The following is a 72,089-nucleotide window of genomic DNA, read 5'->3' on the forward strand; positions in this document are numbered from 1 at the left end:
GACAAGAGCTTCAGGAATCTCAGTTCATACTCTGCACACAAACGATCCCACGTTACTAATAAACTGTTTCACTGTTACCAATGTGCCCAAACATTCACCTCATTGTCTGCTCTGTGCAAACATCAGCGTGATCACTCAGGGCTGAAATCACTCCCATCACTGGATCACAGTGAATCTGAAGACACAGAAAGATCCTCTGGTTTCTGTGTCAGACTCAAAAAGCTTGAGATCAGGCTCCACAGAGTTCAGATAGAATCATTTAAACTTGTGTTGAACTGAACTGGTTGTTGGGCTGAACTTCTACATAATACAGATCTACATGGGATCTTCTTTTCTGTGTTTTACTGAGTCAGTTTTGTCCTTTTTTCTCTGTCCTGGTTTTGCTCGTCTGTAAATGATTGAAACTCAGTCAAATAGTTCATTGTTCTCCAGCAAAACGTTTTGGAAACTCATGTTTAACCTTTAAAACTCTGACATGTTTTAGCACACAAGGCTTCATCGGGGAGTTCACTCATGATTGGACCATGAGAACAAAGGTTTTTAGTTCTTTCAAAGAGAGTCTTGGAGCTGTTTGATGTTTCTGTTTTTCTGAAACCACCTGAAAGAAAAACCATTTTTCTTGCTTTATGTAGTGTGGAAGTTTTTAATGTTTCTTCATCTGTGATGTTCTTGAATGTGTTCACGTGAAGATGGTATAAATAAACTGTCCTTTCAGCTTTAGCTCCTAATTTATTCATTATTTATGGATGTAGCACAGCAGCCGTCTCTTGATTAACACATGGAGGGCTCAGGATCTGATGGTGTCGTCTCCCTAATTTGCCCACTCAGTAAATCTCACTCATGGCCAAGAAATTGAAATAAACCTTGTTTCCCTGCTGGATAGTGATCCACTGTAACTCTGCTCCTCCTTCCTGTTTAGGATTTCTGTGGCTGAAGTAAAATTCCCTCCATCCATCACTTATCCCAGCTAACCTAAAGTGAAATAAAGTTTTGCTGGTCTTAAAAAAGCGTTACAATAATGGGCATTACCAATGCAAACTGAATGATACAGAAGATGAAAGAAGAGACTTTGATCAGTTAATAAAGCTCATGATCTGGATTCATTGTGGCTGCTACACAGATACTTCTGGGTCACTTCTCTCAGTTAGGAACCTTCCTCACCAAACTGACTGTTGGACCACACCCCTGGTTTCATGAGAAATTGTTTCAGCCATGATTTCTCTTCCTGTATTTCAGAGTAAAGACTGAAGTGACAAATGGAAGCATGTTTAAAAAACACAATGTGAGAGAGACGTTGAGGTCCTTAGAAGTTACCCTGGGTTTTTCTGTCACCCTGCTAGATGTTACACACCTTGTTATTGGACTGATTTCTACTGCTGGACTACTCCTGCGGAGAGTAACAATACTCTTACTAATTAGCTCCCTTTCACACCTTTGGGGATATTTATTTTTGTGTTTGCAGCGCTGTGAGCCAGAACAGCGAGAGAAAAATCTGCAACAGCGACGAGCCGAATGCTTACGTGAATCGCAGCAGCTGCACATGTGCTACGCTGAATTAGAGGATATCTTTGCTCTGGATTTCTATTTCTACTTTTTCATTTCTATATGATTCTTCTTGCATCTAAACAAAGATGATTCAATTTGCTAAATGTTGATGGCTCTTCGTGCTCAGGTGTAAATGAGACGTAATATTTGCTCTTGGTTTGGTTCTCCTGTACAGAACCTTGCAGTACAACAGAAACCTAAAAACATTATTTGTAGTTGTTATTCTTAGTTGTTCTGCTGCCTAAATACCACAGGGTCTGATTATGAAGTTATTGAGCTGCACATACTTTACGACCTGCTTAAGTTCGAGGTCACAGCGTCTGTAGAGCAGCTGGAACATAATGAAGTCTACAAGGTTAAAGTTTTCTGTTGGGTCTGTGTTTCCACAAGCCCCGCTAATTCTAGAGACTTATTCATCATGAAGAAAACAAGACAGTCGATCGATCGATTACTTGCGCAAGGGAGGCCTCTCATCTGTGTCTAGCACGACAATGACCCTGATGATGGCCTCCTCTCGCTGCCTTTTATTGACAAACTTCAAACAATAGTTTACAAGACACCTCCCCTTGCAACCCCCTTTGGTTACAAAGACAAGTCACTGTATGTAAATGTATACCGTATTTTCACGACCATAAGGCGCACTTAAAAGTCTTTTTCTTCAAAAAGTACGGCGCGCCCTATAGCGCAGTGCGCCCTTTGTATTGTAAGGAGGACGTAGTAGAGAACACCATGAGAACGCTAAAGGGTGAAGTGTGTGCGTTGACTTTATTGCACATACCTGTATAAAAGAACAGGTATGTGCATTATGCAGGACATCGTTGTTTTAACAACCCTGAAAATGGCAAAGAGACACGCTTACGAAGCACAGTTTAAACTGAAGGCCATCAGCTACGCGGAGGAACATGGAAATCGAGCAGCGGCGAGAGAATTTAAGATTAACGAATCGATGGTTCGCAAGTAGAGGAAGCTGGAAAACAAGCTCCGACAGGTCAAGAAAACGCAGCTGAGTTTCCGCGGACATAAGGCGAGGTGGCCCGAGTTGGAGGAAAGACTCGAGCGGTGGATCATCGAGCAAAGAACGAGCGGGAGAAGCGTTTCGACGGTCACCATTCGGCTAAAAGCAGTTTCACTAGCTGAAGAGATGAACATTGAACATTTCCAAGGAGGTCCGTCTTGGTGCTTTCGTTTCATGAAACGGTGCCATTTTTCCCTCCGGACCAGGACTACGGTAGCGCAGCAACTTCCAGCGGATTATAAGGAAAAGCTGGCCATCTTCCGCTCCTACTGCAGCAAACACATCGGCGACAAACACATCCAGCCCAGCCACATCACAAACATGGACGAGGTCCCGCTCACTTTCGACATCCCGGTGAGTCACACTGTGGAGAAGAAGGGGACCAGCACGGTAGCGATACGCACAACGGGTATGAAAAGTCTTTTTTTACTGTTGTGCTTGGCTGCCATGCTAATGGACAGAAACTGCCGCCTATGGTGATTTTTAAGCGAAAGACTTTGCCTAAAGAGAAGTTTCCAGCAGGAATCATCATTAAGGCAAATGAAAAGGGCTGGATGGATGAGGAAATGATGAAAGAGTGGCTGAGGGAGGTGTATGTAAGGAGACCAGGTGGTTTTTTCCACGCATCACCATCGCTCTTAATCTGTGACTCTATGCGTGCCCACCTCACAGCCGATGTGAAAAAACTAGTGAAACAAATGAACTGTGAGCTTGCTGTCATTCCGGGAGGCCTGACAAAGGAACTCCAACCGCTGGACATCGGTGTTCAAAGTAAGGCTGCGAGCGGCCTGGGAGCAATGGATGACCGATGGAGACCACAGTTTCACCAAGAGTGGAAGGCAGCGCCGGGCGAGTTACGCCACAATTTGCCAATGGATTGTAGATGCTTGGGCTAACATGTCTGCTGGCACTGTTGTTCGAGCTTTCGCAAAAGCCGCCATCATTTCCGAGGAGCCGCACGGCACGGAAAGTGACTCTGACAGTGAAGAAAGTGAACCTGGCATGTTTGATGGAGATTTAGCGCAGCTGTTCAATTCAGACACAGAGGATGAGGACTTCGATGGGTTTGATGATAAAAATGTGAGTACCAAACTTTGTTTTGCTCCTGCTTTATTTTTAAATATGCACACTTGTATGCTTGTGTGTTGTTGTTGATGATGACGATTACCGGTAATAGAAATGTGAGTAAGGTACCGAACTCAGGTTTGCTCCCGCTTTATTTTTAAATACGCATATGGTACTTGTATGCGCCCTATAATCCAGTGCGCCTTATGTGTGTGTTAAATACAGTAATGGCACACATAACTGAGACTGCGCCTTTTAGTACAGTGCGTCTTATGGTCGTGAAAATACGGTATATGTGTGAACTTCTGTAAGAATGTGTGTGTGTGTGTGTTATGTGAGAATTTGTGTGTGTGTGTGTGTGTGTGTGTGTGTGTGTGAGTGCGTCTATGTGGTATGGATTGACATTTGACCTGCGCTGTACCTGGGCTCCGGGGACATTTCGACTTTTTGCTGTGTATTCATGTGTCCCCCTAAAACATGACTTGTAAATGCATTTTTAAGTGTCTAAATAATAATTTTTTCTACTTCTTATGAGGTCATTATTTATCTTTTGACCTGTATTTGCTTAAACTGTAGTGTAAATTCATTTATTAAACTATAATTAAAAGATTTTCTGATTTTCTTAAAAGTCCACCTATACCCCTCACCTGATTTTTGTGTATTCCAGTGTATTGCACAGCGACGTTTCGAGTTAGAGTGGATGTGTGTAGGTACTGCAATTTAATACACATTTTCAATACACACGGCCGGAAGTCATTGTGATTGGTAGGCTATATATATAGGCGGTACCTACAGGAAACGGCGCCACAACTTTCGCGCGCGTGCCCTTTAACAAGTGTATGTCGACGGCAATACGAAGACGGATTAAAAACACAAAGGTAAGCCTTTTTTAATGTAAAATGCACCATGACTTTAATACTATATGAAATTATAGGTGCACAGGCCTATATTAAACTGGTTTAATTTATGCTTTATGGACTGTTAGTGAGTCTTTGAAGAAGTAAAACGGCCCCAGCGTTTGTCATTGAGTAAATAAAATAGGGCTGACGACTAACCGCGTCAACGCGATAAAGCGGGCTAACCCGTGTTAGGATTTACTCGGTGTTAAAGCATTATTGTGGCTTAAACGTGTTAATGCCGACATCGCGACTAACGCGATTAACAATTAAACCAGCGCAGTCTGAGTCAAAATCCCTGATGTCGCTGTTAGCTAATTTCGGGCAGTTTGTCCAATGTCTGTCATTCTGCTGACAGCCCTAAAATAAAAGCAAGGGTATAAGTGTATTTAGTCGTGTATTTATTTATATGCCTGAAGAAAAAACTTCTTACAGTTTTGATGCCTAAGCTTTCTCAGTACTTGTATCACTCTCTGCAGTCGCCATTACAGAAATGTCACATGTCGCCATTTTGAGTACTAGGCCTTTAACATTTTAAAAGAAGGCATAAATTAGCACTATGAATAAGTCAGCTGTGTTTATGCTGTAAACTACACTACTGCTAGTTCTGCTACTACTGATGATGATGACAATGATGACGATAATCGTAATACTTTATATGCTTTGGTAATACAGCCAATCGTACAGGAGAACATGCGAAGGAGACGCATTCCTCCACGGGAGGATGCAGTCTGTCATGTTTCTGCTGGAAGGGACAAACTGGGACTTGATATCCACTACATAAATGCCTTCAAAGGTAAGTTGGTCTTTAGTTTGGATTAGATTTGGAGTTTGTCACTTTGTCTTTTGTCACTCACTTGGTATGCCTCTGCAATTCAGGTCGGGGCATTTTCACGACTGTTCCATTCCAAAAAGGAGACTTTCTTTTGGAATACAGAGGTAAACTCATAACAAAAGAAGAATGTGAGCGGAGACACAGAGTTTATCATGACAGCCTGAAGGTGTTCATGTTTGAATTCAAGTTTGATGGAAAACTCTGGTGGTGCGTATTATATCAGTGTAGTTTGATTAAGATTAAATGACACATTGCTTTTGATTTATGAAAAAAAAAGCTTCCTAACTAACTAGTTAAGCTAATACTTTTTTGCCTAACCCCACAGTGTGGATGCATCTCAAGAAGATGGGTCATTAGGCAGACTTGTCAACGACAACCACATCAGTCCAAGTGCTAAGATGAAAATATTAAATATCAATGGAAAGCCCCATCTATGCTTATTTGCAAGCAGAGACATAAGTCCAGGCGAAGAAATAGACTATAATTATGGTGACTCGGATTGGCTCTGGAGATGCAAGGTATTTCTACAATTGTACTTTTTGGAACTGATAAATTGCATACCCTAAGCCATTTTTACATTTGTACCTACTCAAATTGGCTTAACGTGACTTAGGGCATCTAGTTTTTCACTGAAATTGAGTATCACCTACTGTGCCTGGGGTAACTATAGCAATGCAGCCGAGCATCCAGTGATATAAATGCCACAGCAAGCATGGACGTCAAGGTGACAAAATGCCTGCTGCTCAGTCTATACTTTAGTGTTCAATTCAGGGATCACGCTGTTAATTTTGGTCGCTATTTCAAACATTTCAGAGTTTCAAAAATGATGGCTTGGATTTTCACGAAGGAGGCGCACTCATAACTTATCGAGTGACACCATTGACCAGCCACCTGGTGGCATTCAGTCTATGTCAAATTTTCTGATCACTTTGGATCACTTGGAACCTTGGTGCAGTAGTTACTGAAAAACTACATGGTACTATAACCTACTGGAAAAACAGGGGTAGGTACTAATGGAAAACAGGCAATTGTGATGGCTGCCACATCAAAGCCCTCTAAAAGCACTAAAAAAATATCAGCAGGTATGCAGAAATAAAAAATGGCTTTCGGTTTCTAAATTTTAACAGTGATTGATGTTTAATGTGATTCTACACAGCAAAATCTCCAGTGTTAAATTAACACTGGAGAGTGTCTATAAGGGTCCACACCTCTGAGTGTTAAATACAACACTGTTGAGTGTTAAATTAACACTTTTGACAGTGTTATATGTTTAAAAGTAACCTAGTCAGTTTTGAAGATTAACAATGGCTAACACTGAGCAGTGCTGATTTTCTAACACTGGAAAATAACTCAAAATGTTAGAAATATTCCAGTGTTAGAAAATCAGCACTGCTCAGTGTTAGTCTTTGTTAATCTTCAAAACTGACTAGGTTACTTTTAAACATATAACACTGTCAAAAGTGTTAATTCAACACTCAACAGTGTTGTGTGGACCCATATAGACACTCTCTAGTGTTAATTTAACACTGGAGATTTTGCTGTGTAGCCTCTTTAGTTAGATTCATTTTAAATTTTGTCCCTTGAAGATAAATGGGCCCTAGTGACAGTTCGTTGCTGCTACAGGTGATTGTTTTACTCCTTTAGCAATGGCTTAAAAAATAAAGAAATCACACTGACTATTTGTCTCTTAATCATAGGGCCTTAAATTCTCTATACATGACAGTGAATATTTTAAAGACAATAGCTTGAAACTTATCTTTCTCATACAGTTTATTTAATGTTTCAAAAGCCTCTTCAAAAATGCACTGTATATTCATTCTCTATCTGTTACACACGAAGACTGAGACCAGCCAGATTCAGAAGACTGTGAGCTGCCTAAAGCCGCAACCAAACAGCTTTCCAAACAATGATCTGGACCTGAAACATCCAGAGCCTGAAAGGGTAAATATAATCCAGTGTACCACTTAATGAACTAATAATTTAATCTATCATCATTCTTTATGGATGCTGTGTGTGTTTGGCAGTCACCTGGGTGTGATGTGATTTACATGGACCGTGGCTTGTAGGTCCTTTTCATTGTTTCAAAGTGCAAGTCTGGATAACATCTGAGTGTGTGTGTGTGTGTGTGTGTTAACCACCCAAATGTGACTTAGGAGGACCACACTGTTATTGGGGGACTCCGTCAAAGTTTGCTTCATGGTGACATCACTCTGGTTTTAGGAGGGGTCTTCTCGTATGTCTTGACAGTTTGACCTACAGCATGCAGAGCTGACTGCATGTGCTTTGTTTCTATGTTGAAATTTTTTGAAACTCAGGCTTGAACATTAAGATAGATAGTACTATACAACTTCTTAACTTGTTTTAGGCACTTTTTACTGCTGTAATGCATGGGCTCTCTCTGGCTGTGTACTCTGGCTTCTTCCCACAGTCCAAAGATGTAGCTTATGGGGTTAGGTTAACTGGTGATTCAAAACTGCCCTTTGGTGTGAATGCAAATGCTTGTCCTTCCATGTTAGACTGGCGATCTGTCCAGGTTGTACTGCCCTATGGTAGCTGGTATAGGCCCCAAAACTGCTACCCCACAATCCTGATAAGGATAAGTGGAAGAGGATGGATGATTGCAAAGGAATCAGTTGTTAATTATTGTAGCCAGTATTTTTTTCAGAAGAAAACATTTCTTGAGTGGAAAGCCCCCCCCCCCCCCCCACACACACACACATGCAAATTAAAGACAGAAGCACAGGACTGCCCAGTACAGTTGCAAGAAGAGCACTTGGTCTAATCTTTGTGCCATCTTTTCTTTGTTGCAGGATCTTGATGAAGAAATGCCTCAGCAAGGCTCAGAAGCCATGCATTCTTCTTCAGTGCAAGATTTTGAAGAGGTAACATTGACCTAGGACAGATTTTAATGAATGTTTCTCATGCACGATGTGTACCTTACGCTATTTGCCGATAGTGAAATGGTCTATTCATCCTCTTGAGTGATGCATTTTTAGTAACTGTCAGATTACTGTTCTTTTGTCTTCATTCTCTATCTGTTACACACGAAGACTGAGACCAGCCAGATTCAGAAGACTGTGAGCTGCCTAAAGCCGCAACCAAACAGCTTTCCAAACAATGATCTGGACCTGAAACATCCAGAGCCTGAAAGGGTAAATATAATCCAGTGTACCACTTAATGAACTAATAATTTAATCTATCATCATTCTTTATGGATGCCGTGTGTGTGTGTGTTTGGCAGTCACCTGGGTGTGATGTGATTTACATGGACCGTGGCTTGTAGGTCCTTTTCATTGTTTCAAAGTGCAAGTCTGGATAACATCTGAGTGTGTGTGTGTGTGTGTGTGTTAACCACCCAAATGTGACTTAGGAGGACCACACTGTTATTGGGGGACTCCGTCAAAGTTTGCTTCATGGTGACATCACTCTGGTTTTAGGAGGGGTCTTCTCGTATGTCTTGACAGTTTGACCTACAGCATGCAGAGCTGACTGCATGTGCTTTGTTTCTATGTTGAAATTTTTTGAAACTCAGGCTTGAACATTAAGATAGATAGTACTATACAACTTCTTAACTTGTTTTAGGCACTTTTTACTGCTGTAATGCATGGGCTCTCTCTGGCTGTGTACTCTGGCTTCTTCCCACAGTCCAAAGATGTAGCTTATGGGGTTAGGTTAACTGGTGATTCAAAACTGCCCTTTGGTGTGAATGCAAATGCTTGTCCTTCCATGTTAGACTGGCGATCTGTCCAGGTTGTACTGCCCTATGGTAGCTGGTATAGGCCCCAAAACTGCTACCCCACAATCCTGATAAGGATAAGTGGAAGAGGATGGATGATTGCAAAGGAATCAGTTGTTAATTATTGTAGCCAGTATTTTTTTCAGAAGAAAACATTTCTTGAGTGGAAAGCCCCCCCCCCCCCCCCCCCCACACACACACACACACACACACACATGCAAATTAAAGACAGAAGCACAGGACTGCCCAGTACAGTTGCAAGAAGAGCACTTGGTCTAATCTTTGTGCCATCTTTTCTTTGTTGCAGGATCTTGATGAAGAAATGCCTCAGCAAGGCTCAGAAGCCATGCATTCTTCTTCAGTGCAAGATTTTGAAGAGGTAACATTGACCTAGGACAGATTTTAATGAATGTTTCTCATGCACGATGTGTACCTTACGCTATTTGCCGATAGTGAAATGGTCTATTCATCCTCTTGAGTGATGCATTTTTAGTAACTGTCAGATTACTGTTCTTTTGTCTTCATTCTCTATCTGTTACACACGAAGACTGAGACCAGCCAGATTCAGAAGACTGTGAGCTGCCTAAAGCCGCAACCAAACAGCTTTCCAAACAATGATCTGGACCTGAAACATCCAGAGCCTGAAAGGGTAAATATAATCCAGTGTACCACTTAATGAACTAATAATTTAATCTATCATCATTCTTTATGGATGCTGTGTGTGTGTTTGTGTTTGGCAGTCACCTGGGTGTGATGTGATTTACATGGACTGTGGCTTGTAGGTCCTTTTCATTGTTTCAAAGTGCAAGTCTGGATAACATCTGAGTGTGTGTGTGTGTGTGTTAACCACCCAAATGTGACTTAGGAGGACCACACTGTTATTGGGAGACTCCGTCAAAGTTTGCTTCATGGTGACATCACTCTGGTTTTAGGAGGGGTCTTCTCGTATTTCTTGACAGTTTGACCTACAGCATGCAGAACTGACTACATGTGCTTTGTTTCTATGTGGTTTGAAACTCAGGCTTGAACATTAAGATAGATAGTACTATACAACTTCTTAACTTGTTTTAGGCACTTTTTACTGCTGTAATGCATGGGCTCTCTCTGGCTGTGTACTCTGGCTTCTTCCCACAGTCCAAAGATGTAGCTTATGGGGTTAGGTTAACTGGTGATTCAAAACTGCCCTTTGGTGTGAATGCAAATGCTTGTCCTTCCATGTTAGACTGGCGATCTGTCCAGGTTGTACTGCCCTATGGTAGCTGGTATAGGCCCCAAAACGATTAGTTATGTCTATAACTTCTGTTCCCTGAAGGAGAGGAACGAGGTACAACACATAAGTATGGGATATCACGCCCTCGCGTGTCCTGGCTGAAGAAACCTTTATTCACGCCTTTACGGCAGATGACGTGTGATGACACGCGCAAGGCCCCGCCCGCACATATAGCCGCTGCCATCACCGTCATCCCTCAGTTCGATAGCCGCTCTTCACCGAGCCAACTGCTCAGTGGGGCCACCCTGTGTTGTACCTCGTTCCTCTCCTTCAGGGAACAGAAGTTATAGACATAACTAATCGTTCCCTTTCAGTCGATTCACTCGGTACAACACATAAGTATGGGACCTATATACACGCCCCGCAGAGCAGCCACCGAACCGGAACGGGACCACCACATCCTTAGTGAGTGGTAGACCCAGCAGAAAGGACAGCATGAGCCACCGAAGGGGCTGTAACGTCCAACCGATAAAACCGCACAAAAGTGTGCGGCGACGCCCAATTAGCCGCTGCACAAATATCAGCCACAGGCACCCCTCTAAAAAGAGCCCATGAGGTCGCCATCCCCCTGGTGGAATGAGCTCCCACCCCGTGGGGCAACGCAAAACCTCCGGTGCTGTATGCCAGCGAGATAGCTTCTACAATCCAGTGGGACAGCCTCTGTCTGGACAGAGCTCTACCCCTATTCGGATTAGCGAAGCAGACAAACAACTGGTCACACAAACGCACATCCCGAGTGCGCTCAATGTAGGTGCGTAGCGCACGCACCGGACAAAGAGAATGCACCCTCCTCTGCTCCTCAGATTCAAAAGGAGGGGAGCAAAAGCTCAGCAACTCAAACTCCATTGAACTATAAGATGCAGGCATGACCTTGGGAAGATAGGCGGCATTCGGACGCAATACGACCTTGCGGCCATCAGGAGAAAACTGTGTGCAGGCAGGATGCACAGACAGCGCATGAAGGTCCCCCACTCGCTTCGCCGAGGCCAAAGCGAGAAGTAATGCGGTCTTATACGAAAGAAGTTTCATATCTACCGACTCAACGGGTTCAAACGGAGGGCCACAAAGGGCCTCCAGCACCAAAGACAAGTCCCAAGCCGGGACACTGGACTTAAGCACGGGCCTCAGCCGGCGAACCCCTTTCAGAAAACGCACGGCGAGGGGATGCGCACCTGGTGTCACCCCGTCAAAACCGATATGACAAGCAGATATAGCCGCTAAATAAACCTTGATCGTCGAAAACGAAAGGCCTTTATCCAACAGCTCCTGCAGGAATGTCAAAACATCCACAATAGAGCACTGAAATGGGAGAGTGTGGCGGTCCTGGCACCATCGCTCGAAGGCTCGCCATTTGTAAGCGTACAAGCCTCTAGTAGACGAGGCCCTGGCGCTCTGAATCGTCGCTACCACACTAGGTGGCAGACCCTTAGCAACCAAGTTTAACCTCTCAGCAGGTAAGCATGAAGGTGCCACAGATCCGGGCGCGGATGAAACACTTCCCCCCCCGCCTGAGAGAGGAGATCCCTGCGGAGAGGAAGCTGCCAAGGACTTGCTGCAAGCAGGCTGATTATTTCTGCATACCACGACTTCGCGGGCCACCAAGGGGCCACCAGGATCAGAGAGAGGGAATGCCGACGCACCCTCTCCAGAATTGGAGATATCATTTCCACTGGGGGAAATGCATACAGGAGCACGTCTGGCCATTGGTGCGCTAGCGCGTCCAAGCCCAAGGGTGCATCGTGGTCGATTATGGAGAAGTACAGGGGGCAGTGAGCATTCACCCTGGAAGCAAAAAGATCTATTTGCGCCTCGCCAAATAGATCCCAAATCTGAGCCACTATTGAAGGGTGTAACCTCCATTCTCTCACCAGAGGACCCCCCCTGGAGAGAAGGTCCGGCCCCAGGTTCAGGTGGCCCGGGACATGGGTGGCTCTTAGAGTCAGAAAATGAACACTGCACCATAACAGCAGAGAGTGAGACAGCTGCAACAGGGGAGGAGAGCGTGTTCCTCCCTGCCTGTTTATATAAGACACCACTGTTGAATTGTCCGTCCTGACTAAGACATGCTGGCCCTGCAGGACTGGACGGAAACGCTTTAGAGCTAAGAACACTGCTAACAGCTCTAAGTGGTTGATGTGCAGCTGGCGCTGAGCCGCGGACCAGATCCCTCTCACTGACGCACCCTCGCACAGCGCTCCCCACCCACTTAGGGAAGCATCTGTGGACACCACCTTGCGAAACAACACCCTCCCAATCCGAGAGCCCTGGTGCAGTAGCCCGGGCTCCCTCCAAGGACGGAGAGCTAGCATGCAAGACGCAGTCACCGGCAGCCTCCTCCGGAGGTGACGCGAAGCACACAAACGGTGAGAGAGAGTCCAGCGTTGAAACGCTCTCATTTTCAACAGCCCAAGCGGCACTACGGCGATCATAGATGCCATCATGCCCAACAAGCGCAATATCGTCTGGAAACGCAGTCTGCGTCCCAGCTGAAATTGAGCGAGGCAGCGATGAAACGCGGCCACTCTGTGCTCTGACAACCGTGCGCGGCTGGAAAGAGAGCATATTTCCAGACCGAGAAAAGCGATCTGTTGACCTGGGATTAGCGAGCTCTTCTGAAAGTTCACAGAGAACCCCAGTGTCTGAATGTGTGACAGAACCCGCGACAGCTGCGTCTCCGCCTGTTCTCTGGAGCAAGCCACGAGAGCCCAGTCGTCCAGGTAGGCCAAGATGCGGATGCCCCTCTTCTTGAGGGGCGCTAGCGCTGCCTCGGCACATTTCGTAAAGGTGCGGGGAGCGAGCGACAGCCCGAACGGCAGCACTAGGTATTCGTAGGCTACGCCCTCGAATGCAAACCTCAGAAACTGCCTGTGTTTCGGGTGTATAGCGACATGAAAATAAGCATCTGTTAGATCGATTGTCGCAAACCAATCTCCCGGGCCGACTGCACTCAGGAGCTGTCTGAGTGTTAGCATCTTGAACCTGTACGTTCGCAGGTACGTGTTCAAGACTCGCAGGTCGAGGGTGGGACGAAGCCCTCCCCCTTTCTTCGGAATGACAAAATAACGGCTGTACCAACCTTTGTCCGTCTCCGAAGCGGGGACCACCCGTATTGCTCTCTTCTGTAATAGCGCCTGTATTTCCTCTCTGAGTACCAAGGCTGCCTCGGGGTTGACAATCGTGTTCACGACTCTTTGGAAACGAGGCGGCTTGACCCGGAACTGCAACCGGTAACCCATGGCAACGGTTTGCAGCACCCACGGAGAGGGGGCGCAAGCGCGCCACTGAGGGAAGTGAGCAGCCAGCCGGCTGGCCTGCAGCACTGACGGCGGGGCGCCGTCGCCCCCCAGTGTGTCTGCAGGGGACTGCATCCCCTGCCTGACCTGGCTCATTTCGCCTGCAGGTTGAGCATTTGAGATTGTTTGAGAGTAAACAACACTCTTTATTGATTGCAACATGGGAACATGTACATTTATACATTTTGTTGGGTGCACCTTTTCCGGGGCATAACAATGAAAAACAGCGGGAACACTCGATGTGGTCGCTTGAACATTCAACACATCTGAACCGTGTGCAGGGGTTATGTGCTTGGGAGACCGCGATAGGGAAGTGCAGCGCCTTCTGGGGCTGACAACCTGAACAGAACTTAAGCGGCACCTCTTGTGCGGCAACAGAGGGGTAAGAGCAGCGTCTCCCTGCTGCCGGATCCCTTCCCCACTCGCAATCACAGCTAGGAGGGCTGAGGCTTCTTCCTCCTGGGCGTCGGGTCCCGTCGGGGGCCCGGGGGAGGGCCTTTGCCCCAGGCCGACTGGCGTGGAGCTCGGGCCGGAGTACGTGCTCTCGCCGGCGGCCCTCCCACTCCAGCAGTGGGCGCCGGTCTCTTGCCAGCTGTCAGAGGAGCGGCGGGCCAGTGAGAGCTAGCAGTGGGCTTGGGCTGGGGCTGGCGTCTGGGGATGATGTCGCGCAGAGCTTCCGTCTGCTTCTTCCTCAGATCGAATCTAGCCTGAATGGCTTCAAGTGAATGTCCGAATAACCCAGCCGCAGACACTGGTGCGTCCAGATACACAGCTCTGTCTCTATCAGGGACGTCGGAGAGGGTCAGCCACAGGTGCCTCTGCGCCACCACTGTCGAAGCCATCCCCCTGCCCAGGGAGAGCGCTGCACAGCGAGACGCACGGAGGATGTAATCCGTGGTGACTCTAACCTCGTTAAGAAGAGGTGACAGCGGGCTGTCCTCCGGAACCAGCGATCCAAGCTCCGCCAGGCACATTGCTTGGTACGTCTGGAGCATGGTGACGGAGCTCATGGCTCGAGCGGTGCCGGCCTGAGCCCGATAAATCTTCTCCAGCTGCGAGGCCGAGAATCTGCAGTGCTTGGACAGCAGAGTTGCGGGGCCACCGACACCATGGTTATGGGACGGGGCCAGATAAGCAGCCAGAGACGGCTCCATAGGGGGTGGGTTAGCTAAACCAGCTCCCTCGGCGCCGTCCAATTCCATGTACTGTCCATAGCCGGGCACAGTGACGCGGGTAGACAGAGGTTTGTCCCATGACGCTGTTAGCTCGCAGAGAAAGTCTGGGAACATGGGGAGGCAGTTTTTGGCCGTTGCGGGCTCCGGTGGAAGGAAAAAACCCGCAAACCGCGACGGCTTCCGAGCTGGTGGAGGAGAGGGCCAGTCCACCTGCAGCTTCTCAGCGGCACGGCGAAACAGGGAGAAAAGAGAGGTGTCATCGTGGCCGACCGGCGCAGCAGCGGCGGCATATTGGGTCGACAATGAGCTCTCCTGCTCATCCTCCGACAAACCATGGATGTCCAGGCCGATGTCCAGCACGTCATCGTCTTCCTGGGGAGCGCTGGCGGGCTTCAACCCAGGCTGAAGCCCGTCAGCGCTCCTGCATGGTTCCGGTCCGTCATCGGCTAACCCGTCAACGTATTCCATGTGGTCAGCCCAGCTAATCGCGGGGACATCGACCTGAAAATTTTCGTCTTCGGACTCGGACGAAGCCGGGGCTCCAGACTCGGAAAGAAGAGGGTCATGCCGTGCGACAGCCGAGCGTCCCAGCACTCTTTCCACAAACGTCACCCGTCTTTCCAGGGTCGAGCGTCGGAGCTGGCGACAAAACGCACAAGCTTCGGGCTCCGTCAACGCTCTCCTAGCGTGGACGATCCCCAGGCAGACAGGGCAGGCATCGTGCTGGTCGCTGTCGTGCAAAGAGAAACCACATCCCTGAGGACAGGGGCGAACAGAAGATTTCTGCTTTGCTCGCTTCGGTTTGGAGTCCATTCCCAAAACGCAAAGCGAAACGCTGCACAAGAAAAACTTGAAAATAGCGCTCCGCGGGCAGCCTACGCACCAGCTGGGCGGTGGAGGCTAACACCAACAGGGGCAGTTAAGCTAGGTTCAAGTTGGCAGACAACGGAGCTAACTAGCAGTAGCTAGCTAGCCCAACTCAGCAGAGGTGTTCTCAGCGAGGTGAAGAGCGTAAGAACTGAGGGATGACGGTGATGGCAGCGGCTATATGTGCGGGCGGGGCCTTGCGCGTGTCATCACACGTCATCTGCCGTAAAGGCGTGAATAAAGGTTTCTTCAGCCAGGACACGCGAGGGCGTGATATCCCATACTTATGTGTTGTACCGAGTGAATCGACTGAAAGGGAACTGCTACCCCACAATCCTGATAAGGATAAGTGGAAGAGGATGGATGATTGCAAAGGAATCAGTTGTTAATTATTGTAGCCAGTATTTTTTTCAGAAGAAAACATTTCTTGAGTGGAAAGCCCCCCCCCCCCCCCCCCCCCCCCACACACACACACACACACATGCAAATTAAAGACAGAAGCACAGGACTGCCCAGTACAGTTGCAAGAAGAGCACTTGGTCTAATCTTTGTGCCATCTTTTCTTTGTTGCAGGATCTTGATGAAGAAATGCCTCAGCAAGGCTCAGAAGCCATGCATTCTTCTTCAGTGCAAGATTTTGAAGAGGTAACATTGACCTAGGACAGATTTTAATGAATGTTTCTCATGCACGATGTGTACCTTACGCTATTTGCCGATAGTGAAATGGTCTATTCATCCTCTTGAGTGATGCATTTTTAGTAACTGTCAGATTACTGTTCTTTTGTCTTCATTCTCTATCTGTTACACACGAAGACTGAGACCAGCCAGATTCAGAAGACTGTGAGCTGCCTAAAGCCGCAACCAAACAGCTTTCCAAACAATGATCTGGACCTGAAACATCCAGAGCCTGAAAGGGTAAATATAATCCAGTGTACCACTTAATGAACTAATAATTTAATCTATCATCATTCTTTATGGATGCTGTGTGTGTGTTTGTGTTTGGCAGTCACCTGGGTGTGATGTGATTTACATGGACTGTGGCTTGTAGGTCCTTTTCATTGTTTCAAAGTGCAAGTCTGGATAACATCTGAGTGTGTGTGTGTGTGTGTGTGTGTTAACCACCCAAATGTGACTTAGGAGGACCACACTGTTATTGGGAGACTCTGTCAAAGTTTGCTTCATGGTGACATCACTCTGGTTTTAGGAGGGGTCTTCTCGTATTTCTTGACAGTTTGACCTACAGCATGCAGAACTGACTACATGTGCTTTGTTTCTATGTGGTTTGAAACTCAGGCTTGAACATTAAGATAGATAGTACTATACAACTTAACTTGTTTTAGGCACTTTTTACTGCTGGTAGTGCATGGGCTCTCTCGCTGTGTACTCTGGCTTCTTCCCACAGTCCAAAGATGTAGCTTATGGGGTTAGGTTAACTGGTGATTCAAAACTGCCCTTTGGTGTGAATGCAAATGCTTGTCCTTCCATGTTAGACTGGTGATCTGTCCAGGTTGTACTGCCCTATGGTAGCTGGTATAGGCCCCAAAACTGCTACCCCACAATCCTGATAAGGATAAGTGGAAGAGGATGGATGATTGCAAAGGAATCAGTTGTTAATTATTGTAGCCAGTATTTTTTTCAGAAGAAAACATTTCTTGAGTGGAAAGCCCCCCCCCCCCCCCCCCCCCCCACACACACACACACACATGCAAATTAAAGACAGAAGCACAGGACTGCCCAGTACAGTTGCAAGAAGAGCACTTGGTCTAATCTTTGTGCCATCTTTTCTTTGTTGCAGGATCTTGATGAAGAAATGCCTCAGCAAGGCTCAGAAGCCATGCATTCTTCTTCAGTGCAAGATTTTGAAGAGGTAACATTGACCTAGGACAGATTTTAATGAATGTTTCTCATGCACGATGTGTACCTTACGCTATTTGCCGATAGTGAAATGGTCTATTCATCCTCTTGAGTGATGCATTTTTAGTAACTGTCAGATTACTGTTCTTTTGTCTTCATTCTCTATCTGTTACACACGAAGACTGAGACCAGCCAGATTCAGAAGACTGTGAGCTGCCTAAAGCCACAACCAAACAGCTTTCCAAACAATGATCTGGACCTGAAACATCCAGAGCCTGAAAGGGTAAATATAATCCAGTGTACCACTTAATGAACTAATAATTTAATCTATCATCATTCTTTATGGATGCTGTGTGTGTGTGTGTTTGGCAGTCACCTGGGTGTGATGTGATTTACATGGACCGTGGCTTGTAGGTCCTTTTCATTGTTTCAAAGTGCAAGTCTGGATAACATCTGAGTGTGTGTGTGTGTGTGTGTGTTAACCACCCAAATGTGACTTAGGAGGACCACACTGTTATTGGGGGACTCCGTCAAAGTTTGCTTCATGGTGACATCACTCTGGTTTTAGGAGGGGTCTTCTCGTATGTCTTGACAGTTTGACCTACAGCATGCAGAGCTGACTGCATGTGCTTTGTTTCTATGTTGAAATTTTTTGAAACTCAGGCTTGAACATTAAGATAGATAGTACTATACAACTTCTTAACTTGTTTTAGGCACTTTTTACTGCTGTAATGCATGGGCTCTCTCTGGCTGTGTACTCTGGCTTCTTCCCACAGTCCAAAGATGTAGCTTATGGGGTTAGGTTAACTGGTGATTCAAAACTGCCCTTTGGTGTGAATGCAAATGCTTGTCCTTCCATGTTAGACTGGCGATCTGTCCAGGTTGTACTGCCCTATGGTAGCTGGTATAGGCCCCAAAACTGCTACCCCACAATCCTGATAAGGATAAGTGGAAGAGGATGGATGATTGCAAAGGAATCAGTTGTTAATTATTGTAGCCAGTATTTTTTTCAGAAGAAAACATTTCTTGAGTGGAAAGCCCCCCCCCCCCCACACACACACACACATGCAAATTAAAGACAGAAGCACAGGACTGCCCAGTACAGTTGCAAGAAGAGCACTTGGTCTAATCTTTGTGCCATCTTTTCTTTGTTGCAGGATCTTGATGAAGAAATGCCTCAGCAAGGCTCAGAAGCCATGCATTCTTCTTCAGTGCAAGATTTTGAAGAGGTAACATTGACCTAGGACAGATTTTAATGAATGTTTCTCATGCACGATGTGTACCTTACGCTATTTGCCGATAGTGAAATGGTCTATTCATCCTCTTGAGTGATGCATTTTTAGTAACTGTCAGATTACTGTTCTTTTGTCTTCATTCTCTATCTGTTACACACGAAGACTGAGACCAGCCAGATTCAGAAGACTCTGAGCTGCCTAAAGCCGCAACCAAACAGCTTTCCAAACAATGATCTGGACCTGAAACATCCAGAGCCTGAAAGGGTAAATATAATCCAGTGTACCACTTAATGAACTAATAATTTAATCTATCATCATTCTTTATGGATGCTGTGTGTGTGTTTGTGTTTGGCAGTCACCTGGGTGTGATGTGATTTACATGGACCGTGGCTTGTAGGTCCTTTTCATTGTTTCAAAGTGCAAGTCTGGATAACATCTGAGTGTGTGTGTGTGTGTGTGTGTGTGTTAACCACCCAAATGTGACTTAGGAGGACCACACTGTTATTGGGAGACTCTGTCAAAGTTTGCTTCATGGTGACATCACTCTGGTTTTAGGAGGGGTCTTCTCGTATTTCTTGACAGTTTGACCTACAGCATGCAGAACTGACTACATGTGCTTTGTTTCTATGTGGTTTGAAACTCAGGCTTGAACATTAAGATAGATAGTACTATACAACTTAACTTGTTTTAGGCACTTTTTACTGCTGGTAGTGCATGGGCTCTCTCGCTGTGTACTCTGGCTTCTTCCCACAGTCCAAAGATGTAGCTTATGGGGTTAGGTTAACTGGTGATTCAAAACTGCCCTTTGGTGTGAATGCAAATGCTTGTCCTTCCATGTTAGACTGGTGATCTGTCCAGGTTGTACTGCCCTATGGTAGCTGGTATAGGCCCCAAAACTGCTACCCCACAATCCTGATAAGGATAAGTGGAAGAGGATGGATGATTGCAAAGGAATCAGTTGTTAATTATTGTAGCCAGTATTTTTTTCAGAAGAAAACATTTCTTGAGTGGAAAGCCCCCCCCCCACACACACACACACACACATGCAAATTAAAGACAGAAGCACAGGACTGCCCAGTACAGTTGCAAGAAGAGCACTTGGTCTAATCTTTGTGCCATCTTTTCTTTGTTGCAGGATCTTGATGAAGAAATGCCTCAGCAAGGCTCAGAAGCCATGCATTCTTCTTCAGTGCAAGATTTTGAAGAGGTAACATTGACCTAGGACAGATTTTAATGAATGTTTCTCATGCACGATGTGTACCTTACGCTATTTGCCAATAGTGAAATGGTCTATTCATCCTCTTGAGTGATGCATTTTTAGTAACTGTCAGATTACTGTTCTTTTGTCTTCATTCTCTATCTGTTACACACGAAGACTGAGACCAGCCAGATTCAGAAGACTGTGAGCTGCCTAAAGCCACAACCAAACAGCTTTCCAAACAATGATCTGGACCTGAAACATCCAGAGCCTGAAAGGGTAAATATAATCCAGTGTACCACTTAATGAACTAATAATTTAATCTATCATCATTCTTTATGGATGCTGTGTGTGTGTGTGTTTGGCAGTCACCTGGGTGTGATGTGATTTACATGGACGAAGTTTATTAGTTGATATCTGCAACTGAATTGAAAACACACCTTTCCAACTGTCCAAAACAAATAAATGTTGCAATATTTTGCTAACAGTGTCACAATCATCGTCTGGTGTGCACAACAATATCATCTTTGGACAAGTGCATTCAGTGTGTGGGACCGGTTTCCTCCCTCAAGTGGCTTGGCTTTAAGTGCAAAGGTGAGACATTTAGTGAATAGGTACAGTGTATAGTAAAAAGCATTAATAGAGTTCAACAAGTTAAGACGTGCTGAAATGAACACTGCTCCCTTTTTAATTAATGGGTGGTCACGTCTAATTAAAGAAATGCAGTATTACCTCATTGGTGCAGGACCTTGTAAAAATGGTATACTTGGGATTGTCCTCAATTCCCCATTCCATAACATAAACTGCTCAAAATAATAAAGGGAACACTTAAACAATGCGATGTTACTCCAAGTCAGTCACACTTCTGTGAAATCAAACTGTTCACTTAGGAAGTAACACTGACAACCAGTTTCACATGCTGTTTTGCAAATAGAGTAGACAACAAGTGGAAATTATAGTCAATTCACCATAATAAAGGACTGGTTCTGCAGGTGGTGACCACAGACCACTTCTCAGCACCTATGCTTTCTGGCTGATGTTATGGTCACTTTTGAATGCTGGCGGTGATTTCATTTTAGTGGTAGCATGAGACAGTCTACAACCCACACAAGGGGCTCAGGTAGTGCAGCTCATCTAGCGTAGCACATCAATGTGAGCTGTGGCAAGAAGGTTTGCTGTGTCTGTTAGTGTAGTGTCCAGAGCATGGAGGTGCTACCTGGATGTGGAGTAGGCCATAGGAGGGCAACAACCCAGCAGCAGGACCGCTACCTCCACCTTTGTGCAAGGAGGAACAAGAGGAGCCCTGCAAAATGACCTCAAACAGGCCACAAATGTGCATCTGTCTGCTCAAATGGTCAGAAACTGACTTCATGAGGGTGACTTGAGGGTCCAGCATCCACAGGTGGGGATTGAGCTTGCAGTCCAACACCATGCAGGATGTTTGGCATTTGCCAGAAAACACAAAGTTTGGCAACTTCAGCACGGGCACCCTATGCTCCTCACAGCTGAAAGGAGGTTCAAACTGAGCACGTGACAGTCTGGAGATGCCGTGGGGAATGTTCTGCTGCCTGCAACATCCTCCAGCATGATCATATTGGCAGTGGGTCAGTAATGGTGAGGGGTGGCATTTCTGTGCCTGCCAGAGAGCCTGACTGTCATTGGGTAACAAGATGAGGTCCTCGGACCCTTTGTGAGACCACATGCTGGTGCATTTGGCCCTGGGGTCCACCTAATGCGAGACGACACTGGGCCTCATGTGGCTGGAGTATGTCAGCAGTTCCTCCATGACAAAGGCATTGATGCTATGGACTGGCCCGCCTGTTCCCCAGACCTGAATCCAATTGAGCACATCTGGGACATCATGTCTCACTCCATCCACCACAAACTGTCCAGGGGTTGGCAGATGCTTTAGTCCAGGTCTTGGAGGAGATCCTTCAGGAGACCATCCGCCACCTCATCCCGAGCATGCCCAGGCATTGTAGGGAAGTCGTACAGGCATCTGGAGGCCACACACATTCAACTACACACTTTCATGCCACTCAACTACCTAAAGAACAAAGTATTTAATAAGAATAATTCCTTCATTCACATCTGGGATGTCCTTTTTTGGGGGGGGGAGGGGGATTAGCAGTGTATGTGTAGTCATTAAAATATCCTTAATGTGAACAGTTTTGTTTTTTTTTGTTTTTTCAGCATTTGACATTACTGCAATGCTTTGACAAAAAACTACTTCACTTAAATAGAACTGCAAAGCTAAATTAAGTCTATCAAAATGTGTTTCAGTTTGTTTAGGGGTCTGGCACAAATCTTGCCTTGCAAAATTGGCAAATCAGAATTGCCACCAGTCAACACAGGTGTGTATCCCATTCATATTTGGCTTGACTTTTTTTCAGTTTATTTTTTACCTGTCTAAAGTATTGATCAATTAAAAAAACTTTTGTTCTTACATTCCAGAAAGAAGAAATTTCTGAATATTCAGGGGAGGATGGATTGCCACATTCAGTTCTGGATCAAATATCAAGCGATGATGATGGCAACCACAGCATATCAGAAGAAGAATATGTGCCAGATTCAGAGTCATATGATGAAGATTCAGATGAAGACATCTCATTATTGCCAAGCACATCAAAAGGTCTGCTATGCCAAGATGACATCTCCAAAGCGCATGAACAATCAGATTCAACGAATTTAATCCACAACTTGACAAAGGACAAGCCACAAGATAAAAGTGAGCTTTGCGAAACTGAATCAGAAAAAATGACTTTAAGTAAAAGAAATTACTGCTATTTTTGTGGCAAACCACAAGCTAAAATTTCCCGCCACCTGAAAACGCACAAAACGGCTCCTGATGTTGTGCATGCATTTTCCCTGCCTAGAGACTCAAACGAGCGTAAAAGTCTGTTAGAGAAATTGAGAAATAAGGGAAATTTTAAGCATAATGCTGCAGTTTTGCATGGTGGAGTGGGACCACTGAAAGTGAAGAGAAGACCCAAGATTAAAGCAGTAGAGGGAAAGTTTGCTCATTGCTTTTATTGTCAAGGGATGTATGTTCGCAAGGATCTTTGGAGACATGTCCGCAGATGTCCTAACAAACCAAAAGATGACACGGATAAAGAACCTGGAAGAACCAAAGTACTCGGCCTGGCTTTAACTCTGGAGTCTCAGTGTTATCCGCAGGTGTCAAGTGGAGTCTGGAAGGTTCTTGCTGTTATGAAACAAGATGAGATTGCCTCAGCTGTGCGAAATGACTTTACTGTTATTCAGTTTGCCCAGTCCCTCTACAATAAACATGGACAAGACCCTACAAAGTATGATTATATACGACAGAAGCTTCGTGAAGCGGGACGTTTGTTGTTGTGTCTGCGCACAGAATTCTCAGTGCATAACATGGAAGAAGCTATTAAGCCTGCTAATTTCCAGAGAGTTGTGCAAGCAGTAAAGAAAGTTTCAGGTTTTGATGAAGAGACACTGTCATACAAAACTCCAAGCCTTGCGCTGAAACTGGGACATACACTGCATAAAATGTCTGACATTATCCATTGTCGTGCCCTCATGACAGAGGATGAAGCCCTAATCAAGTCCACTGATGCGTTCAAGAAGTTGTATGTCTCCAAATGGTCTGAGATGGTGTCTCACCGTGCCTTGAACACATTGAGTGAGGCAAAGTTTAACAAGCCATCAACATTGCCCTTTACAGAAGATGTTCGGATTCTCCATCACTACCTTCAAAAATCTGCAGAAAGTGCCTTTTGCAGCTTGGAGAACGAAGCCACAGCTCAGAATTATGCCCAACTTGCACAAGTTACACTCTCACAAATCATTGTGTTCAACCGAAGACGTTCTGGAGAGGTTTCAAAGATGCGCCTCAAAAGTTTTCTTGAAAGAGACAAAACAGCACTCCACACAGATGTTGCCATGGGGCTCTCAGAAATGGAACAGAGACTCTGTAACTATTTCTGTAGAATAGAAATAATGGGAAAAAGGGACAGAAATGTTCCAGTTCTGCTAACACAAAGCATGCTGGATGCTCTGTCACTACTGGTTAGTAGGAGGCCTGACTGTGGTATTTGTGCCACTAATATCTACCTCTTTGCAAGACCCCGATCAATGAGTCATTACAGAGGAATGGACTCCTTGCGTGTTCATGCACACCAGTGTGGAGCAAAGCAGCCTGAGTATCTAAGATCGACACAGCTCAGAAAACATGTTGCCACACTCTCACAAGTCCTTAATTTGAAAAACAACGAACTTGATCAGGTTGCAGATTTCCTGGGTCATGATATCCGCGTTCACCGCGAATTCTACAGATTACCAGTTCCCACAACACAGCTGGCCAAGATTTCCAAACTGCTTTTAACACTGGAAAAAGGACAACTTTCCCAGATCCAGGGGAAATCACTGGATGAGATCAAAATAGAAGGTTTGTATTGAAAGGAGCAAATATTAGGGCAGTAGTTGAATATTATGCTTTATCAACCGAATTAAAACCTAAAAGCACAGACCATTCTGTTAAATGTCCATGATTTAAGGTTCTTGAAGTCTATTGTTTCATCACTTTGCAACATTTGGCAAACTGCAGAGTGGTGGCCTTAAATAGTAAAACTATGTACTATAATTTCCAGTATTTGTTCTGTATTTTGTCATATCTCGTTGTTAATGTGAGGTTTTTGGGGGGTTTGTGTTTGGTTTTTTGGGGGGGTTTTCCCACAATTTCTCAGATGAAATTGCATTAAGTGATGCTGAAACAAAGGACAGTGAGAGTGAATCAGATGATGATGACACAGCACTCACAATGTTGGCGTGTGGCACCAGTGAGCCTGTACATGCAGTAGCTGATTCCACAAACACAGCGCAGCTCCAAGACACTGTAGATTGTGGTAAGTTACCACTAGCTTGGTTTCTGTGGATAAAATGTTTGTTACAAATATTAAAACTTAATCAAATTGTGTAATCAGCAGATGAAGGACCACTCACAATGCCTGCAGCAAGTGAGACTGCTGCTCCCTCTGAAGGTAAGGGGTGCAGTTGGTTCTCTAAGCTTATTATTGTTTCATCACTTTGCAACATATGGCAAACTGCAGAGTGGTGGCAAAAAGTCACTTGGATGAGTGACAAAATGTTTCTCCCACTGAAAACGCTACGTCCAGATTAACAGAATCAACGTTTTGGGATTTACTTACCTGGATGATTGAGCATGCATCAAGAGACTTTTATTCAACTTTTTATTCAGTCTTTTATTCACAGCGGAACACTAAATGTCTCATTTTAGAAATTTGATAAATTTTCAAAGAGAATTTTAGCTCGTTTTGATATTGATGGTAGCAACACATTTCAGAAGTTAGTACAGGGTAGCATCCATTCTTTTAACCACCAAATGTTTTTTGTTTTTTTTGTTTGGTTTTTTGTTTGTTTTAACTACTACTACTTTATATATCTTCCAGAGAAAAATGCTGCTCAATCCCACAATTCCCGAAGAGCTCCCAAAAACATGTGGTCCAAGGCTGAGGTTGCTGCAGTGATGAGGCATTTTAAAGACCACATAAACGAAGGGAAACTAGCCACCAAAAATGAATGCAGTCATTGCAAATTGGTAGAAGATCCGGTGTTGGCAGGAAGAACAGTTCAAAACATAAGAGATTTTGTAAGAAACAGAGGATTAACTGCAAAAAGGCAGAAAAAAATGAACTAAAATAACTGTTTAGAGAGCTGTGGTTTTACATCTTGGTCAGATTGCCAATTGTTGTTAACACTGATGTTCTGTTTAAAGAAAAAAAAGTTCTTGTTAAATACAGAAGTAGTTTGTATTTCATAATTTTTACATTTAATTTATTTAGGGTTTTTTTTGACGGGTTATATTTAAAATAAAAAATTATAAATGCATATTTTCTCCCCTTAATATTTACCTTTAAACTATTAAAATTCATTTTAAATGTTTTTAATTTTTCTGTTTTCTATATTTTTATATTTCTGTGGGAAGCGTGGGCATTTTTGTCCATAGATTTCTTTTTTTATTTATGGTTAAAATTAATGTTCAGATCCAAGAACACTAATAAAATGATGTTCCAGTAATCCTGTGTCCTGTCAGATGTGTATTCATGGTAATGATGAGCTATTTACATATTACATCATTGTCCCTTTAAAGACCCAATATTGTTTTTTTTGGACCTCATAAAACACATTGTTGTCAAGTGGACAATGTCTCCAGAAAACACAATAGAGTCTGGTTGGTGTGTATCAGTTTATCTAGACTTCTATAGGGAGTGTATGAGGTCTGAAGTGACCCAAATTTTTTTCAGATTTTTTCGAACACTTTAACCTCGCTCCCTTGGCTCTAAGTCCTTTCAAAAGGGTAGTCCACTTAAACCACCACCGGGCGGATTGACGTAGTATAGTCCCGCCATACCACATAGACCCGTATGTATGTGTGTGTGTGTGTGTGTGTGTGTGTGTGTGTGTGTGTGTGTGTGTGTGTGTGTGTGTGTGTGTGTGTGTGTGTGTGTGTGTGTGTGTGTGTGTGTCAGACCTCCTGCTGACCAAAGGGTCGTAAACCCAGGAAGCTTACATCAATAGAAACAGGTCTTTCAGAGAGGATGTATCTACAATAAAACCTCCCCCAGCACAGAGTGGCTGGAGAGGTGGTCAGGATCAAAGGAATGGCTTTGATCCTACTGCTTGAACTAAGACTGTACAAATTTAAGAAACACAATGGCAACATTCAACAATTAGACTTAACATTTCCCTCCTTTTTGTCATTGTATACTTAAATTTCAACTTATGCACCCTTTGTTTGGACAGTGTCAGTGTAGATTTCATTCATGCACAGTAAACTACATCCTATACATAAGCAAATCAGTCTCAACAGTTCAAAAACAGGAATTAATATTTTCAAAAGAAGATGCCACCAAGGACCAGACGGTAACCAAGCTATCCAGCCTTGTGGCGGATCTACTCCTGTCGTGCAATTCATTATGTATTTCTGCAAGTAAACAACTGAATGTCAAAGGTCAAACAAGAAGAATCATCATTCTCAAAAATCATATGTCTCTACAATCCAACTGTATACAGACATAGGTATTTAAACGCATCAGTCGACTTTATTGTTTGTCCATGTGGCTCTCAGCTAACTTGTAAGCTGCAGCCTGGTCAACACCCGTCTTTATGACTCCTATCAACCCCCCAAATCTTCTCACTGTAGGCATCCTGTGGGGGTTAGAGTCAACTGGTGAATTATCTGCATTTACAACTCTTCTCCTGTCCTGTTGTCACCACAGAAAAAGCTTTGTAAAGGAAATTGGATCAAGGTGTTTTGATCTTCTTGGCTCAAAACCTCAAGTGTTCATGATGTGAATGTAGACAAAAGGCTTCTCTGTTTACATCCTTCTTGCAAAAGACAAAAGAATAGGTGATGTTGCCATGTTCCATGGTTAATCTCCAACTTGGGCTAATCCATTGTCCTTCATACACATAGGCAATTGGCCTGTTTCCAGTTCGTTTAACTGTATAATGTCCTGCAACAAGTCATATTCTTTGAGTCAGACGAGCAGGTCTGTCCTACCAGAGCAGTTCACCTTCCCAGCTACTGGTGAATCAACCTTCCATTCAGGTTCAGAGCAGTTGAAAAGTTGGCAGTGTTCCCGGATGTGTTGCTAAGGCAACCAAACAAACTGTCTCGCTCTCAGTGATGCTATATGGCCACAGTCCAGAAGAATGTGTAGCCAGTGGCATCACAAGCATAACCATTGGTCTCGTTGTTTATGTGAGCGGTTGTGTTCATAAACTGCCACCAGTAGTTGTTGAAAACCCATGCTGGTACTGGGTGTGGTTTGCTCTGTTCCAGTGCGCTCCCTGTCATCCCACTCAGGGTCCACAGGCACAAGAAGATGCACAGCACATTCCCAGCCATTCTGATGAGTACCTGTGGCTCAGTTAGTTTCTTCACCGGATTGAGACGAGGGGCCCTGGAGGCTCCCCCCCCCCCCCCCCCCCCCCCCCCCCTTTGTTCCCGGTCTTCCTGGCACTTACTCCGAGCTGGCCTGGATGTGTGTCACCTTCTTGCAGTGCGCTTGATGTATCCAAATGTTTCTTCCGGCAATCTTCACTGCTGTGGTCGTCGTCAGCAGCACCCGATAGGGACCTTTCCATCGTGGACTGGACCAGCACTTCCTCTCCATGGCCTTATCAACATCCAATCTCCAGACTTCAGACTCTGCTCCTGCAGAGAAACAGAATCATCTGGCAGATCATTTGTTCTCATGACTACTTTACTTTTAAACATTTCAAGCATCTAATCTGCTAATATGCTCTCTCTTCTGCTTTTCTATCATCACTACAGAAGACTGGAACTCTAAATGCTCTAACATATATAATCTCAAAGAGTCAGACCATTCTCTGTTGGAGTAATCCTCATGTACTTATTCTATACAGTCTAACCATGTCCTGCCTGTCTTCCTAAATCTTAACTTTACTGTTCCATTAGTTCTCTCTGCCTGCAAAAAGTTTTTTTTTAAAGTATTTAATAATCCTAAAGTATAAACTAATTCTAGAGTGAGTATAACGACTGCTCATCTCCCTCCTGTTGAGACATGGTATAGCCCATGGCTCAAAATAGCAGCAGTCTTATACAAATTATTAGGCAGTATTGGTTTATCACACAGATAATAAACACCATCCTGCAAGCTCGCTCCTTCTGTAAGTCACAACTGTTTTCCTGCTGTAGGTGAGTGGCCCTACATGTCTGCTGATGTTGTACTGCTAAAATGTTAACACCATGTTTAACTACTGCTGCCTCCTTTGTGATCATATCTGCAAAAACTTTCCCTAATGCAACTGGATCTTTCCCTCACATGTGTGCTGCACATTTACAAACGGCAATTCTACTGGGAAATAACACTGCCTCCAGCAGATTTTGCAAGAGTTTGGTGTGTTCTGCAGGTTTCCCTGTAGAGGTTGTCACACCTCGTCTCACTCACTGCACTACAAAGAAATGTACAGTAGCAAATGTATACTGCCTATCAGTGTATATTGTCTCTCTACAGCTTTACACGCTTCCGTTAAAGCTAGCATCTCTGCTGCTCAAGCAAATATGAAACATGCTAGTTGTCCTACACAGATAACTCTCTCTCACTGTCTGCTACAGTAAAACCTGTTCTAGTCTGTCCCTCTGCTGTTGTAAAACTCAAACCATCAACAAACCAAACCTTTCCCTCAACGAGTGGCACATCTATTAAGTCATCCCTCGGCTTACACTTCTTCTCCTCGCGCTCCCTACTCTCATGAGAAGTGCCCTCCTCCGTTGGCAAAAAGGGTTTGACAGATTCAGAATTGTGCACCACTTTATGGTAATATGTGTGGTTGTGAGAGTAACAGTAACATTAAAGGCAAGTGTCTTGTAGGTGACAGAAATGTAAGTTTAGTCTGCAGTAGTAAACATCTACCTTGTGTGGAACTAACAATGTCAAAAGGTGAAATAAACTATTTCCTGAAACATTGTACAGCTTAAGCTGCTGCACATACTGATCTCACGCATGGAGGTAAAGCACGAGCAACTAGAGCTAATCTTTTAGGATAGTAAGTTACTGGCTTCACTTGTGGAAAAAGTGCTGTTAGTTATTTTACAGTCACCTGGCATTTGTGCTGTTCACAGAACCACAAGTCCATCGTTGGACCTCCTCTGCGCTATCACTTTTTGGAGCTTGGCACGCTCCCTCAGGTTCCATTTTCCAACGCTGCTGAAGATTTAAGGCAGAGCACGTCGTACACCTTAGTTGTCTTCCTTAACGTCAACGTCGAAACTCTTTCATCTTATTTAAGATTTGCTGTGCAAAGTCTCCTCGTGACGATCCTTTGGAAGCCCAGTAGCACAGCTCTCTGTGCTGAAGGTGATCTCTGATCCTCCTGAAGACTCTCTCCAGGCCTCAGCTTCCATCTTATGGGCGATCCTCTCAGTCACTCCTTCTCGTCATGGCACCTCACAACATCTACAAATTGAAAAATGACACTGCTCTCGCCACACGGCTTTTGCCACGTGTCAACTCCCCAATGAGACATGTACAAGAATGTTGCACAGTCTCCCTAAAACAATCTCCAGGGTTTGTCCCTTGGAGCAGCTTCACTCGCTGTAACCCTGTGTAAAAACATTAGTCAGCACTTAAATGTTCAGCTTGTTTAGCTCCCAGCTCCTGTATCACAGAAGACAAAGTCTTAAATTTAAAACAACTTCACATTTGCAACCAACTGTAGATCATAAGAGTAGTAAAGTATTCAGCATCACAGAGACAAGTATCATTGCAGGTTTATTCTAAACTCATTAAACTCCTACTTTTCCCCATAATTTGTTCCAAATTATTTAACATCTCAACGTCATTCCACATTGTAATCAGTGACTTCCCTTAAGTTTGTCACTCACCATGAGCCCAACAGTGTGGTCAGATAATGAGCTCTATGTAACTATTCTGTAACCACTGCACATCTGTTCAATTGTCACTTGTCAGTGCTGAATCCTTTACAAGCACTCTTAAAGAAAAACAAACATCAGCCAAACACACGGTTCATCCTGGTTGTCAGGTGTCGGCCATCCAGATTCCAGAGGAGCTGTGAAAAGTCGTAAAGTTAACACTCGCTGTGGAAAAAGTAACAATGGTCTCATCACAGTATGTCTCACACTGCATTAATTTCTCCCCTGTAACATTCACATTTTCTCCAACATTCTCTCAACAACACAGTGCAATTTCATCATCAACATATAGCCTGTAACTACAGTTTCCTTCATACAAAATCTCAGTAATCCTGTGGTAGAGAAACATCATTAAGTTGTGTCATGCTGTAAATCACATGATCAAATCACATGATTAACCATCGGCTGTAAAAAGAAATGTAAATGTTAGCGCTGCGCAGGTGTATACACTCTTTCTCACAGTAATCTCTGTGAGCAACACAAGGTAGTGAATGGTACCTGGTAAATTCACAGACAGAGAATTGAAACTAAAAAGGTTAAATTTTCAGAGTTCACATAGTCATGTGACCCAAGTTTCCTCCTGTGGTCTCCTTCTGCTCCTGCAACAGAGACACACACAGAGATACATCCACACCTTTGTCAGGTGGGGGTTAACTTCACACAATGGTGTTAAGTCAGTCAGTCTTGTCAGCTTTTGTCAGTCAGTCAGTTCCCCATTTATTTTAAAATTCTTACTCATTCACTCAGTGATTCCTTCTTTTGCTGATTGTGGAAATTATCGTCGCATTCGTTTCCACGCTCAGCAAAATGACATCATTTCAAAAAGAAAAATAATTTAGACTGGATTTCCTCGTTGAATCCTTTTGGACAGGAACTTGTTTCCTGATTGTCCCAAATAAGTGGCTTTCTCCTGAGCCCATTTTAATTTTGGAGAAGCTCACTTTGCAACAGTTTTCTCGACGACGCTTCGATTCTAATCGTGCAGATCTGCTCAAACAAAGATCATCAAACAAAACTTTCAGTGCACCATGAAAGTAACAAAATAAAAGAAAGAAAATAAAGGAAATCAAGGGAAAGAAAGGCCTTGTTTAAGTCATGACACGTGTTCTTCATGCCAGGGGGATAAATCGTTACAACCCAATTGGCAGGTTCAACTTTAGTAATAAAAGACAAATCAAACAGCCAGTTTAATCTCAAACATTCATCCAATCAGCCATACACACAACATACAGCATAACCCTGTTGTCTTAGCACATAATAAGTTTCTTCTCATGTAACTAATATGCATGTAGGGTTGGTATAGTTAATGCATCTTCAGTATGTTTTTGTGTTCCTCTCTCATCACACTTTCATTATTCTCATCACTGCTTAAACAACACACATCTCTCTGTTTTTTTGTTTTTTTTAAACTGTACTTTTCTCCAAAACAGAAAATAGCATTACAGCTGTTTCAGACTGAGAAACACCAAACACTCTTCATGCTATCATTCATCCACACAACTATTTTATTTCTCTTCGTCCACTGGGCAGGTGACCTGCAGAATCACGTCTGCCCCAGCTGGATACCTTTTCACACACACCATGACGTCAAACACGCTCACACTCGCCGAATTGATCAGGAGAAAAACTTTCTTCATCTTCACACTCTGTTACAGAAACACCATGTTTTTGGTTTTTTTTTTTTGTGTTGTGTCAGGGATGGATATGTGGTTGTAACGTCTGTGTTCACTAACTTTACTTTCTGTTTCCTACCCTGCCTAGTCTGTCTTGGACTCAATGCTGCTCCTAATGCCTCTCCATACTCAGCCTTTAATTTCTCCTCCACCTCTGCCTCTGCTCTCTCACGCTCTTCTCTGGCTCTACTTTCTGCTAACATTCTTGCTCTTCATAATGCTTTTCTACGGTGTTGTTCTAAAGTAGTTGCAGTGGATTGAGCTGTAGTTTCATCCTCAGGTTTCACAAGAACTTCTTGCAATATTGCTCTTTTAACATTCTGTGCTTCTCTCCTCTTCTGAGCCTGCTCCAGCCACAACTTAGCAACTGCTAACTGCAATTCCTTCCTCTGCTTCGCTTTCCCTGTTTTACCTGCTACACTTACAGCTATTCTTTCTACCAGCATTTTACACTTAACTTCCACTAATGTCCCTTCAAATCCATATTTCTCACACCAACAACCTACATACTGCGTGCTGCCTGGTAAAAATTTCTCCATAAATTTTACATCCCCTTCTAAGGCAGACTTACACATTTTATTCTCCATTACAAGACAACAATCAGCCACACTCACGCAGACCACGTCTGGCCCGCACACACACACAACATAGGCCTATCGCTTGCATCTGCACGCACAGCTAGCGCCTGCACGCACAGCTAGCGCTCTCTGTTGAAAACTCTCAAACTCCCCATGTGGCGGAGAATTCAACCTTCGGACACTCTCTAACACCCCAAATGGCGGAGATTCCGGACTCCTCATGGCGGAGCTACCGAACCTAGGTTATCTCCACTCCCCACACGGCGGAGAAGCCTGCGTCTCTCTCACGCGGCTAGCGCGCTCCCGTACCTGCGGTCAACGCAGGGTCACGTAGCCGCTCTTTAAGGCCTTCTGTACTCACTGTTTGTTTACGTTCATGGGAAGAGTCTCTGGATCCCGTCAATCGTCATCCATCCCGAGGGGAGTTCAGGCGCAAACTTCCCGGCCTGGTGACAAAGCAAAGTGAAACACCAGGGCTTTACGTCAATCATCCCAGACGTTGCGGTGGCGTCCTCTCCCTCTCCTCGGTGGATGCAATGTGTTAGGCTCCGGCTCGGAGGACCAAATAAATGTTGGGTCTGTGTTTCCACAAACCCCGCTAATTCTAGAGACTTATTCATCATGAAGAAAACAAGACAGTCGATCGATCGATTACTTGCGCAAGGGAGGCCTCGTCTGTGTCCAGCACCACAAATGACCCCAATGGTGGCCTCCTCTCGCTGCCTTTTATTGACAAACTTCAAACAATAGTTTACAAAACACCTCCCCTTGCAACCCCCTTTGGTTACAAAGACAAGGCACTGTATGTAAATGTATACACTGAGTGTGTGTGTGTGTGTGTGTGTGTGTGTGTGTGTGTGTGTGTGTGTGTGTGTGTGTGTGTGTGTGTGTGTGTGTGTCAGACCTCCTGCTGACCAAAGGGTCATAAACCCAGGAAGCTTACATCAAAAGAAACAGGTCTTTCAGATAGGATGTATCTACAATAAAACCTCCCCCAGCACAGAGTGGCTGGAGAGGTGGTCAGGATCAAAGGAATGGCTTTGATCCTACTGCTTGAACTAAGACTGTACAAATTTAAGAAACACAATGGCAACATTCAACAATTAGACTTAACAAGACGTTTTCAAAAATCTCAGTTTTCAGTGAAAACGCCGTTTACGTGTGGACCAAAGGCGCAAACGCTCAGAAAAATCTGCGTTTTCAAAAATCCCGGTGTAAGTGTGGGCGTGGCCTTACTCAGCTTTGATGCTGCCAACGTGGTCACTGGATAAAATGAAGTAACCGGTCAAGGCAGCAGTGGCAGAGCAACCCTTATATTCGGTTTCTCATGTTTAAAAAATACTCAGTTACAGCGCACGTACAGATGATCTTTGTAGGTGGGATAAACCTGCTCTCAGCAAGAAGGTCGTGGGTTTGAATCCATGTCTGATTCTCTCCTGGTACCCTGACATCCTCCCACAGTTTAACTGCTTCTTGCCTAATAACAGCTGGGATAGGGTTACACACACACAGTCCTGTTTTCATATCTCCGTGGGGACATTGATGTAATGCTTTACCTAACACCTAACCCTAACCCTAAAAACTGAATGCCTAACCCTAACCTTCAGCCCTAAACCTAACCACAACGTAATCGTACCCCTGACACTAAAACACCATGTTTAGTCTCAAAAACGCCTTCAAACTCTTGGCGACGCTCATTTTGTCCACAAGTGGAGTCACGTTCCAGTTTCTGTAAACATGGTGCAAACACACACGACCCTGAGCTGAAAAGATGGATGGATGTGTAAAATCCATATTGCTGCTGTTCACAGCAGGACTTTGTTTAGCTTCTGTTCCAGTATTCCTGAACTGGCTTCTCCAAACCGGCAGCCTGCTGTTACGATCAGCTGTGGGAAATCTACAAACTCATTACAAAATATCAGAACTAAGACTTTTATTTTGACGGGTGGCTTCTCAGCTGGAGTTGGTATACGGCGAGCTGTGAGAGGACAGAGATGGAGAACGCACATTTAACTCTTTAACAGGAGATACGTTACGACTAACAGACGACTGCTGTCTACATGATGTCTTTGCAGCCCTTATGCTACATGTTACACAACTTTTCTTCATGCCAACAAGACTGAGGTGCCACATAGTCGACACATACAGCTGATTATGATGCATGTTTTACTGTTGCTATGTTCACATCATCTGCTTGGCTTTATCACTGAAAGCCTGGAGATCCTCTGACGTGTGCATGGCTGATGTGAAGTATGATTAGTCCTACATGACATCAACAACAGAGGCAATGAAAGCTTTGTTGTTAACAGGTTGTAGGTAAAGTCAAATGTCTACTTCTACACTTGTGTTGGGTAAAGTTCTTCTCACTGCAGCAGATTTATATCTGTGCTTTCACAGGGCGTGATGTGGAGCTCAGCGCTGAGGTGCAGGTCTCCTTGGAGACGGCATCCTGGCTGAAATATTATCATGCTTCCAAAACATTTCAGCTTTTATTTTGAAAGAAACAAGACTTGAAAACGAATCCCCTTCTTCCTCTTTGTCTTTGTTCTTCAGAGGAGTGTCACCTGGACAAACTCAGGGCTGTTCTAGAGCCTTTCTTATTATTTGACTCCATAGAAATAAAACTGAATGGAATCAAACAAAAACTCCCAAACAGCTAAAACACTTTGCTTTATTCTCTTTTTTAACAAATACGTTGAAGTCCATCCACAACAACACAGCTGAGATCTCCTTTGTAATCAAGTGTTTCCATCCTTTGTACAGATCTGCATACAAAACAATCATTTACGTCCCACAGAAGTCTAGTTACACGTAACTATACAAGAACTGGTGAATGACAGAAACATGAGACACATGATCACAGGTGATAACAAAAAGAGAAAGAATTCATGTGTTAGTGATGTTTTTCAGCCCTGATGGCTCATGTTGGAGAAACAAGCTGAGGTACGTGGAAAGTTCACACACACAAGTGGGCGTGAGCGCACACACAGAGAGAGAAACACAACTGAAGCATCTGTTTGCTGTTTCTGCTTTCATCATCTCTGCTGCTGTGTCAGGCTGGGGTCTCTCAGTGACGTGGTTGAGGTGAAGTATGACGAGTATCCCTGATTCAGTCCATCGAGACAAAGGGCAAAGAAAGCTGTTGTTAACAAACTCTATGGTGATGTGGCATTTAGCTCTGACTCTACGCTCTGCTGAATCCTTTGAACCTGCTGATCAGTAAAGCTCTACGTGCTGCAGCAGATTGACCTCATCTGTGTTCACAGGTGTGGACCTCAGCGCTGAGGTGCAGGAGACTTTCATTCAGTTCTCCCTGCAAACAGCATCCAGCCTGGAAATACTGTCATCTTTCCCACAAATGGTGCTCTTATCTCAGAGAAGAAGTCTGATGTAAATAACTGCAATCAACAGTGATGTTCTGCACAGATCACTTTTCCATTTTGCTCTCTAGATGAGTCCCAGCTGCCTGACCTTGTGTCCAGGTGATCGTCTCACTGAGGAGCTTTTGTTCTGAAAATCTCACGTCCATCACCTGTTTCCTTTTTACTATCTCTGCTCTTTCTTTATTCACAATGCTCATAATATCACACAATTATATTCATCACCTGCATGTTTTTATCCAGCTGCTGTTAGAACCAAACAAATAAAAAGGATGAAAAGCCTGAAATCCTTTGATTTATTACATTTGAAACAAATATGAGAGCATCCCTAACAGCACAGCTGAGACCTTTGTTTTAATCAAGCCTCTGTATCGACACACTTGTAAAGATTCATATACAAAACATAATAGAATAAATCAATATAAAATACACATAATCACAAAAATGCAGCCATGTTGTGAGTTTGCATCTAAAACATGCATGTTTCCCTTTGTACAGGCAGATTTACAGCAGACAAAGCAACACGCTGATCGACTTTGACCGCTGCAAAAACAAAATACCCACCAAGTCTGAAGTCGATCAGAGGAACTGTTGACAGACTGACAGACAAACAGATGCTTGATTCATTGGTGCGATTAAATGTTCTTCTTTAGCAGCATCACTTCATGTGTTTGTGTTCCAGGAATAAAGGTCTGTTTAAACTGGACGTCTCCTCAGCATCACTCGTGCTGTCATGGTTTCAAAGCTGTGCAGAAAGAATCTGAGGGATGATACAGAGGTGACCAACGTTACAAACATCCAGCTGTGCTGCAAATGTTTGCAGAGCTCCAAACTCTTTGGCTTTCTGCAGAGCAAGTATGGAAGAAGCACCTGAGCTAACTTCAGTTTAGACGATATGAGGAAAAATGCTGCTTCCCAAAGTTTCCTACAAGTATCCAGTTTATATTTAGAGAAGCGAAGGCTCTTTATCCTGACAACTACTCCCTGGTGGATCCCTGTCCTGTGACAGCAGCAAAGACTGTGTATCAGTATCATCAAAGCCACTTCAATAACCAGTGTTTAAAGCTCTCTAGCAGATGGACTTCAGTGGCAGCCGCCTCTGTCTGCTGTGTACAGAAGGTTCTCTGATGAAGCACACAGCAGATGCTGCACTACAACAGCAGCAGCAGCTCAGCTTCAGTTTGCTTCGACGCCCTTTTTGACCTGTGAAACAGCAGAAAATGAAACATTTCAACACCCGTTTGTTAGCGTGAGCTATTCTGCTGTTTTTCATCATTTCACAGGTGAAATAAAATCACATTTACTTCCTGTAGGAGTGATCGTGTCCAGCCTGACTGAGACCATGTGCTCCATCCTGCACAGGTAATAAACCTCTGACATGAAGGGCTGTCAAGTAGTTTTAGACAAATGGGGGTAAAAGAGACGTTAAAAGCTTAAAGAGAAACTACATTTTCTAAGAACTGTCTGACGTTCACCTCTCACACAGTGGATACGATTCTGCCGCTGCAGGAATAATCTTTGTGGTTATGAAACTGTCCATGTGTTTGCAGAAAATGTCACATGTTCAAAGCCATCCCAGCACCTGGGGTTTGTATAAGTGCAGCTGCTGGTGGGGAGATAGTCTCACTCTTCTATATAAAGAGTCAGCAGGCAGCAGATCTTCATCTGTGATCTCCTCCATCATCACGTCTTCACTCTTCAGCAGCTATGGCTTCACTTCGTGCCCTTCTGGGAGTGGTGCTGTGCTCCTCATGGTTTCTGCTTCTGCCTCAGGCGGACTTTGATTTACAGAGTCATCCATAATATTTTTTATTTTTTATTTTACTGCCCATCTATTTTCATACAAATGTCTCCGTCTTATGGAAAAGGGGTGGAGCTTATCCAACGAGGACAGGCAGGGCCCCCCCAGACAGTTTAGCAGTCTATACAGGAGGCTGACCTTTGCAACATGTACTTCTATAATGACTTCACCATTTAGGTTATTTGGTTATGTTTCACCCTGGATTTTGTGTGATAATATTTATTTTGTCCACTGATTTAAAAACAACAAACTATATGAATATAAAACAGAGTGAACAACAAAACATCAGCTTTGGAAACTTTGATGTAAAATTCTGCAGTTGTTTTCTCAGATATGGCATAAATCAAACTAACATACATCAGTGTGTTATTAACGTGCACACACACACACACACACACACACACACACACACACACACACACACACACACACACACACACACACACACGTGTTACAATAAACAGCTCTTATGCTTCTGTATGATTCTCAGTGCTTTCCATTTGCGTGTCCACAGGTTGCTGTAAGTGGTGCTTGACTGCAGTTTGCTCTCATTTCAAGTGGTTTGCTGTCACAAAGCCAACAGGAAGTCCGGCCATGGTTGAGCCAACTGAAGATGGGTTGAAGGTGGCGTCCTCGTTTCCTCTGTGAGTGCGAGAGGACAGACAAAGCAAACACCGTTTGGACAGCATTAAAATATTTACACTGATGATTAATGTTGTGTCTTTGCACCTGTAGCGATACATGTTGGAAAATGGAGACTTTAGCCACCAAGACTGACGTGCCTGGAAACTTCCCTGTGAGTACGCCCACAAAGACAGGAAACAGTTTAGCCACCGCGGTTAATCCTCCATCATCATCATCCAGTATTTTTCACATCTTTTCTTCTGCTGTTTCCCTTGTTGTCAGTCACGGGGTTTGTGACTGAAATGCGTGTGGTCGACGGGAAGCCTGACGAGTACGGCCTGAATCATTCCATCAACACCGGACGGAGTGAAACCTTTGTTGAAAACAGATTATATGGTAACGTTGCATTTAGCTTCAGTAAACTGTGAAGTTACAGCAGCAGATTTACATCACGTGGCTTCACAGGAAGTAGTCTGGACCTCAGCGCTGAGGTTCAAGCAGCTCTGCTTGCAGACGGCATCCTTCCTGAAAATGTTCTTCATCTTCCTAAAACCAGAACTTTTACATTGGTGCTGAAGTTCTATATAAAAACAGCCTGAAATACAAAGTGATGTTGTGCACTGATTACCTCACACTTTCCATGTTTCCTTCTACAGAGGAGTGTCCGCCTGAGTGTTTTGTCTGATCTGTTGTTGATCGTCTCATTGACACTGCATGCAGATCTGACACCAGGGCTGGACTGGGACAAAAAATGGTCCCGGGCATTTTGACTGGAGACCGGCCCCCCAGGTATTAAAGGAAAAACCATGAAGCCTCTGAATGAAAACAAACGCTGTTGTCACAGTGATGGACGCTGTCTTGTTGGTATACATGCATCAGTCTAATAAACTTAAACCTGCACCATCCTCCCTGTCCTGGTATTCTAAACAGGAAGTAGACTGTTGGTCGAGTTAACCTCCTGAACATCTACAACACACGGTGGAAACCTGACATTAAGACAGAGACTAGAGGTGAGACATGATCATTGCTGATTACTGATGACAGATTTAGATATATTTTCATAAACCTTTCATTTGCCACATCAATAAACAGCACGGCAGGGCAAAATATGTTTTCTAACATGGCAACCTTTAAAAAGTGAAAGGAGACAGAAAGACAGGTGAGAAAGAATCAAACTGACTTTTTGATGCATTTTACACACAGTACTGGTGCAGAATCTAGAAAATGTGGGAAACACTGGCATCATATGCAGTACTTACTTCTGAAGAAATTATGATGGCACCCTAAAAAATGACTATGTACAATAATGGATTTCTGTACATTTTACATCAGATGAAAACGTTTGTTGTAAGATTCAGATAATTATTTATTAAAAGTGAGACATTTTAAATGAGAACAAGAAAGAAAAGTATGTCTTTGTGCCCCCCTCTCCCTGTTAATGCCCTACCTGCCCCCCTGGCAACACTTTGCTAGACCCGCCCCTGCACAGTTACCAGCTGTCAGCTACACAAAAAGGATCCTGGTGTTATTAGTCTCTCAGAAACAGTTCATAACTTCAACTCATTTTTGTTTTGTCATGTTTTGTTCTTTACATTGTCTTTCTTCTATATAATTGTTAAACATTTAATAAATATGTCTACAAAAAGATTTTAAAAATCAGACATTTCACACAGACACCCAAATGATTTCTGACTGATGAAGGGGGCTGAAGGTGCCCTGCTCTTGCCCAGCTTCTGCTGCTCTCTCCCTGCTCACTGTCAGCAGCTGGCAGCCTCGGTCCTGCCTGAGACTCTTCATCTATCAGTGCCAAAGAATGTGGGAAATAGCAACGCACAACATGCACATTACAAAACAAGCACATGAATCAGCATTACATTCATTAATGAAGTGCTGACGTTCGTTCCTAAACTTTGGGCCTTAATTAACATCACTGTGAACTAATGTTTGCTTTGCTTCTTAACCAGTGAAGCAGCGAGGGGCTTTCTGAGGTTCCTGCTCGTAAATGCCCAAAATGAGTCGAGTATTTCTCTGCAACTACAAACTCTGTTTTCATCAGAGGTGTAAATATTACAGCACTGTGTCAGAGTCACTGAGGCTGGAACACAGAAAAAGGAAGTAGATGTATTTATTTTTAGACTTTATTGCCTGGAACCACTTTAAAAATACGCTTTGGGTCACAATTAACTGCAGAAACCAGGAATCCACATATGAACATTATCTGTGCAGAGATTTATGCTTCTGAAGGTAAACAGTGAAAACTTGCAGCACTAAATGCACAGATAGCCAGGCGTTTCACATTTTGGGACCATCTGCCAGTTTTCATTTCTTAGGTATTGAAGAGCAGAAATGATTGAATTTTATTTACATGCTTAAAAATGTTTGCTTTTGAATATTATTTGAAGAATTACCCACACACTCAGGCACTGTGGGCCTGTTTCCCTTTGCACAACCGAGTGTTGGAAACGGGCCTTTTCTCTTTAAACTCTGAGGGGCTGTAACTTTGGCTTCTATTGGCAGATTTGCATGATTGACCCTCTTTTTAAAATAGTTTTAGCCAAGAGAATCAAGCTAACATCACTGTTTTTACGTCAGCTCACGTCACACGAGCTGTTTCAAGAAAAGTCCTCCTGTCACACAGCAATGCCTACATGAATCACACCACTCTGCTTAAATAATAATAATAATGTTTAGTGAAGCAGGTGAAGCAAAGGGCTGCTTTTAATAGGCTGGGAGACCCAGGTGTGCTGCTTTAGCTGCTGAGCCTCTCATGCTAGCCTCCATCTATAAGCTGGGATCACAGGAGCACTGCAGTCCTGACTAGATCAAGGATTGTTATTCATGCAGGTGACAAAAGTTTACATTCACAGAGTCATAGGATTGAGCCTGGTTTGAAAAGCAGCTGTTTAATGCAGCTGCTTAGAGTTCACACACAGTAGAAGAATCAGACTTGAGTCACATTTCAAACACTGGAAAAATACTCAGCAAGTAACAATGAAAACAGCACAGACTCAGTATATCCTGTTCAGTCCTGTGTTTGATATGAATGTGCTGTTCAGAGAGGATCTCGTGTCCTCTTTTACAAAGCCTTTGTTTCATGATGTTTGTGTATAAATGAATGTAGGTGTGTTTCTAAGTGTGAAGGAGCCCTGGGAGAAAAGACTGAAGCTTGTGCCAAAGAACAAACAGGAAAGAAAGATCAGCATTAATGAAGACGAGCACAGAAGGAGCCCAAGCACGTGTTGCTTTTTCAGATTTCTCTAAAAGTGTGTGTTCATTTGTTCCATCCTTCACAACAAACAACAGCTGACAGACACACATGCACTCTGTGTCACTTCACAGGGGCTGATGAAAGTGGACACAGTAAAGGGAGAGCTGGACCTGCTCTACACATCCTGCACTCTGTTAACAGACTTTATTCTGCAGCATCAACAGATAAAAATATATGAAGATATAGAAACGTTTAACATTGTGACTGTTCACATTAGTGAAGCTGTTACTTTGCTGCCAGGTGGGAAAAGAAGCCTAAAGCTGAGTCTGATTAAACATCTGCTGCACCAGAGAGTTTCATGGCCCTGCTTTATCCTGTGCTTGCTGACCACCTCGTCCTGAAACCTCTTCATCATCCTCACAGTTGTGTGAAGAAAGAGGGAAGCAGGTGGAAACCATCTGTGCTGCTGTGTTCACTTGTGTGTGTGCGTCTATGGTCATATCTAATGTGTACCTACAGACAAACACAAACACCTGGCATTGCACAAGAGTCTCTATGGAGCAACCTGCAGATGTCAGAGATGTGATTAGAGGGTAAAGTGGACTAGTGAGAGCATCTATGTTGTTGTTGTCTGCTGGGGGACAGCATCAGCTCCAGAGATGCATCAGGATCAGCAAACTAATCTGCAAGGCTGCAAGTGTCACTGAAGGAGTTTGAGTCAGTGAGGGACTCAAACTCACACAGCTGGTCAAGAAGGCTCAGCAGCTGCTGTATTTCCTGAGGAGGCTGAGGAAATTTGGTATGTTGGCCAAGATCCTCAGCAGGTTCTACAGCTGCACTGTGGAGAGCAGCCTGACCAGCTGCATCACTGCATGGTACGGCAGCACTACTGCAAACCGCAAACGCCTGCAGAGAGTGATAACAACTGTGGAGAAGATCATCAGGACCCCGCTGCCCTCTCTGCAGAGCAGCTACCATCACAGAGTCCAGAGGAGAGACACACCTCTGCCCTCGAGACGAAGGTTCAGAAGTGTGAAATGTAGAACATCCAGACTCAACAACTCCATCTTCCCCACTGCTATCAGACTCCTGAACAGCTGACCGACCTCAAACTGCAGTTTGCACATCAGGTCACTTTGCACACTAAGTTCATTTTGCACATTAAACTCCATGTACATCCATGTACATCGACATCTGCAGACCACACGTGTCTTCAGTTACTTATTTGTACTTATTTGCAGTTATTTATCTTTTTGTTTTATTTTTTAAGTTATTTTTTATCCTTATTTTATCTTTTTATTTACTTTGCTGCCATCAGGAATAATTCTTCAAATATAATCATCAGTGTTTGAGCAGTTCTGATATCAGGGACAATCTAGACATGTGTGACAATACTGAACATGTCACATGACACACCTCAAACATCATGTGATCCACTCTCAGTCTGCACTTTCATTCATGACTTCAACAGGTTGAAATGAGCTTTGAAGAAACATTCAGTGAAATAAATCTTTCATGGATTCATGTGAGCAGCAGATGAACTTTGTACCAACAACATCTTCAATAACAGAGTCTGAATGAAGCTCAGGTGTTGATGCTGCTCACTGATTGGACGCTTGGTTTCAGCTCTGCTCTCAGTCTTTACTGCACAGGTGAAGGTAGAAAGTGTGACTGGATCTATAGACTGGAAACAGAGAAACATGCTGAACATTTGAAGCTTTGCAGCAGAAATGTTCATGTTACAAATACAGCAGAGCTGATCTGGGATCAGTGTGTTCACACCTGCAGCTACAACAAGGTTTCATGTCTCCACACGTCAGCATGTGAACTTTACTCTGACTCAGTCTGAGCAGTCAGACGGCATATTTTTAAAGTTAACACATCAGCACACACAGAGCTGAGCCCCTCCCACCTGTGCTGAGTTTCAGGTGGAGCCCCGCCTCCTTCCAGGAAGCAGCTCACCTGTGTGTCCGTGTTTAGTGTCCAGGTGTGGAGTGGAGCTTGTTGTTGGTGTGTGAAGAAACTGTAAGTTTGCTTTGTTTCCTCCTTTAACAGTTTGTCTTTAGGAACTTTACTGTTTGTTCAGCTCGTGTTTGATTTCTTCACACAACAAACTGTGTGTGTTTGTATTTCCGGTCTCTCCATTAAAGTCAGTGTGTAATGTTTCCTGGCTAACATCAGCTGTGTGCAGCTTAGTTCAGCACAAATCTGCCGCTCCATAGTTCACGGTAACGGACTCACAGCTGGACCAACGAGGCCGAGTGTGTCCGCCACTCTGAGCTACGTTCGTGTTTGTGTACTTGTAGTTTGTACTTTGAGTTCACTCAGAGCCCACAGAGGACGCAGCGTACGTGATGACGTCACAGCCCTTTACCTCCTTTACTGTCACTGTGATTAATATTTACACACGAGACACCTGCAGAGCTCTGACGCTGAGCTAGCACACAGCATGCTAACACTAAGCTAAAGCTAAGCTAACCAAGAACCCAGAGTGAGGTTAAAGCTGAGTAAACACTGACCCCAGACCAGCACCGTGATAAAGTGAGCTGCTGCTGCTGAACTTGAACAGGTAACAAAGTGATGAGCAGTCAGGCTGCAGGTTTCTACCTGTTCATGTTTCTACAGTAGAATCACTTTGAAGTGTCTTTGTGCTGTTTCATCTTTGATTTGTGTTCATAAACACTCAGAGAAACATCACGTGACCTCATCAGGATCTGTGTTGGTGTGTGGGGCTGTACCTCAGCTTTATGTTGTTACATGCTCATTTGTTCATTTTAACATCAAAGTAATGTTATGAGGAGTAATGAAGTAACGTACTCCATTACTTTTAATCAAAGTGTTCTGTGTAATATGTGTAATAATGACTGTTTTGAGTAATGACCAACACTGATCACAACAAAGAGGAAATGCCTCCAACATGCACAAACATTTGAGCCACAACATGCAGTTAATGTGCACAAATGTCTTTGATATGCTGCTCAGTGATGGTGGTGACTGTCAGAGCAGAGCTACTGAGAATCAATAAGTAATATCAATGATGGGATCAGAATCACTAAATTCTTCTCATCCCTGTCAGTATCATACATGTGCTGTATAATGTGATAAATGTAGAGGTGCTGGCTGTTCTCTCACTCTGCTGTTTAGCTGTAAAGGACGCCTCCCTGCCTTTGTCTCATTCATGACCTTTAATAGTCTCTTCTAACATGCAGAGATCTGTATGATCTGTTTCATAGAGTCTAACCAGCCTGTACAGGTAACAACAACAGTCACTGCATCACTGACACACAAACGTCATCTCTGTCAATAACAACATTCATACATGGAATAAAAACACATCAGTGGATCATTGCTGGAGCTGATGTTTGTGCTCCTGGTGCAAAGGCTCTCAGTTTCCTCCTTGAAATAACATCAGTGGTGGGTCAGCGACATGCTTTCTTTCCCTCTCAGGTTTAAATATCTGGGACTCTCCACCGTTTGGTTTTAGAGCTGAAGAAGCTTCTCAGATGAAACGTCTTCCAGAAACTTAAAGACGTCTCTTTTCTCTCCAAGCTCCTTAGATCACATGACCTGGATGACTGAACCTACAGACATATTGACCTGGTTTCATGGTCACATGACAGGTCAGAGGTCAGCGACTGTAACTCAGTTCCTCCTGTTAATGTGAACTCACTGAGTGTTTGTGGTTTACCTCTCAGACTGACTGAAGATGATGATGGAGGAAGAGGAGGACAGAGCAGAGTCTGCAGGGTCCAGCTGTCCGTCTGTGAGGAGTGACCGGTCCAAAGGTCAAAATCCAGAGTTCAGTGGTGAACCTGGAGCAACGAGGTCAGAGAGCTGAACTCACTGAGTAACAGAAATAATTCTGCACTGACATTATAATCAGTGTTGACTCTGGTTGATTGTCTGACTGTGTTTGTGAGCTGAGAGGAAATGAAAATGAGTTTGTAACAAAAATCAGTTTTGTCCAGTTTTCCTGTAAAAAGCTGAACTCTAATCTAAGAGGATGTTACTGACAGGAAACAGCTGCATTATCTGCAGTCTGTGTGATCACAGCTGCTTCAATCATGTTTGTGTCTGCAGAGGTCAGAGGTCACAGTCTGCAGGGTCCAGCTGTCCGTCTGTGAGGAGTGACCGGTCCAAAGGTAGCATTCCAGACTTCAGTGGTGAACCTGGAGCAACGAGGTCAGAGAGCTGTGATGACTCCTTTACATGTTTGTGTTTCCTGGATAAATATGACCTGAAACATCCTCAGATTGTTACAAAGATTCATTAAAAAGAAAACAATGAAAGAGAAAAGATCCAAATGTTCGACTTGGTCATTTGCTGTTTGAGGACAGTGATGCTCATATCTGTGGGGAAAGTGTGACCTGAGTGGGTTCATGTTTGTCTTTAAAGAACAGAGCTGCTCTGATTCTCTTTGTGTCTGATCTGTTAAACAGTCTGAGAGGTCACACAGAGACCCAGCAGCTAAAGCCTGGATCATACTGGCTGCTGTTACTCCATCAGGACAACACTGAACCACAGTGGTGTGGATGTAGTGGATAAATCCCACCATACTGATGCTCAGAGTTAACCACAGGGAACAAAACCAGATGTTACCTTCAGATTGTGACCTTTGGAGTGGACGATGCAGATTTCAATAGAGAATAAATGTTGTTGTTTTTCAGCTGTGAAGAAAGAATCTAATTTTCTGAACTGAAGAATTTATGATGCTGGAAACAACATGGAGACTATAACACAACATTTCCACTGTGTTCATAGAATGAATGTAAAACTGTCAGACATTCATTAAATATGCAAAATGTCTACAGAAGCATCAGAGGGTCAGACGTGAAGCACTCAGTGATTTTGATCAAATGACTCATCAGTTATTGATCTGTACTACACTGATCTACCACGTTAGTAAAGCTGGTGTTCTGGTGGTGGAGGGAGACTCGGATCATGTTCTGGTTTTGGAGCAGTGATCTGCTGATGGTTCAGTTTGATGAGCTTCTTCAAAATCATCCCTGACATCACCACTGAAAGGACGTCCATGAAAACAGACTGAAAATTACTGATATGTTCACAATCTGAGAGTTTAAAACTTGACAGACTTGATTCAGATGAAGTTATTTGAGCAGAAACTCCTGGATCTTTATCCTGTGTTGATCTAATCCTTCATGGTTCCTCCACAGAGTGGACCAGCAGAGCTCAGAGGTTCCCAGTGGTCAGTCTGCCCAGCAGCATCAAACACAGCTGGACTCCATATTTATGGTCTGTACATGTACAACAACTACTGTTACATCTGTTCTGTTCACAGTCATCTCCATGCTGCTCTTTGTAGACCAGTGGATCGTCAGTGTGTCCAACATGGATCTGATGTTTGGCTCCATGATTTCAGTCTGATTGGCTCATTCATAAATATTCTGTTCCAGCTGCTGGAGGACAACATCATCACTTTTGTGAAGAACGAGCTGAAGAAGATCCAGAAGGTTCTGAGTCCAGATTACCCAGAATGCTTAGAGAGTCAGAGGAGCAGCAGCAGAGAGGCGTTTGTGAAGATCACAGTGGACTTCCTGATGAGAATGAAGCAGGAGGAGCTGGCTGACCATCTGCAGAGCAGTAAGAGGATTTATCTAAAGATTTAAGCTGCTGGATAAATGAACATTTTCCAGAGATGGAAGATGGAGCAACATGTTTTAAAGATTAGTTCTTTTTGGAATTGAGTGTTTATTTTTCTTCTCATTCAGAGCTTCAAGCTCCAGTTTGTCATCGTAACCTTAAATCCACCCTGAAGAAGAAGTTCCAGTGTGTGTTTGAGGGCATCGCTAAAGCAGGAAGGCCAACCCTCCTGAATCAGATCTACACAGAGCTCTACATCACAGAGGGAGGGACTGCAGAGGTCAATGATGAACATGAGGTCAGACAGATTGAAACAGCATCCAGGAAACCAGACAGACCAGAAACAACAATCAGACAAGAAGACATCTTTAAAGCCTCACCTGGAAGAGATGAACCAATCAGAACAGTGCTGACAAAGGGAGTGGCTGGCATTGGGAAAACAGTCTTAACACAGAAATACAGCCTGGACTGGGCTGAAGACAAAGCCAACCAGGACATCCAGTTCATATTTCCATTCACTTTCAGAGAGCTGAATGTGCTGAAAGAGGAAAAGTTCAGCTTGGTGGGACTTGTTCATCACTTCTTTACTGAAACCAAAGAAGCAGGAATCTGCAGCTTTGAAGACTTCCAGGTTGTGTTCATCTTTGATGGTCTGGATGAGTGTCGACTTCCTCTGGACTTCCACAAAACTACAATCCTAACTGACCCTAGAAAGTCCACCTCAGTGGATGTGCTGCTGATAAACCTCATCAGGGGGAAACTGCTTCCCTCTGCTCGCCTCTGGATAACCACACGACCTGCAGCAGCCAATCAGATCCCTCCTGACTGTGTCGGCATGGTGACAGAGGTCAGAGGGTTCACTGACCCACAGAAGGAGGAGTACTTCAGGAAGAGATTCAGAGATGAGGAGCAGGCCAGCAGCATCATCTCCCACATCAAGACATCACGAAGCCTCCACATCATGTGCCACATCCCAGTCTTCTGCTGGATCACTGCTACAGTTCTGGAGGATGTGCTGGAAACCAGAGAGGGAGGACAGCTGCCCAAGACCCTGACTGAGATGTACATCCACTTCCTGGTGGTTCAGGCCAAAGTGAAGAAGGTCAAGTATGATGGAGGAACTGAGACAGATCCACACTGGAATAAAAAGAACAGGAAGATGATTAAGTCTCTGGGAAAACTGGCTTTTGATCAGCTGCAGAAAGGAAACCTGATCTTCTATGAATCAGACCTGACAGAGTGTGGCATCGATATCAGAGCAGCCTCAGTGTACTCAGGAGTGTTCACACAGATCTTTAAAGAGGAGAGAGGACTGTACCAGGACAAGGTGTTCTGCTTCATCCATCTGAGTGTTCAGGAGTTTCTGGCTGCTCTTCATGTCCATCTGACCTTCATCAACTCTAGACTCAATCTGCTGGAACAACAACAAACAACATCCAAGAAATCTAAATTATTTAACAAACTAAAACTTCAATCTCTCCACCAGGGTGCTGTGAACAAGGCCTTACAGAGTCCAAATGGACACCTGGACTTGTTCCTCCGCTTCCTCCTGGGTCTTTCACTGCAGACCAATCAGACTCTCCTACGAGGTCTGCTGACACAGACAGGAAGTAGCTCACAGACCAATCAGGAAACAGTCCAGTGCATCAAGAAGAAGCTCAGTGAGAATCTGTCTGCAGAGAAAAGCATCAATCTGATCCACTGTCTGAATGAACTGAATGATCGTTCTCTAGTGGAGGAGATCCAACAGTCCCTGAGATCAGGAAGTCTCTCCACAGGTGAACTGTCTCCTGCTCAGTGGTCAGCTCTGGTCTTCATCTTACTGTCATCAGAAGAAGATCTGGATGTGTTTGACCTGAAGAAATACTCTGCTTCAGAGGAGGCTCTTCTGAGGCTCCTGCCAGTGGTCAAAGCCTCCAACAAAGCTCTGTGAGTAAATCTGTGATCATGTTTATTTTTAAAATGTTGATTAAAAGTGGTCATAGATTTCTTCCATGACAGATCCATGTCCTAAAACCATGAGACAGCGTAGTTGTATAGTATAAAAGAAAAAAGGAGAACTTTTGACCACAATATTGTAACTTGAATGAACTTTTGATACAGCCTTTAAACATAAAATTTATGAACAGAATCGGTGACAAAGGGCAGCCCTGGTGGAGCCCATCACCCACCGGACTTATTACTATCCAACGTATTGCCGGCTATGCCAACCAAGCTCTTGCAGTGGTTGTAAAAGGATCGAATGGCCATAAAATGTTTCTCAGTTTTATTATTTTCAGTCACATCTGTTTTTGATTATTAACTGAATATTTTAAAATTCAGGCTTTTTATGTTATACAAAACATCATATTTTCTTATGATGTCTTGTATTGATTCTGAAGGAATAGTTTTCATCAGTATCGCAGATACCAGCCTGAATTTTACTTTGTATTGGATCAGAAAGGAAATCAGTGGCATCACACATCACTTACAGCAACTTCAGTACCTCTTCATTTTAATAAACTGGGGGGAGGTGCACCAAGATTCAGTATGAGATAAAGAATTATTTTTAACTGTAAGGTTGGAGAAATCTGTTGTTGGAAATTGGAAGAACAGGTCATCTTAAAAATCACTGCATTGTAGTTTTATTCAGGCCCCTTCAATCTGTGATCGCTGTTGCTTTGCATTGTAAATGCTACTATTACAAAAGTCACAAATATTAGTGTATGTGTGTGTTGTTGGGTAATAAACCAAAAGAACAGAATCTACCAGCACCTCACTGATTTCTGCTTAAAAACAATAAAAAAGCAATAAAGCTCTGATTTGTTTGGTTGATCTTGTCTCCCTTCCACCTTGATTTCAGACTGAGTGGCTGTAACCTGTCAGACAGAAGCTGTGAAGCTCTGTCCTCAGTCCTGAGCTCCCAGTCCTCCCATCTGACAGAGCTGGACCTGGGTAACAACAACCTGCAGGATTCAGGAGTGAAGCTTCTGTCTGCTGGGATGAAGAGTCAATACTGCAAACTGGAAACGCTGAGGTCAGATCAAGCAATATCGATTTTTTTTTCATCAATTAACATCATTTAATCAATTTCATTTGGAAAAAATTAACAGTGTTTATGTTTTGTTTTTTTAATGAATTCATGCAAGTCACAGTAAACTGCCACATTTGTCTTTTGTAACATGAGGCAATAAGGATTCCAGCATGTCCTGAAACAGTGTTGAAATATTGTAAATGTAGTAGCTCCTCATGGCACCATGAATATACTTTAACACAAGTGTTTCATGTCTTCTTGTCATCCTTTCTTCAGACTGAGTGGCTGTAACCTGTCAGACAGAAGCTGTGAAGCTCTGTCCTCAGTCCTGAGCTCCCAGTCCTCCCGTCTGACAGAGCTGGATCTGGGTAAAAACAACCTGCAGGATTCAGGACTGAAGCTTCTATTTTCTGCAGTGGAGAGTCCAAAGTGTACACTTGGGATTCTCAGGTCAGGATTCAGTCTTTTCTGATGATGATTTAAAACCTGAGTCAGGTCGATAAATGGCTTACTCATTTACAACAGACATGATTTGTCAAATCACCTTATATCTAACCCAAAGGTCCTGTGTTTTACTACTTTGATTTTTTAGTAAAACACAGGACCTCTTAATATTTATCTAAGAGACCATATATAATTTTTTTCCCTGGATCATGTGTGTACCCTCCTGGTTGGAGCTCCAGCAGCCTGTATCAGTGAATGGGACTTTAAATGAAATTGCTGCCCCTGTCAGGAAGAGGTCTGAGTGACACACAAAACAGAAAATATGAGCACTGCATGTGTCTGAGGCTACTCAGATACAGACCTGAATGAGACACTAACTTTGTCTCTGAGAGATAACTTTTATTATTAAATACACTTCATTTCTCATCTGTGTAGAGAATGTAGAGTTTGACATGCTAATATTACAAAATGAAAAATCACACTGAGTCACAAAGAAATTGTTTTGGAGTATTTATGGTTCAGCTGATGAAATTGTTCAAACAAACCAGTAATTTACACCGAAACAGCACAAGTGAAACTTTTTCGAGGGACTTACACTAAGCTTGTCCTGGTACACCTGTAGAGCCCAGCTTCTATGGACCATGAGCTTAAGTTCTGTGCTGCTCTGATTTATTGCCTGTGTTGTCTTTCAGTTCAGCTTTGTCGAGTCTCTGGTAGGATTTCTTTTACATGACCTGTGTAAAAACAAAACAGGAAACACATTAAGCTGAAGTAAGATGCACAATTTGAAAAATGGGGCACAAAAAATGTTGCTGCTTTCTGGAAAGTGCGTCTAAGAAGACCCAATGGAGAAAGTGAAGAGAAAAATCAAAGATTAAGAAGAAGAAAATGGCAGAGGCAGTTTCTCTTGGACTGCCTGCAGATGGGGTGAGACTCTAGAAACAGGGATGATTGGAGAAAATGCAAAGAGGCCATAGGATAAACCAGGTGATGAATACTCTGGTGTTCTGGGGATAGTGGGAGTGAGAGGGAGAGATGCCAGTAAATGATTTCAAGGATAAATTTGAGAGAATCAGAGCTAAGAAACCAAAGCAAGTGGGGAACTACAAACATATGGACAGACTCATAATTAGGCCAAAGACACATTAAAGCAATTATTACAGGTTTAGAAACAGGGATGGATATGAAGGAGCTTAGCATGAATTTGCATTGAGGAAAGAATAGCAACGAGCATCAGAGGAAACAGTTAGGAAAACTAAAAGGATGTACTGGCAGGAATACTGCAGTACTTTAGGAAGAACTACCGTATTTCCCAGACTACAGAGCGCACCTGAATATTAGCCGCACAAGCTAAAATCAGGGGAAAATCCTGTTTTGTACATACATTAGCTGCACCTGACTAAAAGCCGCAGGTGTTTCAATGTTGACTTATCATATGTAAGAGAATATGCACAAAGCGAATTGTCAGGAAAGAGATGGCTGTTTGGAGACACACCCCTTTTATTAATATTTTGAAAAACAAGTTATGGTACATATTTGCATAACTTTTTAGGTATATGTACAAGTAGCGGTAATTACAAGTAGGAAACATGTACTGTGCTTCATAAATGAGTAACAAATGTAGTACATAACAGTAACCTACAGCACACCAGAACAATTGATTCGGACTACCTTTTAGGCTCAGGTGCAGTGACACGGCTTTAACAAGAAGAAAAGTCAGTCATTCACCACCATCTTCCTGCGCACTAAAACCACCAAAGTCCTCTTCTCCAGTGTCGGAAACAAACAGGCTCAGGGTGGCTTCGTCATCCACTCTCAGCTTCTTTCCTTCGTTGTCACTTTCAAAACCAAAGAAATCCTCGTTGTCAGTGTCAGAGTCGAACACCCTCAGAAGGGCCGTGGCGGTGTCCTCCTCTCCATCATGCAGCATTCAGCCCTTCGAAATCTGTTGGTGATCGTGGATGTTTTCACACTTTTCCACGCTGTCAGAATCCAATGGTGGAGTTGGGCATAACTTGCTTTTTGAAGTTTATCGCCGCTCATCATCCAGGCCTCCAGCTGAACGGGTAGCGCTACTTTGAAGTTTGTTTTTCGCGCTACCTCGTACTGCACTACGTTGCCTGACGGATGGACATGTGACCAACATACCACTCTTGAACCCCGATCCTTCCGCCAGGCAACGTAGTGCCGTACAACAGCGGAACAAACAAAACAAATCCGCTCATGGACAATCCATAGAAAAGCCGCACCTGACTAAAAGCCACAGGGCTCAAAGCTTGTGCAAAAAGTAGCGGCTTATAGCCCGACAATTACGGTACACCAGTTCAGAATGTGTGGAGTACAGTTAAGAACATGAATGCAGACAGGAAACAACAGCAGCTGTTGTAAAGTAAATTCAAACTCCTTCATTAAATGCAGCTGGTTGAGTTGAAAACAATGGAGAATGATTGTGTTACGTTGTTTATTCTCTATAGAAATGGAGCAGGAGTGCATGCAGAGCTGGACGTGGGCTGTATATACATGCGTGTATCTGTTTTGTCTGTGAGCAGAGAAAACAAAGCGCTGGAAATGTCATATTGAAATGTTAAATCAGGAAAATCCTGGAGAAGAGGATAGTTCTAATGTTCAGTTTGTAATGTTGAATTCAACACAGCTCTTAAATGCATAAAAATGACTTCACCTGACGTCAGACTGAGCAATCGGATTAGCTACTGATATTGATTTAACCCTTTAAGACCTACCATAGAACCAAGTCCGCCAGAGCTTATATTATATTTTTACATGCTGTGGAGCCATTTTTGGGAGCATTTCAAGTTGCTATACATCAATACAACCATTACAGCCTAAATTTTAATAATATGTATGTATTAAGTGCATAGTAATTACATAAATTGCAAAAAAGTGCAATAAACTACAAAAAAATTGAAAATCGTTTTTGTTTTTTTAACATATATTTCTAGTTAGAGAAATTTAAGAGGCTTATCCCTCAAAACTGTAAATACAAAAAAGTTGCACAAAATAGTTTCCCACCTCAGGAAATTTATTTTGAGTGCCTTCATAGTTTTATTTTTGAAATACACCAATTTTTATATACTGCAGGAAAAACGAAAATAAATATTATACTGCAAATTTGCAAAATAACAGCATATGCATCAAAATAAACTATTTCCAGCAGTGCAATATGAGTCCTAAGCATATGTGGAAGGAAACTGTAACCTAGGACAAGCTGATGGCATAAGATGTAAATACAACTCCTCAGGTTTCATATGCAAAAAAAATTATTGCGCTAGCTCACGTGATTACAGTGCTACCGGGATTTAAAAATAGTTGCGCAAAACGGAGTGTGCCCACTCTGACCAGTTTTAAAGGGTTAAAGCAAGAAAATATGGTATTAGCATTAGATGCCAATTCCTATTAACCTTAAATTAGCATTACCTGCTAATGGCAGTCTACTTAGCATTAACTCCTCCCTAATGCAATGCTAATTCACATCAAATTATCTTTAGCTTTAGCATTAGCTGCTAGCTTCAGCCTACCTAGCACTAGCTGCTCACATTGTTAAAAGGGAAGAGAAAACGATATTAGCATTAGCTTGTAATAATTATTCACCCCTAATTAGAATTAGCCACTAATGGCAGCATACTTAGCATTAACTCCTCACATCGTTATAATGCAAATGATGCTAACTTGCATTAAATTAGACTGCTGTTATTAGCTAATGCTATTTAGCAGTAGCTGCTCACATTGCTATAAAGCAAAGGAAAACGATATGAGCATTAGGTTCTAATGCGTATTTGCCTTAAATTAGACGTAGGTGGGCAGCACGGTGGCACGATGGTTAGCACTGTTGCCGCACAGCAAGAAGGTCCTGAGTTCAATTCCACCATCAGGCCGGGGTCTTTCTGTGTGGAGTTTGCATGTTCTCCCCGTGTTTGCGTGGGTTCCCTCCGGGTACTCCGGCTTCCTCCCACCGTCCAAAGACATGCAGCTTGTGGGGATAGGTTAATTGGATAATCCAAATTGCCACTAGGTGTGAATGTGCGAGTGAATGTGAGTGTGAATGGTTGTCTGCCCCTGTGTGTTAGCCCTGCGACAGACTGGCGACCTGTCCAGGGTGTACCCCGCCTTTCGCCCTATGACAGCTGGGATAGGCTCCAGCGCCCCCCGTGACCCTGAAAAGGATAAGCGGAAGCGAATGGATGGATGGATGGATGGATAGACGTAGGTGCTAATGGCGGCCTACTTAGCATTAGCAGCTCAGATGTTGTAATGCTAGGAAAAAGAGTGTTAGCATTAGCCGTTCACAATGTTATAAAGTTAAGGGAAATAGTGTTAGCATTAGCTACTCACATTGTTAAAAAGTGTTAGCATTAGTGCATAATGCTAATTCACATCAAATTAGCATTAGTTAATAACGGCAGCCTATTTAGCATTAGCAGATAATGTTGACCTTGGCCCACTGGAAAAGTTCAGAACTAAAGATTTAGGAGTGTTTCTCGATAGCTCTTTCTCATTTGAGAAACAAATGAATTCTGTTATTAAAACCAGCTGTAAGGTTTATATTGTTGATTGTCATTTATGCTTAGAAATATTTACTCATATATGCTTAGAGTTGTATAATCGATTGCATGATGATAGAGGTTTGATCCTGAGTAGTCTGTAAAGACTCTGTGTGCCTTCCAGAGTGCTCTGGCATGCACACACCACTTGGGGCCATGAGAGAGGTCGTACCCTCTCTTACTGATTTATGGTGTAGGACAGGGGTCTCAAACTCAATTTAGCTGGGGGCCGCTGCAGGCAGAGTCTGGGTGAGGCTGGGCCGCATTAGGCTTTCCACAAGAAAGGCATGGTTAAAAAATTCCAATCTTCTCAAATCTCTTTATTTTTATTTTTTAACACAAAATATGAAAAATGAATAAACAAATTAAGAATTAATAAGAAAATAAATCAATCTGTAATACATAAATAAAACAATAATAAGATATTTTTAGTCAGTGAACTTGTGTGTTTCTTTCAGTCTTCTATATCTGCTGTGTTTAGATTGAAATGTCTGTATTAACAGTTCTATAACCTTCTTCTGAACATGAATGGAACACTGGAGAAAATGAACTGTTCTTCTGAACATGGCTTCTCTTGCCTACTCCTTGCTGCTAGAGACCTGGCAGCGTTTCCTCTCGCATAGCCGAGCCAGATTTGGCCTGAGGGAGGAAGCAGTTGCGACCCTCAGTATGTCTTGAAGCTGATCATCCGTAAGTCTGGACCTGTACTTGGACTTATTGAAGTTCAAAGTGGAGAAGAGCTTTTGGCACAAGTATGTGCTACCAAAAAGGCACATGGTCCACTTGAACATTCGGGAAAGCCGAGGGAAACTAGGGCTCAAGTCTCTCAAAAATTGTCCAAGCTTCTCTGCTTTTCCACTCACCTCCCTGAACTTTGCTTTGAGTTCAGAGTTGCACTGCAGCTCAATGAGCTCCATTTGAAGCACAGAAGGGGCATCTTGCACATCAAAGGAGAAGGGGTCCGCAAAAATGTGAAAGGTGGCTCTGTGTGTCTTGAAGTCAGCAAATCTGTGATCAAATTCCTCCTGTAGCCTCAAAATGACATCAACATACTTGTCAGCACTGAATGGTGTGCCTGCATCCACGAGTGCCTTGCATGCTGGGAAATGGCAAAGGTTTGTCTGAGAGAGCTGAGCTTTCCAGAGCGCCAGTTTTGTGGAGAATGCTCTCACGTTGTCATAGGCAGCACTGACAAGTTGCCCCTGGCCTTGTAACGTCTTGTTCAGTACATTAAGCTCATGTGTCATATCAACAAGAAAAGCTGAGTCCATGAGCCATTTGGGATCAGTTAGCACAGGAACACTAACTCCATCCTTCTCCATGAAGGCTTCACTTCTGCTCTCAACTCAAAAAGTCTCTTTAATACATTTCCCCTGCTGAGCCAACGTACCTCAGTGAAGTCGAGCACATCCCCATATTCTGACTCCATTTCCTCTAAAAAAGCACAGAACCTTCGGTGCTTTAAGCCCCTGGATCTGATTTGGTTGATGCATTTCACAACAATAGACATCACATTGTCAAACTTCAGGCATTTGCTGCAAAGGACCTGCTGATGGATGATGCAGTGCAGAGCAATGGCCTCCTCCACGCCTTCCTCTTCCAGTTTGTTTTGTGCCACCAGTCCATGTTTCCTCCCTGTCATTGATGGCGCTCCATCTGTTGTTATTCCAACAAACCTCTTCCATGGCAAACCAACATTCTCAATGGCATCACACAGCTTGTAAATATCTGCTGAGCGGTGGTCTGGCCATGCATTGGAATTACTGTGAGCAGCTCCTCCATCACTTCAAAACTGTCATCAACACCACGGACATACATTGGGAGCTGGGCAGTGTCGGTGATGTCTGTGGTCTCATCAAGAGCGACTGAGTTTACACTGAAACATTTGGCTTTCTCACACAGTTGGTCATAAATGTCACTTGACAGGTCAGAAATGCGATCTGCTGCGGTGTTGGCAGAAAGGCTGATGTTGCTAAACTGACCTTTCTTTCCCGGACAGACTATATTTGCAGCCTGCAATATGCACTTTTAGACAAATGCACCTTCTGTGAATGGCTTCCCTGCTTTAGCAATCATCTCACTAACCACGTGGCTCCGACTGCTGCATTATTCTCTTTGGTTGCTTTCTTGGAGAAATCTTGCTGCCTCAGTAGATCTGTTTTAAGACTGGCAACCCGGTTCGCTCTCTCGTCTCCCTGGTATTTTGCATCCAGCTCAGCATGTCTAGTTGTGTAATGACGTTTCAAATTGTATTCCTTGTGCAGCGCAACTTTCTCTGTGCAAATAAGACAGGTCGGGGTGCCCCTGTGCTCAACAAAGAAATATTGCATTTCCCACTTTTCCTGAAATTGTCGGTGCTCATCACCAACCTTTCTCTTCACCGCAGGCTTTGAAAAAGACATGTTTGGGGCTATGTGACATTTATAATTCTACTTGGTGTCACTGTCGCATTGAAGTTTCAATCAAGCGTTTAGCCGACGGACGGGGAACGTCTCAACGCGTAGAGAACGTCATTTCTGCTTCTTTTTCTTGCAACCGTAGCACGGCGATCGGCAGATAAAAAGCCGGTAGCAGTTGTTACGAAATCAGTTTTACCCCGGTTCTTTTTATTCCTCGAGCATCCAGAGATGGCACCGGACTCAGTAGTCATTTTTACAAAATCTTTATTCATCTTTATTCATCTTCATTTAAGCATGCACTTCTAGAAGGGAAGATGAGGCCGGTGTCCCTCTGCAAAAATCTTCACCCCTTTGTTAGTTACAGCCAGCTTTATAGAAGTGACCCCATTATAAAACCCCCTACGGTGTGCTGCAAACTCTGTCTGTGTCTATGTGCACGAGCACGTGAATGCCTACATGTGCACGTTCCCACGTGTCTATGTGAGTGTAAAGTGTCATACATTATCAAACTAACATTACATTTTCATATTAAGGTGGGGCCAAAAACTATCGTCCTGCGGGCCACAATTGGCCCGCGGGCCGCGAGTTTGAGACCCCTGGTGTAGGAGGACACCTGCTCTGTGTCTGGTTAAGTATAAGAGCCCTTTGTTAGGGGGACCGCTGGACTCTTAGCACCAGCTTTGGGGTCACAGGGTCACATCTGGAACACACACACAGACACACAGACACACACACACACACACACAGACACACACACACACACACACACACGCACAGACACACACACGCACACACACACACACACTATGCACAGACTGGTACTCTTTGTTCATACCTGTGTAAGACGTCATAATGAACTTGTGCATATTCATGTAAGCTCAATAAAGAGCAGTGTTACGAGGGAGCAGACGAGAGCGACTGAGGTCAAGTGAAGGAACGGCGCTGTCACAGTTCTCTCCCTCATCAATTGTCTGGTTCCAGCGGTGGGTCTGTGCTAGACGACCCATCACCAGCTTTTTCCACTGGTTACCAGTACGTGGTAGAATCCACTTCCAGATCTGGTTGTCTTTAAATCTGTGAATGGATTGGCTCCATCTTATCTCTCTTTAACAAAAGAATCCAAGTGGAGCCCTCAGGTCTGCAGATAAGCAGCTTCTGACCAGAACTAGACGTAAAAACAGAGGTGAGCTTTATCGATGGCTGCAGCCAAACTCTGGAACAGTCGCCCTTCACATCAGGTCGTCACCAACACTGGACATTTTTAAAAGCCGGTTGGAAACACATTTGTACTCTGTAGCTTTCAATCCTGACCAGTCTTTATAGTCATTACTGTGTATGTTTCCTATTTTCTCTCTACTCTGTGCAGCACTTTGGCTCAAGCTGTTTTTAAATGTGCTGATAAATAAATGTAGATTTCTTTGAATAAAACAGTGGAGCCGAGCTTTGAGCTCAGTGTGTAACAGTGTGTGTGTGAGAGCCATGTAATGTCCATGTGTGCATGCTGACTGTGCTGCTCTGACCCCCCTCCTCCTTTCAGGGTGGAGCCTGCTGGAGTCCGATGGTTGAGACCAGGTCTGAGGAAGTGTAAGTGTGTTTTTAATGGGATTCATGAAAACAAAGCAGCACACATTCAACCATCTTCATCATGTCAGGAGTCATCATCAAAGTGTCAATCAATGAACAGATGATGGATCAATAACTGCAGCTGGATTGTGTTTGTTCTCTCCATCAGATTCCTGTCAACTCACAATCGACACAAACACAGTGAACACAAAGCTCCAACTGTCTGACAACAACAGGAAGGTGACACGTGTGGAGGAGGTTCAGTCATATCCTGATCATCCAGACAGATTTGATGGTTGGCCTCAGCTGCTGTGTAGAAATGGTCTGACTGGTCGCTGTTACTGGGAGGTCGAGTGGAGAGGAGACGTTTCTATATCAGTGAGTTACAGAAGCATCAGAAGGAAAGGAGGCAGAGACTGTGTGTTTGGATACAATGATCAGTCCTGGAGTCTGTACTGTGATTATAATGGTCCTCGTCATGTCTGGCACAATAAGATACAAACATCCATCTCCTCCTCCTCCTCCTCCTCTGTCTCTAACAGAGCAGCAGTGTATGTGGACTGTCCTGCTGGCACTCTATCCTTCTACAGAGTCTCCTCTGACACTCTGATCCACCGCCACACCTTCAACACCACATTCACTCAAACTCTTTATCCTGGGTTTTATGTCTGGTCTCCTGGTGCCTCAGTGTCCCTGTGCTGAGTGGAGTGTAAAGAGTGTCTCCTGTTACAGAAACACTCTGACTGTTGAACAGATAGTTCAGTCTGTACATGTCTGTCTCTTTCACTCACAAACACGTTTTCAGATTCATGGATTCAATCAGTTGATGTTTGAAACTCTTCTAAATGATTCCTTGTAAACTTCTTCAGTCACAAACAAACAGGAAGTGATGTCACATGTGTTCCTGTCCACACAGCAGAATGAGTCTATTGCTGACAGTGATGTACAAACAGAGTGAGCATTTCTGAGGCCCAAAATAAACTGAGTAGTTCACTGAATGAACAATGGACTGTGAGCTCAGTTCCTTCATCATTAGTATGGATTATATATGTATATGTATTATATTAGTATCATATATATCAGGTGCTGCTGCTTTCAGTCATTGTGCAAATGTGCTGTTTGTAAGCTTGTAAAGCTGCAGTCAGCTGAGACTGAAGAAGTCACCTGATCAGTGAGCAAACGTTTCTGAAAACGTCCAGATGAACAGAATCAACCTTTTGGGATCAGCCAGCAATGCAGCATCATTGTTGTTCAGCTTCAGAGGTTTGCAGGAATGAACTGATGACCAGAAACAGCTGCAAAGTCCAAGAAAATACCAGCTGGAGTTCAGCTGCATTTGAAGAAGTCAAAGAAAAGTAAGGATGGCAAAGGGCGACGTTTTCTTCCAAAGAGCTGCAAACATGGTCGACGCCTCATTAGAAGAATCATCTGGACATTTGTGAGGAACTCTAACCAAGAAAGCAACGTCACACAGATCCAACAGACAGTTTCCATGACTGCAAGTGTTGAGTGGAAAAATGCTACATTGCATTATTGCATCCTCTCACCACAGGAGGCGCTGTTGGCACCACTGATTGCTGATCAGCTGTTCTCTGATGATCTGATTGATACTGTGAATAACGGGACTCACTGAACTCTGTGACACAGTGAAGATTACAGAGTTTAACTTCAACATCTGACTGACGTCACACAGACAGAAGGATGAACCAGTGAGGCACAGAACACAGTTACTGGAGATACTGGATCAGCTCCATGTGAACCTCTGATGGAGAAGCTGCTGAGCCAGAGAAACATCAGGACATGACAGCAGCTGCACTTATCTAACAACATGTAGCAGAGCTGATCTATGTTAGAGGATCTATCACAGCAGCTGAAGCCAAAGTCCAACACTGGATACCAGCTGAGCCTGTGCTGAGTGTAGTGTTACAGGAAAAGGGCAGAAACACTGGTAGCTCCCAGTGATGCTGACTGGGGCACAGAGCTGAATGATGCAGCATCAGGACACTGTTTCAGTCTGACTGACAGAGAAACCTGTAGCTGTATCTACATGTGAGGCAGAGGCCACACAAGCAGCTTTCTATCTTTCACAGTGACTGAGATCTTCAGTGGGGGTGGACATGCTCCTGTACAGACCTCTGAGGAGAACCAAGGTGCAGTCAAAGAGTCCAGTCTGTCCTCACAGATGTGAACATGTGCTTTCATCAGGTCTGCTGTCAGCTAGCAGGCTCACATCAGAATCACTGTTCCTGAAAAACACAGTCTGTGTGACATCATCAGTCAGCTGATGGTCCCAGATCTGAATGGTTTCTGTCTCTACTGAGGAAGTCAGAGAATATCACTGAGGTGTGGATCAGGTCTGAGTGAGCTGTGGAGGGACAGCTTTAAACAGTCCACAGGTCTCACGTCCTGCTCAGTCTGGTAGCAGATACCTCGTATTGTTCCAGATGTGCTGACATCAGCAGCAGCACAGCTGTGTGATACATGAATCTCAGTTATTGATCCAACACACAGTAAATACAAAGATCAGGATTTCTGAGAGTAATCATTATGAGTCTGAACACATGATCACTGAATGTTAGTCTCCACAATAATAAGCTAACACAAGCAAACACAGCTTTCAGCTCTTATTTTGAAACTGGCTTATTTAGAGAGCTGTGATGTGAGCGTGCCTGGCTCTGAGGCACTTGGGTCAGCCTCTGTTGTTTAGAAGTGTTACAGACTGTGAATGACACAGACCTGTCAGTTTCCATGTTTGTCTGTAACACAGCTCAGGGCTCCATGCTGAACGCATCCATCCAGTGTTATTGATCCAGGACTGATACCAGCATTGGGATCAATACTACAACACACAATCACATGTGTCCACGTGATGTGTTTGACCAGCTTTATTCATTAATGATCAATCAGCTTATTTACTGCATCTGAGTCCAGCTTCATTTAAATGATCCAACCATGAAAATGACATCAGTCCTACAGAAGCACTTCATGCTAACAGGAAGTCATTGATTAAGGTGGAATAACACAGAGACACAACCACTCACAGCTAACCTGACCCCACTAACTGCATGTGTTTGGACTGTGGGAGGAAGCCGGAGTACCGGAGAGGACGCACACAAACACGGGAGAACATGAAGCTCTGAAACAAAGATGGTGGATTTGACCTCAGGACCAGGCAGGGTTACGGGGGTCATGACCCCCCAATAATAGATCCAGCTACACTGAAACTGTCAATTTCATTTACTTTTACTGTTTTAAAGCTATCAGGCTGCTTTGTGGCTCACTCAATACTAAACTAAGATACTTTCAGTGTGAATCATTTGCAGGAACACAGGCAGGATTTAAAGTGCAGAACTTTACAGTCTCTGTCTCAAAGTTGGTCTGAACATGCTAACAGCTCTTTGTTTTTTTCAGTTTTCACTGGTTTGATGTAATGAAAGAAATTTTAAAGAAGCAGACGATTGTTGTTATTTTAGTTCTATAGTTTCATAAATCGTGGTGTGGATCTAAGTCAACATTCAGAATAAATAAGATAATACAGCACTTTGATGGTTGCCTTTGTATTTTCCCAGCAGTGCTCAGGTTGGTTCTCGGCTACATTTACATACAGATGTTAATGTGTTCAGCAGCTGGACTCATCTGAGGAAGGAACATTGGAAAGGTGCTCAGTGCACAACTGCATCACTAATTTTATGTAAGACCCTGTGTTTTATTGTATTTATATATTTGTAACATTTGACTCAAACACTTTTGGGAAGGATGAAAATGTTTTCAGGAGGAAGTTTTTCCTTCTGTCCGACTGCAGTACACACAACACTGCGTCTCCCTCCCTTATCACACTTCCTCAGGCTGGTGATGAGCGCCCCCTGGTGTCAGTGTTGATGACGTCATGCACAGTGAAACATAAACAGTGTCTGTTAATAAAAAATCATGTGTCCATTTTCATGTTTGCATCATGTTTCTGTAAAATCATCAGCTGTTTCTGAACCTTCTTCATTGTTTGACTCATTCCAACAGCTGTGAGCTGTGATGGAGTCAGAGCAGCTTCATCACTGATGTTCAGGTGAAGCTGAACTTAATAAACTGTAGAAATGATCAGGATTCAGGCTGGATGTGTGAAACACTTCTGTGTGAGGTCGCAGTGCTTCATATGTGTGTGTGGGCTGAAGCACACACGTGTGAGTCCTCAGAGGTTTCACACACATCACTGCACACACTTATAATCCTAGTTTAAGCTTGTGGATCATATCGGACACATCAGCAGCTCTTTGGAGACAAAGATTTGAGATTTAAGATGAGTCATAGTCTTTCTATCCATGGTAGCTTCCACTGCTGAGGCTCGGGAAACATGAAGAGGATAATTAAGAGCAAGCATCAGCTCTGTCTCATCTAACTACACAGTATTATGATCATGCACTTATGTCTCAAACTAAGACACAATGAGACAAAATGAGTTCTGTGAGTCTTTAGATTATCAGTAAATTCTGGTGACAGTTTGACGCTCAGTGGAGCCATTTTTGGTTTGTGATGAGTGTTTTGTGAGCTTCTGTTTTGTGAATCGCTCTTTGTAATTTAGAAGATGGTGCAGAAATGTGCGCGCCCTTATCTGAGAGGACACGGAGAGAGTGTCGCAGACTCGAGGTGAGGAGATAAACCTCGGAGCTGGACGGCCTGCACGTTACCCATGTGCATCTTTTCAGTGACATCAAGTGAACCCATAATAAGCATTTCTATGTCTTAGACATCATGTCCATTTCTAATGAGAGATTATTTTTAAATGAGGGAAACCTGGTCTAACAACACGCTTCCAACAGAGCTAAAGGTTCACCACAGTGAGACGGTGGGACTCTGATAAGAACTGAAACACTGTGTATGAACAGCTGAGACAAAACTATATATAAACACTCATTTATTCCAGTTTAGTTTACAATGATTTTAAAGTAATGTGGAACGATTCATGTTCATGAGCTGTTACAAACACAACTATTGATTTGTCTATATATGGTCGGACTACAAGGCTCGTGTTGAGGCTCTTGGAATAATGTGTGAATTACAGCAAGAAATGATGGTTTTCCATTTTACCAAAGTGGAATAAAATCACCACAGCAAAGAAATAATGTTATTGTCTGCAGCTAAAATATATGGTGAACATGGTTTTATAATAATGTGCAGACACAACCTCACTCTGCTCTATACGAGGAGCCAACCACAGCTGTCCGGGTCTTCATCCACCACCTCCACCATCTTTGCTCATCATCATTCACTGAATTGCTGATTGGTTTTATTAGATTATTCTGTTATTATATGTTACCTTATATATGTAATCAAAGTAGTTGAATTAGAATACTGCTGTAGATCATATTATACCCTTTAATATAGAGTGTGTGAGCTGTATGTAGTTTAGTTCTCATTATACTTTTGAGTTAACAGAACATATTCACATATTAGTTCATTAGATAAATGTGCATCACTCTGTATCCTTGATCTGCTGGGAATGTGTGACACTGTTTTCTTGACATGCTTAATTGTTGAATCATGAAGAGAAGGTTGTAAGCAGGAGACTCTGTGTCTAAAGACAGGGGAGATAGATAGACCACATTCCACACCCCCACCTTACAGAAAGCAGAGAAACAACTGCCGAGGTCATAACTTAGGCGCTGTAACAGAGAAAAAATGTGATGTTTTGGCTTTTACGACCAGCTGGGGGCCACTAGAGACTATAAAAAGCTGAGCAACCCGTCACCATTTTGAGACATGTGCCTGACCCTCTGGTAGCATCTCTCCCGTCCGGACGTTGTAATGCTCTGACTGTTGAATTGTATGGAAATAAATGATTGTTGATTGAGCATTTATACACCGAGTATTGTCCCTCCTTCAGCCCAAAGATTCAAAGAATTGGGAGATTTCAACAGTTTAAATCAAACTCCATTACAGGTTCAACTCCATCATATAACAGCATGTTGACTTTGGATCTGGTGTGCAGTGCCACCTTAAAAGATGAGGAAACTAAGAGATTACAAAAAAAGAAGTGGAGGAGTTAAAGAGCTGCAGCAGATTAACAGTTTCTGACAGTCATGTGTTAGAAATAGGACGATTAGATGAGCTGAGGGATCCATCTACTGCTCAGTGAAGCCTCATCAGAAACCGTCTCAGTGGAAGGATGGCTCTATTGTTAAGGAAGGACACAGGCAGAAAGACTGGCGTCTGTCACACAGGAACTGGACTGAAAATCAGCTGCACATATTCATCAGTATGTGCAAACATATTATAGGTGTGGAATTCAGGACAGTACCATCAGAAGTTGATCCACTGTGCAAATGTCTGATTGGCAGTGGCTTCATTTTTCACTATGAACAAACTGCTAATGCAGCATCACAGGACGTCAGCCATGGATTGGCCTCCCCAGACCTCAACATTACTGAAACATCTTAACAGAGGATGGAAACAAAGGGAACCAACATCCAAGAAAAGAGCTGCTGCTGAAAACTTCCTCACAGAAAACACAAACAAGCTTGACTAAGAGACTCCAGGCTGTGCTGAATTATAAAGGTGGACTGACCTCCAGGGTCCTTAGTATCATATAAGCTCAGTTTGTGTCTTATATACTTTCCATTTATATAACAAAATATATAGAAAGGAGGGTGGTTTAAGATGTGTGTAGAGTTTTATTCATTATCTTTAGACAAACAAAGAAAGCACCATCCATTCGTCTCCAGTCTGTATGAAAAACAGGGGAAAGGTCAAATTAAACCTTTGAAATTCCTTTCACAATAAATCCATAAATAAACAAAATAAAACATAGAAAAGTGTTTAAACCCACTTTTCCATGAAGCTGTCAATAGGAAATGTTCCAGTAAACATGTCTGTGTTTCTGCTGTTTTCCTTTCATGCGTCCACAGCTGACAGGTAACCCTATTGGAGTCGCCATAGTGACGGGTGGCGTCTCAGCTTCAGCGTGTTGATGGGCACAGCCATGGTTACCACAGCTGGAGTTGGTGTACGGCGAGCTGTGAGAGGACAGAGATGGAGAACGCACATTTAACTCTTTAACAGGAGATACGTTACGACTAACAGACGACTGCTGTCTACATGATGTCTTTGCAGCCCTTATGCTACATGTTACACAACTTTTCTTCATGCCAACAAGACTGAGGTGCCACATAGTCGACACATACAGCTGATTATGATGCATGTTTTACTATTGCTATGTTCACATCATCTGCTTGGCTTTATTACTGAAAGCCTGGAGATCCTCTGACGTGTGCATGGCTGATGTGAAGTATGATTAGTCCTACATGACATCAACAACAGAGGCAATGAAAGCTTTGTTGTTAACAGGTTGTAGGTAAAGTCAAATGTCTACTTCTACACTTGTGTTGGGTAAAGTTCTTCTCACTGCAGCAGATTTATATCTGTGCTTTCACAGGGCGTGATGTGGAGCTCAGCGCTGAGGTGCAGGTCTCCTTGGAGACGGCATCCTGGCTGAAATATTATCATGCTTCCAAAACATTTCAGCTTTTATTTTGAAAGAAACAAGACTTGAAAACGAATCCCCTTCTTCCTCTTTGTCTTTGTTCTTCAGAGGAGTGTCACCTGGACAAACTCAGGGCTGTTCTAGAGCCTTTCTTATTATTTGACTCCATAGAAATAAAACTGAATCGAATCAAACAAAAACTCCCAAACAGCTAAAACACTTTGCTTTATTCTCTTTTTTAACAAATACGTTGAAGTCCATCCATAACAACACAGCTGAGATCTCCTTTGTAATCAAGTGTTTACATCCTTTGTACAGATCTGCATACAAAACAATCATTTACGTCCCACAGAAGTCTAGTTACACGTAACTATACAAGAACTGGTGAATGACAGAAACATGAGACACATGATCACAGGTGATAACAAAAAGAGAAAGAATTCATGTGTTAGTGATGTTTTTCAGCCCTGATGGCTCATGTTGGAGAAACAAGCTGAGGTACGTGGAAAGTTCACACACACAAGTGGGCGTGAGCGCACACACAGAGAGAGAAACACAACTGAAGCATCTGTTTGCTGTTTCTGCTTTCATCATCTCTGCTGCTGTGTCAGGCTGGGGTCTCTCAGTGACGTGGTTGAGGTGAAGTATGACGAGTATCCCTGATTCAGTCCATCGAGACAAAGGGCAAAGAAAGCTGTTGTTAACAAACTCTATGGTGATGTGGCATTTAGCTCTGACTCTACGCTCTGCTGAATCCTTTGAACCTGCTGATCAATAAAGCTCTACGTGCTGCAGCAGATTGACCTCATCTGTGTTCACAGGTGTGGACCTCAGCGCTGAGGTGCAGGAGACTTTCATTCAGTTCTCCCTGCAAACAGCATCCAGCCTGGAAATACTGTCATCTTTCCCACAAATGGTGCTCTTATCTCAGAGAAGAAGTCTGATGTAAATAACTGCAATCAACAGTGATGTTCTGCACAGATCACTTTTCCATTTTGCTCTCTAGATGAGTCCCAGCTGCCTGACCTTGTGTCCAGGTGATCGTCTCACTGAGGAGCTTTTGTTCTGAAAATCTCACGTCCATCACCTGTTTCCTTTTTACTATCTCTGCTCTTTCTTTATTCACAATGCTCATAATATCACACAATTATATTCATCACCTGCATGTTTTTATCCAGCTGCTGTTAGAACCAAACAAATAAAAAGGATGAAAAGCCTGAAATCCTTTGATTTATTACATTTGAAACAAATATGAGAGCATCCCTAACAGCACAGCTGAGACCTTTGTTTTAATCAAGCCTTTGTATCGACACACTTGTAAAGATTCATATACAAAACATAATAGAATAAATCAATATAAAATACACATAATCACAAAAATGCAGCCATGTTGTGAGTTTACATCTAAAACATGCATGTTTCCCTTTGTACAGGCAGATTTACAGCAGACAAAGCAACACGCTGATCGACTTTGACCGCTGCAAAAACAAAATACCCACCAAGTCTGAAGTCGATCAGAGGAACTGTTGACAGACTGACAGACAAACAGATGCTTGATTCATTAGTGCGATTAAATGTTCTTCTTTAGCAGCATCACTTCATGTGTTTGTGTTCCAGGAATAAAGGTCTGTTTAAACTGGACGTCTCCTCAGCATCACTCGTGCTGTCATGGTTTCAAAGCTGTGCGGAAAGAATCTGAGGGATGATACAGAGGTGACCAAAGTTACAAACATCCAGCTGTGCTGCAAATGTTTGCAGAGCTCCAAACTCTTTGGCTTTCTGCAGAGCAAGTATGGAAGAAGCACCTGAGCTAACTTCAGTTTAGACGATATGAGGAAAAATGCTGCTTCCCAAAGTTTCCTACAAGTATCCAGTTTATATTTAGAGAAGCGAAGGCTCTTTATCCTGACAACTACTCCCTGGTGGATCCCTGTCCTGTGACAGCAGCAAAGACTGTGTATCAGTATCATCAAAGCCACTTCAATAACCAGTGTTTAAAGCTCTCTAGCAGATGGACTTCAGTGGCAGCAGCCTCTGTCTGCTGTGTACAGAAGGTTCTCTGATGAAGCACACAGCAGATGCTGCACTACAACAGCAGCAGCAGCTCAGCTTCAGTTTGCTTCGACGCCCTTTTTGACCTGTGAAACAGCAGAAAATGAAACATTTCAACACCCGTTTGTTAGCGTGAGCTATTCTGCTGTTTTTCATCATTTCACAGGTGAAATAAAATCACATTTACTTCCTGTAGGAGTGATCGTGTCCAGCCTGACTGAGACCATGTGCTCCATCCTGCACAGGTAATAAACCTCTGACATGAAGGGCTGTCAAGTAGTTTTAGACAAATGGGGGTAAAAGACGTTAAAAGCTTAAAGAGAAACTACATTTTCTAAGAACTGTCTGACGTTCACCTCTCACACAGTGGATACGATTCTGCCGCTGCAGGAATAATCTTTGTGGTTATGAAACTGTCCATGTGTTTGCAGAAAATGTCACATGTTCAAAGCCATCCCAGCACCTGGGGTTTGTATAAGTGCAGCTGCTGGTGGGGAGATAGTCTCACTCTTCTATATAAAGAGTCAGCAGGCAGCAGATCTTCATCTGTGATCTCCTCCATCATCACGTCTTCACTCTTCAGCAGCTATGGCTTCACTTCGTGCCCTTCTGCGAGTGGTGCTGTGCTCCTCATGGTTTCTGCTTCTGCCTCAGGCCGACTTTGATTTACAGAGTCATCCATAATATTTTTTATTTTTTATTTTACTGCCCATCTATTTTCATACAAATGTCTCCGTCTTATGGAAAAGGGGTGGAGCTTATCCAACGAGGACAGGCAGGGCCCCCCCAGACAGTTTAGCAGTCTATACAGGAGGCCGACCTTTGCAACATGTACTTCTATAATGACTTCACCATTTAGGTTATTTGGTTATGTTTCACCCTGGATTTTGTGTGATAATATTTATTTTCTCCACTGATTTAAAAACAACAAACTATATGAATATAAAACAGAGTGAACAACAAAACATCAGCTTTGGAAACTTTGATGTAAAATTCTGCAATTGTTTTCTCAGATATAGCATAAATCAAACTAACATACATCAGTGTGTTATTAATGTGCACACACACACACACACACACACACACACACACACACACACACACACACGTGTTACAATAAACAGCTCTTATGCTTCTGTATGATTCTCAGTGCTTTCCATTTGCGTGTCCACAGGTTGCTGTAAGTGGTGCTTGACTGCAGTTTGCTCTCATTTCAAGTGGTTTGCTGTCACAAAGCCAACAGGAAGTCCGGCCATGGTTGAGCCAACTGAAGATGGGTTGAAGGTGGCGTCCTCGTTTCCTCTGTGAGTGCGAGAGGACAGACAAAGCAAACACCGTTTGGACAGCATTAAAATATTTACACTGATGATTAATGTTGTGTCTTTGCACCTGTAGCGATACATGTTGGAAAATGGAGACTTTAGCCACCAAGACTGACGTGCCTGGAAACTTCCCTGTGAGTACGCCCACAAAGACAGGAAACAGTTTAGCCACCGCGGTTAATCCTCCATCATCATCATCCAGTATTTTTCACATCTTTTCTTCTGCTGTTTCCCTTGTTGTCAGTCACGGGGTTTGTGACTGAAATGCGTGTGGTCGACGGGAAGCCTGACGAGTACGGCCTGAATCATTCCATCAACACCGGACGGAGTGAAACCTTTGTTGAAAACAGATTATATGGTAACGTTGCATTTAGCTTCAGTAAACTGTGAAGTTACAGCAGCAGATTTACATCACGTGGCTTCACAGGAAGTAGTCTGGACCTCAGCGCTGAGGTTCAAGCAGCTCTGCTTGCAGACGGCATCCTTCCTGAAAATGTTCTTCATCTTCCTAAAACCAGAACTTTTACATTGGTGCTGAAGTTCTATATAAAAACAGCCTGAAATACAAAGTGATGTTGTGCACTGATTACCTCACACTTCCCATGTTTCCTTCTACAGAGGAGTGTCCGCCTGAGTGTTTTGTCTGATCTGTTGTTGATCGTCTCATTGACACTGCATGCAGATCTGACACCAGGGCTGGACTGGGACAAAAAATGGTCCCGGGCATTTTGACTGGAGACCGGCCCCCCAGGTATTAAAGGAAAAACCATGAAGCCTTTGAATGAAAACAAACGCTGTTGTCACAGTGATGGACGCTGTCTTGTTGGTATACATGCATCAGTCTAATAAACTTAAACCTGCACCATCCTCCCTGTCCTGGTATTCTAAACAGGAAGTAGACTGTTGGTCGAGTTAACCTCCTGAACATCTACAACACACGGTGGAAACCTGACATTAAGACAGAGACTAGAGGTGAGACATGATCATTGCTGATTACTGATGACAGATTTAGATATGTTTTCATAAACCTTTCATTTGCCACATCAATAAACAGCACGGCAGGGCAAAATATGTTTTCTAACATGGCAACCTTTAAAAAGTGAAAGGAGACAGAAAGACAGCTGAGAAAGAATCAAACGGACTTTTTGATGCATTTTACACACAGTACTGGTGCAGAATCTAGAAAATGTGGGAAACACTGGCATCATATGCAGTACTTACTTCTGAAGAAATTATGATGGGACCCTAAAAAATGACTATGTACAATAATGGATTTCTATACATTTTACATCAGATGAAAACGTTTGTTGTAAGATTCAGATAATTATTTATTAAAAGTGAGACATTTTAAATGAGAATAAGAAAGAAAAGTATTTCTTTGTGCCCCCCTCTCCCTGTTAATGCCCTACCTGCCCCCCTGGCAACACTTTGCTAGACCCGCCCCTGCACAGTTACCAGCTGTCAGCTACACAAAAAGGATCCTGGTGTTATTTGTCTCTCAGAAACAGTTCATAACTTCAACTCATTTTTGTTTTGTCATGTTTTGTTCTTTACATTGTCTTTCTTCTATATAATTGTTAAACATTTAATAAATATGTCTACAAAAAGATTTTAAAAATCAGACATTTCACACAGACACCCAAATGATTTCTGACTGATGAAGGGGGCTGAAGGTGCCCTGCTCTTGCCCAGCTTCTGCTGCTCTCTCCCTGCTCACTGTCAGCAGCTGGCAGCCTCGGTCCTGCCTGAGACTCTTCATCTATCAGTGCCAAAGAATATGGGAAATAGCAACGCACAACATGCACATTACAAAACAAGCACATGAATCAGCATTACATTCATTAGTGAAGTGCTGACGTTCGTTCCTAAACTTTGGGCCTTAATTAACATCACTGTGAACTAATGTTTGCTTTGCTTCTTAACCAGTGAAGCAGCGAGGGGCTTTCTGAGGTTCCTGCTCGTAA

The 72,089-nt window shown here is 43.5% G+C and overlaps 2 protein-coding genes and 3 long non-coding RNA genes across 5 annotated transcripts in view; all 5 read left to right on the forward strand.

Moving 5' to 3' along the window:
• LOC143420749 (uncharacterized) overlaps positions 1-720 on the forward strand; it is a 1,934-nt gene extending 1,214 nt beyond the window's left edge. Inside the window, exon 2 of the long non-coding RNA XR_013100462.1 lies at positions 1-720. This exon is cut by the window's left edge and continues 414 nt beyond it. This is a non-coding gene — a long non-coding RNA (uncharacterized LOC143420749).
• Positions 721-3,981: 3,261 nt separating this feature from the next.
• LOC143413402 (histone-lysine N-methyltransferase set-1-like) lies at positions 3,982-7,324 on the forward strand. The gene is made up of 5 exons (XM_076876375.1): positions 3,982-4,503; positions 5,197-5,317; positions 5,401-5,563; positions 5,682-5,874; positions 7,196-7,324. Exons 1-5 carry the CDS (start codon positions 4,465-4,467, stop codon positions 7,322-7,324), a joined length of 645 nt encoding a protein of 214 aa, XP_076732490.1. The 5' UTR covers positions 3,982-4,464.
• A 12,841-nt stretch (positions 7,325-20,165) lies between these two features.
• On the forward strand, positions 20,166-26,053 carry LOC143420751 (uncharacterized). Its single transcript, XR_013100465.1, has 7 exons — positions 20,166-20,263; positions 20,473-20,578; positions 22,268-22,338; positions 22,439-24,404; positions 24,703-24,861; positions 24,940-24,996; positions 25,426-26,053. It is a non-coding gene; the product is annotated as an uncharacterized LOC143420751 (long non-coding RNA).
• A 17,619-nt stretch (positions 26,054-43,672) lies between these two features.
• Positions 43,673-45,893, forward strand: LOC112433069 (uncharacterized). Its single transcript, XR_013094113.1, has 3 exons — positions 43,673-43,726; positions 45,397-45,526; positions 45,782-45,893. It is a non-coding gene; the product is annotated as an uncharacterized LOC112433069 (long non-coding RNA).
• A 986-nt stretch (positions 45,894-46,879) lies between these two features.
• Positions 46,880-49,299, forward strand: LOC143413510 (protein NLRC3-like). Its single transcript, XM_076876741.1, has 3 exons — positions 46,880-46,954; positions 47,116-47,302; positions 47,431-49,299. The coding sequence occupies exons 1-3, from the start codon at positions 46,952-46,954 to the stop codon at positions 49,233-49,235; spliced, it is 1,995 nt and encodes a 664-aa protein (XP_076732856.1). The 5' UTR covers positions 46,880-46,951; the 3' UTR covers positions 49,236-49,299.
• The last annotated feature ends 22,790 nt before the right edge of the window (positions 49,300-72,089 follow it).

Source organism: Maylandia zebra, linkage group LG2 (assembly GCF_041146795.1).
Source record: "Maylandia zebra isolate NMK-2024a linkage group LG2, Mzebra_GT3a, whole genome shotgun sequence".
Lineage (NCBI taxonomy): Eukaryota > Metazoa > Chordata > Actinopteri > Cichliformes > Cichlidae > Maylandia > Maylandia zebra.

Bases quoted from the DNA above. Each gene is read 5' to 3' on its own strand.
- LOC143413402 (XM_076876375.1), top strand. From the start codon at position 4,465: ATGTCGACGGCAATACGAAGACGGATTAAAAACACAAAG. The intron at 5,564-5,681 runs GTGCGTATTATA...CTAACCCCACAG, and splicing joins TTTGATGGAAAACTCTGGTG to TGTGGATGCATCTCAAGAAG. The intron at 5,875-7,195 runs GTATTTCTACAA...TTACACACGAAG, and splicing joins ATTGGCTCTGGAGATGCAAG to ACTGAGACCAGCCAGATTCA.
- LOC143413510 (XM_076876741.1), top strand. The intron at 47,303-47,430 runs GTAAGAGGATTT...CTTCTCATTCAG, and splicing joins GGCTGACCATCTGCAGAGCA to AGCTTCAAGCTCCAGTTTGT.